This window comes from Pelodiscus sinensis, chromosome 2 (assembly GCF_052426305.1).
Source record: "Pelodiscus sinensis isolate ZL-2025 chromosome 2, ASM5242630v1, whole genome shotgun sequence".
In the NCBI taxonomy this organism is placed as follows: domain Eukaryota; kingdom Metazoa; phylum Chordata; order Testudines; family Trionychidae; genus Pelodiscus; species Pelodiscus sinensis.
In genome coordinates this window covers 24,409,267-24,481,355 of record NC_143053.1, presented here as the reverse complement: position 1 = coordinate 24,481,355, position 72,089 = coordinate 24,409,267, and the positions used below count along the sequence as shown (strand labels likewise).

The following is a 72,089-nucleotide window of genomic DNA, read 5'->3' as shown; positions in this document are numbered from 1 at the left end:
TGGGGGAGGGGCAAAGAGGGCAATAGCCCAGGGCTTGGCAATTCAAAAGGGCCCACTTCTGTGGCAGCGGCAATACTCGGGGCCCCCAAGCCCATTAAATTGTTACCAGAGCTCCACTCAGCACACTCCAGGCAGCTCTGGGGGTGTATGCCATTGTCTGGGTGGTGCTGAGGGCTGGCTGCCTTAGCCCCACCCCTTCCATCCAAGCCTCTGCCCATCCAGGAGCACAGAGCTGCCCGAGGGTGTAGCAAGGCTGTCAGCTTCTCTGATCTAGACTCTCACGTCTGATGAACCTTCTCACATCCAACTATAGTCACCCCCTTGGTCCGTCCTGATTCCACAATGATCTGCTTTTTCCAAGGCCTCGTCCTCAGGCCAGGTCATCTCCCAGTCAGTTCCTCTTTTAGGGATAACAAAAAAAAAAAATCCAAACCCTAGGAAGCCCAAAATCATATGGGCTCTACCGATGTCTGCCCAACTTGGTGGTGGGAAATGGCAACATATATGCTAGATCCTGTCTCCTAGCTCATTCCCAATTGGCTGGGTGAAAGGGGAGTGTTGCTCACCACTCTGCAAAGCTCCAGGGCCCAGGACCATAAAGAAGAAGTGAATTTCTTCTAAATACTTCTTATTCTCAGGACTACTTCCTCTCCTCTCATACCTCTTATTTCCTAGGTCTTTGTGTATTGCACCCTCCCTCCCAAGTCTTAACAGGACAGGCACATGACCAAGGGTGGCATGACTGCTAGGCACCACTACCCTTAAGGAGCAGGCTACACCATAACATGTAGTCTGTGTATTGTGAACACCATGACAAATATAAAAGAACTGCCACGTGCCTTGAGCCTGTCAGAGCCAAGGCTGTCAGGTAGCCAAAGAGCTGAGAGCCCGTGCCAGGCTGTCAGCTCAGTCAAAGCTTTCACTGGTTTGGTTCACATGCGGGTTGACATAGTCTCCGACCACAAAAGGGTCAATGAAATTTGAAATGACACAAGAAGTCAGTGTGATAAACACAGGAGGGAAAGAGATCAGAAAGAATAAGGTAATGAAAATAGGCACATGTTGTTACAACATTAGTTACAAAAAAACTCTTTTAAATGAACAACATAGTTCTTTCTGTTTTCCACCCTGCAGCTGCAATCATTAGTCCAGATCCTCCCCTTCAGATTCTCTGTGCATTTTGAAGGTTCTCTCCACAATCCTTAGAGCTAGGAATTTGGGGCCAGGATCTTAGCTGATATAAGGCAGCACTGCTCCTTTAAAGTCAGTGGACCTAGACCAGTTTCAATTAAGATATGGTCTTGTCAGTTTATTTCTGATTATGGAAACAAATTCCAGGTTGCTGGCTTGCTTCTGTATCTGAAAAACAAAACAGCCATTCGCTGTCTTACTATTTAAGGTGCTGCAATAGGCTATTAATGTTAGTAGGCAGACCTTTGGAGCTGGGAAGATGGTGACTTATTGTTTCTCTGGGAACAAACCCCTGACAGTGTTAGAAAGAAAGATGTAATGGACACCATGTGGAATAAGCAAACTAGGAGGCAGTTCATTTGTTAGAAGAACTGTCTGTCACACAGCTTAAGAGGGGCTGAGAAAATGTTATTAAAAGGAGCATGCAGACAGAGAGCAGCATGAGACTGAGACAAGCACAAAGAATTAAGCAGAACTAAATTACTTGAAGGCATCCCAATGAAGCCAAAATTAATACCCCTACCAAGAGTCGGTCATGCTATTAAGTTTAATTAGGCCTAAATCAGTTTTTAGGGAGACATCCCATTTAAAGACTTCTTAAAAAGAGTCCTGCACATTTGAAACAGGCTGGTAACATTTACACAAACCTGTATGATTTCTCATTGACAGTACTTGTACATCTTAGCTCTCGTTATTATTGCCTTCTGTTTTTAAGAGCTTGTCTTCACCGCAGAGTTAATTATAATTTGAGTCCTGTTCATATACAAACCTCCTTTAACTCATGTGTGGTGGTACTTTTAATCAGTGCTCACTGCATAATGAAAAAGGTGCTGGGACTCAAGCAATGAGGTGTTAGGACATAAGCAATTTCTTTTACTTTCATAACTGATGTGCCCAGCCCAGAAGCTTAGCACAGCTCATTAACTCCTATGTAGCTCAACTTCAGCAGCATGACCGTGTTTATTTAAGCTATACAAAGGCCATGTCTACGCTACAATTTATGTCAGCAGAACTTGTCACTCAGAGGTATGAAAAACACCCCCTTCAAGCGACATAAGTTTCACCAGTGTAAATGGTAATGTGCACAGTGTTATGCTGGTGTGAGAGCTTTTCCCACCAACGTAGCTACTGCTATTCATTTAAGTGGTTTTATTATATTGATGGGAGAGCTCTCTCCTATCCGCATAGAGCAGCTCCACCAGTAATTTTACAGTGGTGCAGCTGTACCAGTATAGTTGTGTGCCGCTGTAAGCTTGCTAGTGTAGACATGACCTAATTTGAGAGGAGTTCATTGCAGAGTTAACTTAAGTTATCTATGACTGAGTTAATGCAAGACCTAAGAGAAGATGCAGCATAACCAAAAGGAAAGATAAGTACAAGGTGCAGGGTGGTCTAGTGGATAGAATCTGAAGTAAAAGTCAAAACATGTAGGAGTTTTTCCTGGCTTTGCCACAAACCCTCTTTGTGAACTGTGTTTCAGTGACTTAACTTCTCTGTGCCTGTTTTTCCCCTCACACCCTTCACCATGTCTGTTTAGATTCCAAGCTCTTAGGAAAGAAGCTGTTTCTTACTATTATTTGCCAAGAGCACTGTACAAATATAAATAATTTAAAAAGAAGGAGAGGTGCTGTACAAAATGGTCTCCTCCTAAAGATAGATGTATTCCTCCTGGAAAAATAAAATAGGTTCACCTGATGATTAGAGCTGTGAAGAGAAAAGTAAATCTTGTCTCTTGGATGATTTCAATATTTCAAAATTTGGTTCTGTTCCAATTCAGAACAAAAAGCCTAAAATTCTGAAATTCCCCATGGAAGTCCAGGGAGCTCTGGTTCTGGGGAAATCCAGGTTGGCAGGCAAGCTACTGAGGAGCAGAGCAGGTGAGCTGCCAGTTCCCAAAAACTGTATTTTGTGGGAATTTAGGCAGAAATCAAACTGCCACAATGAAACATCTAGCCTTGGTGGGGCAAAATTGACAAATCCCAATGAAAACGTTTGTTAGAGGTTTTTTTTTCTTCCCTGCTCTCATTAAAGGGTTCCCAGACTGTTCTGTGCAGCCACAAGGTCTCAATTTGCTATTGAAAGAGCCCAGTGAGATGTATTATCTTTATGTACCTTTCTCATGGTCAGCTCAGTATGTTTCAGTCTAATCAAGGTTATCCTTATCAGAAGCATTTCTTAAAATCACAAAGGAACCCTGGTAGAAACTTTGACTTTCATATTAATATTGCCTGATTATAGCATGCATGGACTCTTAATAGAGGATTGAGATAAAGTTGTATATTGTCTATTTCTGTAATGTTTTCAGCATTTGTTGTGATTGATTTCTTACTCATTTTTGGTCCGTTAATTTTTGTTTGTTTTCGATATAGAAAGATTGTCAGGTCTAGCTTCTTATTAATTGGGTAGAGGCTCTGCATTTTACCTCAATGTAAGCTCTTAATGACTGAAGAACTAGTTTCATTATGAATGATTTCATTCTTAATCTGTTTTTATCAGTATGTTATCTTAGTAAAATACAGAATAACAAACCGTCTAAATATATAGACAAGTATATTTTTAAAAGTAAATGAGGCTTTTTCTTGGAAAAGAGACTCAGTGGATAACTATAAATTTAGGGTGTGTCTAAAAACAAACAAACCCCAAAGACAAACAGAACTATAATCCTGCATATATCCAATAAACCACAAATAGCTTCATTTTAAGCAGATGGAGCTAAAGTCTGATTTCAATGCAAAGCTGTTAGAACTATATTAATGTTGCAGAATTATGGACTGAAAAGTTCAGAGAACTTCAACTGACCTAAAAATTCACATTTGTAAAAAAAAGTGCAAATCTTAAAATAAGGCAGATTAAATATATGTCTGTCTGTCTTTGAGAAACTTTACCTCATGTATTAGGAAGATAGACAGTGCTATCATAATGGCAGACACTGGAATTTCTGGTTATGTAACGGGAAGGAAATAATATTTTTTGTCCAATGAAAAAAATAGAAAGATTTGCCCACTCTGATGCTAAAAATGCAGAATAATTATCAGCTCAGGCAAGTGCACTTCTGAACTAAACATAAATAAGCACACTGTAGTAAGAGATCTTTAAAATCCATTTTATTACACAAAAAGAAGTGAAACTTTTGCCAAATACAAAATTTAAAAGCCAGTAACATTGATAAGAATGGACGTTAGTTCTTTTTTACCATGTCTCATGTTGTTTTGCAGTCATCTCTTCTGTTTCTAGTCTGTTCATTAAAACAGTCACAGAACATAGATTTTTGCTCCCCCCCCCCCTTTTTGGAGTAAAAAATGGAAAAATCTTTAAAGGTTTCTAGATTCTAACTGGACACTTTGTGGGTGTCTATTTGAGAGGTACAAGTACCTGAGTGTTAAGGGCATTCAGTTCCTCACAGGAATTTGTCTCTAGTTATTGTCAGAATACATGTAACTGTAATGCTGACAGGAAAAATTGAACCTGGGACTTCTGGAGCTTAGTGCAGGAGCCTCTACAGCTTGAGCTAAAAACCAGCTGCCACTCAGCTAAGGCTGTAGAGCAGACTCATTCTTTCCTTCTGTAAGTGGTCTAAGTACCACTAAGTGGGACAGTACACCAGTATATCCAGCTGGTTTATGGGTTACATCAGTGGGTCTAGGTGCTGCAGGGAGATCAGATGACTAGTGGGGGAGCTAATCCTGGCACCGCAGACTACACTGTACCCCAGAAGTGGCTGGCAACAGACCTGGCTCCTTGTGCGGTGAGAGGGAAGTGCACACAGGGCTCCATGCACTGCCCCTACCCCGAGTACTAGCTCTGCATTCCATTGGCTGGGAACCTGTTGCTGGCTGCTTCTGGGGCACAGCACGGTCTGCGGTGCCAGCAGAGGCAAGAAGCCTGCTTAGTACCCCCATTGCAACACTGATCGGGAGCTTCTCAAGGTAAGCCCCTCTTGCCACAGCCCTGACACTCCTAAAGCCAGAGCCCCCTCAAACATCCCAAAGCTCTCATCCTCCATCCTGGAGCCCACACTCTAGTCAAATTATGTCGGTTTGTGGGCATTGACGATTATCTTCAACTGGGTCATAAGAAAAAAAGTTTGAACCCCCCTCCCCATTGGGGTACATAGCTAAAGAAATACGTTATTATGAAGAACTATTCCAATTTGATTAAATACAATTCTGTGATTACATTTTTTAAACATAGTTTCTATTGAATTGTTTAAGACCATCTCTATTCTGTCTTCTTTGGCTCTGTGTCCTCTGCACCTCCATGGTATTACTTGGCTTTCAGTGCTCTCCCTCCCCAACCAGTGGAGTGCTGAAGGAGGAAACCATATATTGGGGTTTTATCACTAATTCAAGCACCACAGCAGCACCTGTGCCCTCTCCTCTAAAGCCCTCCCTCTTTTTAGTCATCAACCTCAAGATTTGATGAAAGCTCTTATCTTCCCCCATCCCCTTCACCAGGGACAGATTAACTCCTTTGAGGGCCTGGCACTTTTAGATTTTGTGGGGCCCCCTAGGTTTTGGGGTGGGGCAAAAAATGAGGGGGTCAGAGTGCAAGAGGGGACTGAGTTGAATTATGGGGTTGGGATATGTGTGGGGATAGAGGCTCCAACTGGAGGTGTGGGGTGGGGTTGTAGGTGTAGGAGGGGGCTCCAAACTGGGGCCTATGGGCTTGGAGTGCAGGAAAGGGGCTCAGGTCAGGAGGTTGGGTTGGGAGTCTGGGTGGCATTTAGAGTTTGGGAGGAAGCTTAGTGCAGGAAGTTGGGATGGGAATCTGGGAGACAGTGAAGAGCTGAGGACTGGGGGTGCAGGGTCTGGGCAGGAGTTAGGGTGCGGGAGGGGTTCAGGTCTAGGGCAAGGGGTTGGAGTACAGGTCACTTACCTGGGCAGCTCCTATGAGGTGGTGGTGAGTAACAAGAGGTTCCACACTCACCCGCACTTGCTTGCAGTCATTGTCCCTGGCAGCTCTCATTGGCTGAGAATTTGCCTCCCCTTGCTAGGAAGGGCTGCTCTGGAACTCAGGTTTTAGTGACTACAGCCCAGGGCCCCAGGATAAAGGGGCCTTCCTGAGCTCAGGGCCATGGACTGCATCCCCTAAAGCCCCTTTCTTAATCTGGCCCTGCTCTTCACAATACAGTGTTGCCAGATATTGTGAAAGACCATTCCGGTTTTTTGTTACAATAAAGAGCTTCCCTGGTTATCTGACAGACAATTAAGCTCTCAGAGCATCAGGGCTTTTAAAGTGAAGCCCTGGTAAAATCTGGTAAATTCACACACATCTTGTGTGACTTCTAATTGCTTACTTTCAATGAGGCTGTTCCATGAAGACAAGCAGAAGAAACTAATTTCTTCCTACTGTTTACTTTCTTTTCTGCTGTGTCAGTAATTCTTGGCTCTGATTCCTTCTAGCCCTTTTAACTTCTGAATCCTAGATCTGTGTGTGCAACTTCAAAGCAATCACAGGCTACTATGAAAACTAAGAAGACATCCCAAATTGGGCTTTGAATCATAATGCCAGCAGGGATTGGAACTTCAATATGTGCAATGCCCTGACAGCTGCTTAGTACTAAAGAGTCCTTTCACAACTAACATAAAAAACCCAATTCTAATATGCATGAAAACATCACAACTAACATAAAAAACCCAATTCTAATATGCATGAAAACATCTCATACTTTCTGTAAGGGTATGTCTATACAGAGCCGTGTAGCTCGAAATAAGCTATGCAATTCGAGCTATGCAAATTGCATAGCTTATTTTGAGATAGTCTATTTCAAAATTTGGTGCTGTCTACACGGCACTAAATTTTGAAATAGACTGTTATTCTGACAAATCCCTCAATACTGTGGAATGTGGTTTTCTGGGGCATCGGAATAGCAAGCCCGTTATATGGAATATATTTCAAAATAATGGGTTTGTTGCCAAGATGTGGAAAATGCTTTTTTGGGATATTGGACGTGTCTTGAAATAGCGCTGCTTTCTAGACATACCCTTATAGTCCAGAGGTGAGGAACACTCTAGCCTCTGAACTGCAGTTTGTCTGGGTTATCTGCTGGCAGGCCACCAGATATATGTTTACCTGAGTATCTGCAGGCACAGGCCCTTGCAGCTCCCACTGGAGACAGTTTGCTTCCTGCAGCTCCCATTGGCTGGGAATGGCAGTGGCCCCGCCCCCACCTCTTCTCTCAGCTCCCATTGTCCAGAAGCAATGAACTGCAGCCACTGAAGCTTCAAGCAGTCATGCATGGAGAAACACAGATAAACCATCTCATGGTCTGCCAGCAGCAAACCCTAATGAAACAGCAAGATGGAGGTTCCCCACCCCTGTGTTGCATAGTATAGGACATCGTACATGCACTCTATTTACATAGTATAACCATTATTATGTTCCCTACCTTTACAGAATTATGACAAACTTGGTACAAAGCCTGCCTTGTGAGGTATCATTTGAAAACTCATAATCTGCAGAATATTATAGTCCTGGTAAAATATGTGTGCTAATATTGTATCTAAATGTATACGTTTTTACTTAATGGCATTGCTGTAACCTGTTCCAAAATTAGAAAGGCAGGGTCAAACCAGTTCTTCAGAGACAAAGAAACATAGGTACCCTCAGGCAGGTATCAGTAAAATCAAGTGGGCCATTACTTAGTTAAGTGATCATTCTCTCACAGGGGGAAGGTATGAACAATAAATTTGCATTTCACCAAAAGGATGATTTAAACTTCCTGACCACAAAGGACTGATTGTCATCATGACTTAACAAGGATGTTTCTAGCACAATAAATTTAATTAAGAGGGGAGAAAATTGCTTGAATTCATTCTCCTCCTTTCTGACATCAACTCTCAAATGATTGAGCACAGGGTGAGAGGGTCCTGGTTGGGAGACCTTTCATCCAGTGCACTGGTGCACACTTGTGGTCAGAATACCTTTTGCTTTTCAATTTACTTCATTTTTTTAAGTTAGGCAATTATCTTGCATTTTATCTTTTTATTTCTTCTATAACCAATCCTGACTTTTATGCCTAATTACCCGTATCCATTTAAAATCTTCCTTTTTATTTCTGCGGTTAATGAACTTGTTTTACTGTTTTATCTTAACCAGTATGTTTGAATTAGGATGTGTGGGAAACTCCATGTGGGATAACAAGGCTGGTACATATCATTTTCCACTGATGAAATGACAAACTTTATATGAGCTTGCATTGTCCAGAAGCGAGTTGGACAGTAGCAGATACACATTTCTGGGGGAAAGTCTAGGAAGAGAAAGCTTGTTGTTCTTGCTCTGCAGTTTAATTTGTGAGTAGCTAACAGGAAAGGGCAAACTTTTTGGCCTGAAGCCCACCTCTAGGTGGGAAATTTGTATAGCGGGCTATAAACGTAGAGATTGGGTAGAAGCTTGGGGCGCAGGAGGGAATGCAGGGTGTGGGCTTTGGCTTGGCACTGCTTACCCTGCTTTTGCTCCCAAATAGAAAAAGAAGCACAATATCAGAGAGGTCTATGAAAAATATGTAAGCTGCTCTTCAAGATAAACTACTAAAATAAGGAGCTATAAAAAGAAAGAATTTGGCAGTACATTTTTCACAAACTGCTGATGATGAATAGTTAATTCTTCAGATGAGGGGACACAACTTGGAAAGTCTGAATTCAGATATGACCTTTCCCAGACATGAAAGGATGACGGGTAAGCCCAGGGAGTTGGTCCAATCAGGCATAGAAAAAAGGGGTGTTTTATAACGTTCAGATGCTATTCCCAAGTTTCCTAAAGTTCCGAAGGTGGACTCAATCCATATTACTGGTTTGGACCCATCTCTACTTAAAACATTCACCTCTTTTAAAGCCTTTACTCTTTCCAAGACAGTTTCTCTTTAGCTTCAATGGGTTTTTTCCTCCCAAGCACAAATATTTTCTTATTCATAATTATATGAATACACATACATCAATAACCAAGAAGACTAGTTTAAGAAATACGGAGTTGCTCTTCTAACCTAAGCTACACAGTTTATGTCCGTCTAGTTTTTCCAGATTTGTGACAAAACTGACAGTTATGTATTATTTATTTGTAGAACAACAGGCAGCAGATAAAATTAGAGTAATCATTATGAATTGTATAAAAGGAGATGGCCACTTCTTTGAAGAACTTGCAGTTTAATTGAAGACAAGACACAATAAGTACATAGGAGGAAGTGTGCATTTAACAATGTTATGAGCACTTGCTTATAGAGACCAGTTATCTGGCCAATTCAGTGGTTCCAAATTTAGAGCAGATTATTTAAAAAATATATATAATGTGCCCTCTTTCCAGGACAAATTGCACATTGTTGGCCATACCGCTTGTAGTGAGCACCATCCTGAGGGATTTCACTGGAGCAGACTTCAAGTCAAGTCAATGTTTACCTTGTATGTAAATTTCTTTTTGTGCATACAGACACTGGGAAGAAAAGAATCAGCTTGCCACTTTCCCACCCTTCAAATTCAGGTACGTTCCCCATAGTGTGTTGATTCTTCTCTGCCCTCTGGTAGGGATCGGTTCGCTCCCTACTGGCTGGCAGAAACTTGGTGCTCTGTCCTCAGCAGGGAGCTGCTGTAGTAGCTGAGGAAAAGTACCCCTCCCCCAGCCAGGCAGCTTCTGCACAACTTACAGGGGACCTTGCTGTGTGGAACATATTCACACATGCCTCCATGCACATAAAAAAATTATTCTGCATGTGGATGTTAAAAATTCACATATGGATGGAAAAGATTAGAGACTGTCTCTATGTCTGTTTTGGAAATTGAGGCAATATCCATGTGGTAAGTCACATATGCATATTTGTATACATGTTGTGTAAGGTGATAAGCAACAATCAGCATGGATTGGTCAAGAACAAATTGTTTCAAATCAACCTGATAGCTTTCTTTGACAGGGTAACAGGCCTTGTGGATTGGGGGGGGGGGAAGAGTTATAGATGTGAAATATCTTGCTTGTAGTAAGGCTCTTGATACTGTCTCTTTTCAGGTACAGCCTAGAGAGTAAATTGGCACTCCTAGAATTCACACCCAAGGTGGAGTGGACACTCCATTACAAGCATAATAGCAATAAACTGCTATGGTGGAGCTGTGTGTCACTATGCAAAAGATCAAGATCATGGAGTGAAGGGAGAATGCTGTTAACACTGGCAGATGGGTGACTGAGGGATAACAGTATGAAAGAGCTGGTGCTTTTCTATCTTAGTTTTACAATATTTGCTAGTAGGCAGCTAAACAAAGAAGTGAAGGCAAGAATCATTAAAGCCAGTGGCCATTTTCCTATCTGTCAAACTTTTAGAAAAGTAAGAAGATACATCTATACCCTAAAACAAGGTTGTACAAATCTATTATCTTCCCAACACTAGTGTACACCTCAGAAATACTAGTGTACCTCTGTGATGCATGTAGAATCCCCCTCTCAATAGGAAGCTTTGCTCCTCTGTATACCATGGAGTCTTTTTGATAATCCAGTCTGATAAGCCTGAGTTATTTGCCAAGTCATAAAGTATATCATAATTAGGGATGTTAAAATATGGTTAATTCAAAAACCATGTAACCACTGAAAATGTCAGCAGTTATACGATTACACATAGGGTGGCAGTTGTCTCCCTGGGGGCTGGTGCACGTGTGGAGCTGGCTTTTAAGCCTGCTCCCCATATGTACCATCTCCTGCCTGGACCACCAAGCTGCTGCCTCTGACACAGAGGCAGCAGTACCGGGAAGGGAGCTGGTGTGCACAGGGAGTTGTCTTTAAAGCTTGCTCCTCCACACATGAGCCTATTTATAATCATGAACCTTAACCAATAAACATATACATGGTTACACTTTCACATCCCTAATCATAATGAGAAAATACATACTACCCATAGCCCCATGTTTACTTTTCTCATACTATGAGCAGAACAGCAAAGAAAGCAAAAAGATAAAATTAATAATGTTACTTTTATCATAATAAAAGTAGACATGACCTCGGAAAGTTTGTCTTTTTAGAAACAATAGAGAAGAGTTGCTAAAACACATAAAGGACTTATGAACCTGAATATACCACCCACTAGTTTCTTAAACCATGCACTGCATATAAATCACATGCAGGATATTATTGTAAACAGGGTCTGAATCAATGCTTCCATTACAGCCAGCTGCAATGGGAAAGAAATCCTGGGTGTGTTTATGTAAATACAGTTTACCCCTGCTTCACTTAGATGTGTTAAATATTTGGCTGCTACAATGGTCTTTTGCCCATTGTAACCAATGTGGCTGTTGTGGGGTGACAAATTGCATTAAAACTAAATGCAGGAATTGTGAGATGATCACCAATGCTTGCCGTAATTGGGGGAATGCAGAAAAGTCAGACTGTGTTTAACTCAGTTCAAAAGAAGAGACCCTGTCAGTGTAAATACGCTCGGATGGACAGCGATTCCACTTCCACAGCCCTATGAGGTTAAGCTGGGGAGGGAGGACTCTGAGTCAGCAAGCTGCAAGCCCTCCAGGTGTGAGTTGTAAGACTGGTTCAACATGTGGGGAAGCATTGCCTCCCAGAGGCACCCCGGGGTTTTGTGTGATTTCCCAGGTTACTGGATGGGGGCTTGAGCCAGTTTTGATGGATGGATGGAGAGGAACCCCCAGATACTTAACCTGGCCCTGGCTGCTGCTGGCACTATCTGGCAGAAGGGTTACATTATATTCATTTAATGGGAGAATCCCACAGAAAATATCCAGCCAACTCATACAGTGTAAAGGAATACTTGATGGGCTACATTCCCTTCTTTCAGAAACACAGATCTATTACTTTATTTCAGAAACAACAATAATGTGTTGCTGATTATTTATAATAAGAGAGATCCTGAATTTTCAAGCCACATGCAGTCCCAGTGTGAACTGATACTATTCCATTGACTGCAGTCAATTACAACAGGACTCAATATGGCCATTTGTGTGCCTGTCTGCTTTTGTGCTCAAATGAACCACAGCTCCAAATCTTCTGGTACTCAAGGATATTGTTATCAGCATCGGTGCTCCAAAGAGTTATTAGCCATAGTCAAGCACATAAAATAAGTTCATTATAAAAAGGGTTTTCCCCCTCCTAAGGCATTGGGATTAATCCAGCATGTAAAAAGAAACAATTTCTGTTAAGTCCCAAAAATAACAGGAAAAAGTGATTCGCTTTCCACATGACAGATTCAGCTTAATTAGGGATTTCATTTCTGCTCCTTTCATAAAGAAAGTAGCCAAGCACATACTAGCTTTTCCCCCCCTTGCAACTCCCCACCATTGTGACTAGTGGTGAAACTGCTTTAGCAATTGCTCCCAGATAGTGGCTGGTATTCTAGTCTCTGTCTTCTAACCTTGTCTACATAAGATGGCTACAAGTATCAGCGGGGTAGCCGTGTTAGTCTGAATCTGCAAGAACAACGAGAAGTCCTGTAGACCTTATAGACTAACAGATTTATTGGAGCATAAGCTTTCGTGGGCAAAGACCCACTTTGTCAGATGCATGTGATGAAAGCAGATGCCCACAAAAGCTTATGATCCAATAAATCTGTTAGTCTATAAGGTGCCACAGGACTTTTCATAAGATGGTTAGAGCACCTGTAACTCCTAGTGCCTTGTATGTTTTATTACAAGTAGTGATATAAAGGGTTAATCGGTTAACTGGTTACCCAGTGAACATCACTTTACCAAGTGGTGCTTACTAGTTAAGCAGTTAATTGGCAGCAGGGCTGGGTTGGAGCAGCCTGGCCAGGCCCACTGCGCTGTCTCACAGGTGGGGGCCCTCCAGCCTAGGTGGGCCCATTACGCCTTGCACACTGACCACAACATACCAAGGTGTGCCTGGCTGGAGCAGCACTCTGCCTGCAGTGGGGTGGACTCAGCCCAGCCGGGCCGGAGCAGCCTAGGGTATGGGGGGTACAACCAGGCTGGAATAGCTGCCCGCCCATGTTGCAGGGAGCTGCTCCAACCTGGCCAGGCCCCCTGCCAGCAGGATCCTGGTTAACTATTTAAACTTAACATTTAACCGGTTAACTTTTAAAATAGGATTGTACGTCCCTAATTACCAACAGTGGCACTGCACCAGTAGGAGAAGAGTCAGTGTACATTAGGCCATAGCACCTGATTTGTGTCTCATGCACGTTGTCCATTAACAACTCTACTGAAGTCAATGGACCGTAAGCAGAGTAACGCCAGTCTAAGCAAGATTGGAATCAGACTCACATAGAAAGATTAAGTTTCATCAATGCAGCCCGAAAAGAGGAACTAATACAGGGAAAATCTGCAGAGACCAGACAGAAATCCTCCACCTTGACATAACCCAGAAATTCTGAAGACACAGTGAACTAGCTGTCTTTGAAGAGTCAGAATTCCCCTTTAGAACAATCAGTAAACATTTGCCCATGAATAATGAGTAGAAAGCCAGTGAATCTGATATCTGAATTGTAGCAACATTTCTTTACTTACCTTTTAGTGTCCTAGCCAGTGGTTCAATATGATTCCAATGTAGCATGTGGAATGGCTGGGTAGATTTCCAGCACTTTTGGTTATGGCTTCAGTACACTTAATTTAAAATTAAATCGCATCCATTTTGCTCAGCCCCACAGCCCAAGAGCTGCAAAGACCAAAAGACTCTAACCTCAGGAAACTTTTAAAATAGCATTTTAAATGAAAATTCTCATGTCAAGAAGAATTTGGAGGTTACAAGGAATAAAGTATAAGTTCCTTAAATTGTAATAAATCAACAGCATTTTAAACATTTAAACTACCATTTTTTTGTGATTGTGAAAAATATGGTCGAAGGAGGTTAAAAACTGTTTGGTGAAGCTGACATAACACTTTATGTCCTCAAACAGGAAGCTCTAAAACCTCAGTGGTAACTAGCTTGTTTTTTGGATTCAATTCAGATTTTATTCATGGCAAGAAGAACTGATCTGAATGAGTGGAGGGAAGTGTTCTTCATTGCTTATGGTAAGAACAGAGATTGCATAGCTTATTTCGAGTCAATTTTAAAATAGCTTATTTTGAAATTTGGTGCTGTCTACACATCACTTACTTTGAAATAAATCACTATTCTGAAAAGTCCCTTACTCCTCAAGAAATGAGGTTTACAGGGACATTGAATAGTGAGCTCATTTTATTTTGAAATAATGGGCACACTCAAAAGACATGGAATATCTATTTTGGAATACCTCCAGTATCCGAAAATAGTGCTGCAGTATAGACGTAGCCTAAGAGACCATAAAGTTCAGCTCAAACCTGCCCCCGAGCCCTGTCTGTTGATTTCTCATGTCTGTGTCCTTCTTCCTCTCTAAAAAGCCACTTTTCCATTTCTTTCTGTATGAACCATCTATTTCAATGAATAAGCAGAGCCCGTTTAATCCCTTCCCAGCAGGATCAAAGGATGGGATGTTTCAGGTAAACACTGCCAGATTGTTAAACCTCTCTGTTTTTTTTTATTATTATTATTTTGGAAAACACCTCACATTTGGCACATGAGAAAATTGCTCTTGGGATAATTTCTCTGCCTCTAGTGGAATTCACCACCTTATTGCATCCATATGAAAGATAACTATCTCTAGGGTACGTACAAATACTTCTTAAGAGAAATTATCCCAAGCAACTCTTCAGTTTTGACCTGAAGTTCCCACAATCTCTGAATTAGGCTCATTGAAACTAACTTCCTTCTAAACAACAGTGAATATCTCCAGGGCCCAATATGAAATCCAAATGTTCTCACTCAAATGAGGAACATAGCTGACTAGTAAATAAGAGCAAGAGATACTCCTTTTTTTTTATTAAATTTGACATGCTGTATAAATAGGCCTCTTTGGAAGTGTGTATTTATTACACTCAAACTTTTCTTGGGAGTCTGAAGCAGGGAATTGCTGAGTAAGTATTTTCCATGTTGAATGAGCTCTGTCACAATTCTACTCTTGCAGGAGATTTGTCAGGCAATAGGATTGAAATTTTAATCAGATTTCTTATTGCTCCAGAAAAACTGGAGAACATGTCCTATAATAACTACACCTTGAGGGTGGTCTAGATCCTTCAGAGAGCAGCATTAAATGAGCTTATGGTTTTTCATACTCATTAATATAACGGAGAGATTCGGTTTGTCTGATTCTCTTTAGTCTGTGACCTAAACTGACTTCTCCAGTGCTGTGGTGTATAGTTTAGACTTACACTGCAGGGTACTGCTTTAATCACTGTGTTACTGCAGTGCTATATTCAGTCTCTGTCATAAAGGTCTGTGAGGGGATAGGCCCCGGTCCTGGAGCGGATTCACCTTGGCTCTGGGAACACACAACCTATTGGCCTGTCCCCCAAAGTTCAATGCCCCTCACTCAGGGGAACTACAGCCCTCCGGCCTAGTTGCAATAGTTCAGTGCCCTTTACTCAGGGGCCTCATCCATAAAGTCAAGCTTTTTTCCCAGTCCTGGAGGCTGGATTACGGGGTTTTTTGGGAAGGTAGGAGGACACAGGCCCTCCCACTCCACCAGGTCCCAGCCCAGTGCCCTATCGGCAGTGAGAGTACCCACAGCCTGGTCGGCGAGGTTGTCTGCTGGAACACGCCAACCTCCCAGAGATCCTTCCTCCTCCCTGGGCTGCTTCCTACCTCTTCCCCAAATGAGGCTACGTCCCAGGGCTGGTGGTTAGTGTTGCGGCTCCTAGGTGGCTGTGTCCGCAGGCCCAGCTCCTGAGGTGGCGGTGCTGGCAGGCCTGGCTTCAGGCCTGGCTGGGGCAGCCCAGGATCTCTTCCCGGTGCTCCTGCCCCTTCGGCTACCTCCCCTGCCTGCCTGCTTCCCCTGGCGTTTATCTCAGGCCTCACACTTGAGTATGCCCAGCAGGCTGCAGGAGCGGGGTCTGCTCCACCCCCAGGACCAGGTAAACTCCTTTAGCTTCAGTGCGAGGCAGTGCCGCCCCGTCACAAAGTCCAAGGATCATCCCTGATGGAAAAGAGAGATTGGGTGCAAAGGCATGCACATACAGGGTAGCACAAAGTAGTTCTGCAGCGTGTGTCACCACAACAGGCTGCCAATAGTTCTTCATATATGCAACATGATTATGGAGTTTTCTGGGAATTAGGAGTGTGACCTTCAAGGGGGGCTAAAACCACACAGCATTTTTGGTGGCATTCTCCTCTAGCAAACTCATTCTGATGCAAATCCCTGACTGAGTTAGCTTTGCTGTTTGCATGGGTGGCGAGTTATATGGGCTCATGGTGCCCATGCTCCAGCAATATTCAGAGCCAGGGGCCCTGCTCCAGCAATATTTGGAGCTGGGTCTCTCCCCCGGCCCTGCCTGGAGCAGGCTTCGGTCCCCACCTGCTGCCCCTCCCCCTCCGCATGTCCCCCTTGGATCATCCCTGCCGTACGCAGATTTCAGTGGGCTCCCCCTTGCCAGGGCGCGCTGCCGGCTGCTGCTGCCAGCGTTTACAGGTGAGCTGGGGACACCCGGGTGTGACATGACGTCACAGCCTGGGACTTTAAAACTGCTCCATGTGGCATTGCACCATGTGGTCTAGCTCCAGGTTCGAAGTCCGGGGACTTCCGGGGCCCAAGCTCAGACTCCAGCCCCGCAAAGTGGAAGGCAGAAGGTAGGGGAGAGGAGGGCGGGGAAGGGGCAGGAGAAGAAGGGGCTTGTGTGGAGGGGGAAGAAAGGGAAAGGCACAAAGGGACAGCCTGGAGGAGAGATAAATGTCAGGGGACCAAGCACAGACAATGAGGAAAAGGGCAGAAGGGGAGGTGTCAGTGGGAGGGGGACAGGGTGAAGCTGGGAGAGGAGAGGATAAGGGCATTGGGAACTAGAGAGGAGAGGGGGAGGTGCTGGGAGAAGGCTTGAAAGAAGGGGTGGGTATGAGAAAGGTGGGGATGGAGCAAGTCATGTGTGAGGACACAGAGGGGCAGGAGGGGAATGGGGGCAGAGGGTGGTGAGGGGGTGAGCATCAGGGAAAAAGAGGGCAAAGGGGACAGGGGCAGTGAGGGAAGGGGGAGGCACCAGGACTAAGGGGAGGTGCAGTTGCAAGGGGATTCTGGGGGTGAAGCAGAAGGGCAGACACCTGCAGGGAAGGGACCAGCTCCAGAGGAAAGAGGCAGGACAGGTATGTAGAGGGAGATTTTAGAAGAGGGGATGAGGAGGGGTAGCTCACATGATCAGAGTGGGGCTACTGGAGGAGTGAGTACAGGGGGGAGAGAAGGGCTGTTGGAGGGGGGCAGGTCGCAGGAGGGCTGTGGGCAGTGAGAGTCAGGAGTCAGGACAGCAGAGGAGGGTGAGGAGTTGGGGAGCAGCAAGCACCAGGGGAGCTGATGGAGCAAGGGGAGGAGACATGGCAGCAAAGAGAAAAGGTGAAGGTTTATAAAATATTTATTAATAGCTTGGGTGCCACAGTGGCACAGCCAAACATGAACTCAGTACTGGTGCACAACACAAAATTCATTCTGCTCATGGGAGGAAACTCTTAGGCTATGTCTACACTGGTGGCTTCTTGCTCAAGAACATCTTGTGCAAGGGTTCTTGTGCAAGAAGTCTTGCACAAGAACACGTCCATACTGCCATGTGTGAGCTGTGCTTTTGCATCCATGGTAGTGTGGAGCTCTTTTGCACAAGAAAGCTCCGATGGCCATTTTAGCCATAGGGGTTTCTTGCACAAGGTAGATGAGGCTTTTTTCAGACAACTGAGAGAAGCTTCCAGATCGCAGGCCCTGGTTCTCGTGGGGGACTTTAATCACCCTGACATCTCTTGGGAAACCAATAAGCAGTACACAGGCAATCCAGGAAGTTTTTGGAGAATGTTGGGGATAACTTCTTGACACAAGTGCTGAAGGATCCGACTAGGGGCTGTGTGCAGCTTGACCTTCTGCTCACAAACAGGGAGGAACTAATAGGGGAAGTAGAAGTGGGTGACAACCTGGGAAGCAGTGATCATGAGATGGTAGATTTTAGAATCCTGACCAAAGGAAGAAGCATTATTCCCCTTTATTCGGCTTTGGTGAGGCCACATCTGAAATATTGTGTCCAGTTCTGGGCCCCCCACTACAAAAAGAATGTGGACACATTGGAGAGGGGCCAGCGGAGGGCAACCAAAATGATTGGGGGCTGGAGCATATGATTTATGAGGAGAGGCTGAGGGAGTTGGGTCTGTTTAATCTGCAGAAGCGAAGAGTGCGGGGGGATTTGATAGCAGCCTTCAACTTGCTGAAGGGAGGTTCCAAAGAGCATGTAGGAATAAGAGATCCTCCAGGAAAGGGCTTTATTCTGGAGGATCGCGCCAGTCTAGACGCTTTTTTCCGGCTTTTCCCCAAGCCGGAAAACAAGCGGCGGACATGTTTATTTAAATCCCGCGGGGGATATTTAAATCCCCCGCGGATTTCCCTATTCTGACTTACCTGTTTTGCATGACTTTTCCGGAATTAGGGGCCAGTCTAGATGTAGCCTAGGAGGGTAGTGAAGCACTGGAATGGGTTACCTAGGGAAGTAGTGGAGTCTCAATCCCTAGAAGTGTTTAAGTCTCGGCCTCATAAAGCCCTGGCCGGGTTGATTTAGTTGGGATTGGTTCTGCCTAGAGCAGGGGTCTAGACTTGATGACTTTCTGAGATCTTTTCCAGCTCTATGGTTCTAAGATTCTATGATTCTATGAAATCTCTGCTGAGCATCCACACTGCCCTCTTGTGCAAGAGCAGGCAGGCAGTGTGGATGCTCTGTGGGTTCTTGCACAAGAACGGCTGTACTTGCGCAAGAAGCCGTGAGTGTAGACATAGCTTTAGAGGGAACACTTCCCTCAGCCTCTCAGCGCCCGAGTTAATGTCACACACATTGGGTTAATACAATTGCAGGATTGTTGCATGAGGGGAGTTTGGTGGGGGCCAAACTAATCCCTGTTTGTAGAAGGATGGTGAGAAAAGTCCTTTGAGAGGGGTGACATGACACCTTTTACTTCTGGTCATGTGTCTAGCTTGCCCGGAGCATGTTACCTCCAGAGGCCTGGTTAACGGGGGCCAGGGGGCGTGGCTAATGGGGGTTGGGGCATGGTTAACAGGGGTCAGGGGGTGTAGCTAATGGGGCACCACCAAAAATTATACAAACCTGTCTCCCCTGGCTCTTTGTGGTATTGATTTGTATCCTACCACTTCTAGTTCAATGACAGCAGGATGCAGCAGGGATAGAAGAGGAGGGGGGCAGGGTCAATGATAGCACATCTACAGAGCCGGAATACTTCCGTGGTGGGAAAGATAGGAAGACAGGGAAGTTGCAGAGAGGTGGACACATTAGATATAGGTCCAGAATTTTGGACCAGTCTGTTCTGGCAGATATCCTGCTTCCGTGAAGTTTTTAGCTTGCACTCCATTTTGTTCTACCAGTAGCAGAGATATTAGAGTTTAACGGATTAACCGCTTAACCCATTAGCTGATGCTTATTGGTTAATGTTATCAGTTAAAACTCTGCTCTGCTCCCAGGGAGGCAGCTTCCTAGAAGCAGAGCCAGCAGCCCCTGCTGGCCTGGCTCTCAGGGAGGTGGTGTCACTGAGGGTGGCCCTGGTAAGCTACCCCAGACCTCCCAGGCCTCTGACCTGAGCTCCCTTAGCCCCCCACATCTTCCTCTGATTCCCACCACATACCCTGCTCCTAATCCTGCACCCCCACCTCCTGCCCTCAGTCCCCCCCATCTATCAGTCCCCTGTCCCCTACTGTGACCTCTCCCATCCATTGCCCTGACTGCTGCACCCCATCTCCTGCCCTCACTCCTGCATCTCCACCTCCTGCCGTGAGCACCAACCTCTTCTCTTACTTCTACATGCCCACTTCCTGTCGTGACCCCCCCCCATTCACTTCCCTGACTCCTGCACCACAGCTCCTGCCCTTAGCCCCCACAGCTCCTAGCCACTGCCCTCACTCCTGCACCCCACCCTTGATGTGAGCCTTCCCCCACACTCAGCCCCTTGCCCAGAGCCCCCCACCTGTGCCCTGGCTCTGCACCCTCCCCCACTCCTGCTCTGAAGTTCTATTTAACATTTAAATCATTTTCATTCTTTTATTAATAGAAGCTTCTTTTCTCCTTCCTTTTTGAAAAATTCAATCATTTAATTGAAGCATGTACGTTTTCCTTTTATTCCCTCCCCCCACAAACACAAAACTCCCACACACATTATGGACCTGAGCAATGCTGGGTACATATGCTGGTAATATATAACATGAACACTCAGAGCTAACTGAGTTGTTCATGGATTGTCATACTGCTTCTTTTTCTTCTTGAAAAGGCACCATCTCTTTGTGGGAGTAGAAATACTGCCAGAGAATTGAGGGATGCATCACAGTTAATAGCAGTTGGTTCTGATTTTTATGAACTGCAGTAAACAAAGGCTTTTCAGTACTTCCTCAGGCAGAACTACATTTAAGCAACTGCCTTTATCAAAGCTCCCCTTCCCTCCCCCCAGTCTACTTTGTTTAGTCTGGGATACAAACTCCCTGCAGATCATGCTGAGGTACACGTTTAATGCATTGTGACAGGGAATCAATAATTTGTTATGAAAGCTTTCTGAAGGTGCCTTGGGGAATTCTAGATGTGTTATATGATCAGGATTAAGATATGCAGAAATGGTGCTTTTTTAACCTCTAGGTCCTACAGTGCTCCTGGGATTATGTATCTAGATAAAATTCCAGTATCCAGCTGTAACCCAACAGTGCCTAATAGGGAGTTAGCTCTCTGCCAGCTCTATTGGGAGGATGAGGATAGAAGTGCGTGCCTGGATTGTTGTTGCAGCTGCACAATTAGCACTGCAGAGCTAGAAGTTTTTGGAACTGGAGATGGTAATGCTGGGTATGCTCAGTAGGCTCCCTAAGGCTGGAGTCAAACTCCATGAAGGTAAGCAGTCAAGGGAGCTGTGCTACATAGGGCCATATGCCTGTTGGGAAAAGCTGACCCCAGGAGCAGAAAGCAGACCGTTTCCCCTCATTCTGAAGCATTTTGCAGCCAGTTAGTGATATTGTTAATTCTCCCAAGGGAAGCCCTGACAGTATTAATTATAGAAAGGGAAAATCAGGAGGGAAAATAATTTCTTTTAACTGGTGCTTTAATGTTGTTTGATTTTAGCTGAACTGTTTTAAATTGTCTCAATTAGTATGATTCACCAACTTGTCTTTAAATGCAGTAATGAAGAAGAGCTGTGGCATGTTAACCACTTGGCCAATGGGGCCCATGCCCGGGACCCTAGAAAAATGGGCAACCCCACACCTCAGCCCACTTTGTAGGGCTGCCAGGTGTCCGGTTTTGAACCGGACAGTCCGGTATTTGAGGGACTGTCCAGGAAACAAATTGAGAAAATACTGGACATATAAAATGTCTGGTATTTTCTAATTAGATAAGTTTTATTATTATTAGGAGTATCAGTATGTATTTGCAAACTGCCTGGCTGGTAGACACGCTGCGCGAGGGGGGGACAGGGACAGGGCAGGATGGAATCCCCGGGCCGGACTCGCTCGTGCTTCGCTGGGACCGTACTCGGGATGGGCAGCACCCAGGGATCTGCGTGCGCCTGGGTCAGTTTCACTCCCTGCTGGCCGATTCTTTCCCCCCGCTCCCACCCACCCTCTGGCCAGCTCCACTCCTCTGACCCTCTAGCCCTGATTCCCGCTGGCCAGTCCCCCTGCCATCTGAGATCAAGTGTGTCCAGTATTTTTTTTGAAGTCACCTGGTAACCCTATCCACTTGACCTATCTGGTGCTTCTGCTGGGCAGGCACATATTAGCTTGTCCCATTCCCCCTGCCCTCCCAGCACGCCTGCTGAGGGACAAGGCCCCACTCTTGGACTCTGCTCCTTGGCAAGAGTGGAAAACCACCACACTCTGATCCCACTTCCCTGGCAGGAGTGCCAGATCTGAGGGACTACAGGCAGAGGGACTACAGGGTGAGGAAGGGACCCCACTGGCTCTGGCCCAACACCCTGCAAATCCCTGATTTGCCTCTGAGGAAGAGTGATTTATTTTGCTATTCTCAGTTTTGTATTTTTCTTGTAATGGGGCTTTTTGTCTAGCTGCTTAACTGAGTGGCTGATCAGTTAGCTGGCTGGCAAACCGGAGTCTCAGCAGAGCAGGGGGAAGCATCTGTGTGGATTCCAGCCAAAGATTCTGACAAGCAAATGAAGGGAAGATGTTGTTTTTGACTCCGCAGATTATAGATTTGGGGAGTCAAAGGACTCTCACTGAGATTCTGGTGAACTCAGACCAAGCTTTTGGGAATTCTGAGTTCCCTGGCCCTTTTAGCAGGGCGCCATTTCAGATTTTGGCAACGGGGGAGGGCGACCTGGACATGCCATGATGGCGCGGGAGGAAGAGAGAGGGCAGACTGAAGACAGTCGCTTCAGCAATGTTACTGAGCATGCTCAGTACAAGCCATCAGAAAATGTGGTGGGGGGGGACCAACCATATCCACCCTCCTCCCTCATACACATCATCCCTTTCCAGAGGCATTGGAAAACTTTAGCCTTCTTGGCAGATAACTTAGCTGACAGGAGCATTATCTCTAATCCTATATAAAAGAAAGACATGTAAATAAATCTTAGACCCACAGAGAGGCTAGACCCATGGCCCCTTGGTAAATTGTTCCAGTGGTTAATGACTCTCACTGTTAGAAGTGTATGCCTTCTTGAAAATTAAATGTAAATTATAAACAGTGGGACAGGTTCTCTTCTATAGTCAGGCCCCCTTGCGGTAGAGCAAAGAAGCCAAAGAATACCAGATTTCTGCCTCTGAGGCTTCCCTTGTTGTAGCGGATTCCCCATCTGGCCACTGTTTATGTGCAGAGGGCATGTCAGGGTTGTGGCCAGAGCACTCTGGGCTTCACATATTCTCAACTGACATAATGATCCCCGCTGACCACAGCCAGCTGGCGTAGTTTAGAGCAGCCCCAGGTGTTAAAACAGTCAGGCTAATTTGTGCACTCTTCCCCCCAGCAGCTGTGCCCTCTTCTCTGCTGTTTCCTGACCATCTCAGACAGAATTTTGTTGCTCTTCCTTTGCAGAGCAGAGGACTGTCAAGAGGTACTGGCTAGAATTGGCATGTCAGCTGTAATCACGACTCCTCTGTGCAATAATCCAATCTCTGTTATTTTGCAGCGTGAACACTTTCACTTGAGCCATGCTCCCTGCAGAGCAACGGTTCTCAAGCTTCATTGCATGCAATCCCTCCTGACAACAAAAATGACCACCCAATAACCTCATGCCACAGGGAGCCCAGTGAAGCTAAGTTGCTTGGGCTTCACCCCCATGCGATGGACCTCCGGCTATGGCAGGGCTGGCATTAGATGTGCTGAGACCTAGGGCAGAAAGGCCAAGCCTGAACCTGAGCTTAGCCACCTGAGGCCAAAACCTGAACCTGCTGACCAGGGATCCGGCTGTCTGACCTGGGCCCCGGTGAGCTTAATACTGGCCCTGGTGAACCCATTACAATGAACTTGCAACCCTCTTTGGGGTCCTGACCCACAGTTTGACAGGTGCTGCTCCAGAGGAGTTAAGTCAGTGCAGTGATGACGCAGCCCAAGTTGTAATTTCAACCCTTTTTATGTTGCATCTAATTTAGTTCTTCAAGGTAGGGACCTCTGGTGTCACTTATTGCGTCATGCACACAAAAGGCACTGCACAAATAGTAAATCATTGTCACCATTTATCAAAATAAAACACATTTTTGCATAGGCGCTGACTCTATGGGTGCTCTGGGGCTGGGTGCTGTGCTTCTACTGGCAGCTCCCCCATCAGCTCTTCTCCTCCCCCAATTTCTCTCATCCACTGGCATACCCCACCAATCACTGCCTCCCCCTTCATCCTCCTACTCACCTTGATCAGCTGTGTTGTAGCATGCAGGAGGCTCTGGTAGGAGAGGGAGGAGAGTGGATGGATTATGCTTGTGGGAGGGGGCAGAATGGGGTAGGAAGAGGTAGGGACTTGGGAGAAGGGGTGGAGTGAGGGCAGGGCCTGGGGCAGAGCACCATGCCCCACAGCATATTGGAAAGTCAGCACCTGTGCATTTTTTCAGCTTTGCATGGACAGACAGAATCTAGGCACCCCAAAAGATACGTGGTTTCATTGCTGCTAAATGTTTGTTTGTTTTTACAGTGAGTGAAGCCTTTTTTCCTAGATTAAAGAGGAAAGGGAAAATATTCTCTAGAACACGCTGTATTCCACAGTCACTTACCCACACCCTGTCCTCTTCATGTATGAAATATTGCCAAAGCCGCATTCTCTCATCATGTGGTTGCTTTTAAATAACCTCTGGGCACTGAAGGTCATGGTGATTAAAAACCCAACCTGCTTGCATGAAAGAACTTTTTTTTAAACATGAAAAAAATAAACCAGACATGAACTTGCTATAAATATAAAGCACAGTGATGCTGATAAAAGTGGAATAAACTATGTTCATGTATTTGGGGTGACCAAGCAGGCCTCCCTCAAGTTCTTTGGTGCTTGGGAGCTCTGTGACCAGACTAAACTTGTAAAATAAATAGTGTTATTTCACTCTTTTCAATCATGAAACATAATCCCGTGGCACCTACTCAAATGAGTAGCCTCACTGAATCCATTGGGCTACTCACATACATAAAGGCTGAAAGCTTGGTCCCATGTATTTTGTATCCATCTTTACTTAGCAGGGGTCTGCTGATAGGGGTGGGGAAGAGGAGAGGCAAAGGGGCCGATTTTCCAGGGGGGCCTTGCTCTGTGCTGCTTCTGGAAGCAGCTGGCACTGTCCCTGCAGCCCCTGGGGATGTCTCTGAGAGCTGCTCCAGCCTCAAGTGCCAACTCCCCAGCTCCCCTTCACTGGGAACTACAGCTAATGAAAGCTACAGGGAGGGTGCCTGTGGGCAGCAGTGCTTGTAGACCTCTCTGGCTCCCCCACCTAGGAGTCGCTGCCAGAGGGGCATGCTGGTCACTTTCGGGAGCCACCTAAGGTAAGTGCCTGACCCCTGCCTGCACCCCAACCTCCTGCCCCAGCCCAGAATCTATAGCTTGCACCCAAACTCCCTCCCAGAGCCTGACTGCTCACCCACTCCTGCATCCATACTCTTTCCCAGATCCTGCACACGTCAACCCATTGTCCCAGCCTTCTGAATGTGAGTGTGTGGAATAGAGCAAGCGATGGAGGGAGGAGGAGGAGACAGATGAACAGTGAGTAGGACCTTGCAGAAGGGACAGGAAATAGGTGTGGCTTCAGAAAAGGAGCTAGGCATGGGGTGGCAGAGGCAACTGGTGAAGATGTGACCCCCACCCAGCTTGGGACTACCCACCTCTGCCCCAGGCCCTGCCTCTCCCCACCCCTGTTCCATTGCCCCTCCATCACCTCACCCTTGCTTCACCCTGTTCCTGCCCCCGTGCTGCCCCCTCACCTCTGCTCCGCCTTTGCATCTCTCCCACCCCACCTTTTCCCTCTCCCACAAGCAATGTGGCCCGGGGTACTAGCAAGGCCAAGACTGGGAGCGGTGGGGGAAGCAGAGCAACCACCCCAGCTCACTGCGCTCCTCAAGCTTCATTGCTCTGCTTCCCGGAGGTGAGTGAGAGGCCTAAAAGTGCAGGGAGCTGGGGCCTTTGCTCCACTTCCCCTGCTGCTACTGGTGAGTGTGGGAGGAGTCAGACCTCTGCTGTGGGCACCAGACCCCCCAACTATTACCCCACAGAGGGGTGGGGCACATGACCCATAATCCCCCCCACATGCATTGCGTTTGCCTGATTAGACAGTTGGCAGCTCTACTGGGCAGGCATGAAGAGTGCACCCAGCACTGCAGCCAGCAGTTCGCTGGGCATCAGCTGTGCAGGCGCAGCACCACCACCCATATGTCAGGCGGCGTGGCTAGTGCATGTGTGTGTGTGTGTGTGTGTGTGTGTGTGTGTGTGTGTGGCAGGAGGGCACTGATTGTTCTGTCCTGGGGCCCAGAATTGCTGGCGGCGTGCCTGCTTAGCAGTTGAGTTGCTAATGTGTAAGTAAGGTGTGGAAGGACACATTCAAAACCTTTCCTTACCGTTATTTCTCCAAAATAGTATTTGGGGATGGAAACTTCTCATCCTTGGCCTGAGGCCAAAGTTGGATATTTTTAGAAGATTGGAGAAAATCCATTTAGATATTTTAGAGTTAGGCAATCAAGCTGCCAAAAAAAAAAAATCTAGTTTTCCCCTCTCTCAGTGTTAGTTTATAGCTATATTTATATCTCTATCTGCTTATAGCTAAGGCTAAGCTTTTGTCACAGTTATTTTTAATGAAAGTCACGGACAGGTCGCGGGCAATAAACAAGAATTCACGGAAAGCTGTGACCTGTCCCTGACTTTTACTAAAAATACCCTGAAGACAGGGTGAAGGGACAAACAGAGCATTGCCAGGGCTTACATCTGCTCCAGACCATGGATGTTCTTGTGGCAGCTCCAAGCCCAGCTGCTGCTCTGGCAGGCCAGGCACTGCTAGCTCTGGGATTGGTCATTGGTCAACTGTTCTGGCAGCCCAGGGGCTGACGATGGGTCAGATGTGCCAGCAGCCCAGGGATGATAGATGCTCCAGCCTTGCCCTAGATGAAGTCCCGGGGGTCATGGAATTGTAGCCTTATTTATAGATCTCTAGATATACCTAGAGAGTAAGTATGTGTGGTTGATAGCCATATGGTAAATTTGAAGGACAAGAAATAAGTAAATGTATCATGCACTTTTGATCACCTCACAGGATCTGACTAATTCAGCTGCCTGAACACACAATACTTACCCACAATGCTTCACTTTCAACTTGCATTTATTATTTGTATTGCTGTAGCATAGGGGTGGGCAATAATTTTTAATGGTGGGCCACTCCAAGGTTTTGGTAAGTGGTCAAGGGCCGCACTTCTGCGGAGGTGGCGCAGGGTCTGGGATGGTAGGTAGGTGTAGAAGGGAGTTTGGGATAGAGGAGTGGGATGCAGGAGAGAGTGTGAGATCTGAAAGAGAGTTTGGGTGAAGGAGGCAAGGGCTTGGGTGCAGGGCCCAGGAGGGGTTATGGATGCAGGAGAGGATTCTGGCCTGAGAGAGGTATGTGTGAGGGGGTTCAGGGTCTGAGAGGGTGTTGTGACCTGGGAGAAGGGAGGAAAGGAGGTGCAGAGGATTTGGGTGGTGACATGATTCAGGGTCAGGGAGCGGTATGGGTGCAGGAAAGGATTCTGGCCTGGGGGAGGGGTACAGGGTTTGGGAGGGAGTTGTGACCTGGAGGAGGTGGGGAGAGGGGATAAAGAGGGTTTGGGTGGTGTCCTGGTGCTGGTAATTAGGAAGAAAGAGGAGGTGGGGTGCCAGAGGCAGGCTCTGGCTAGGAGACGCTTACCTAGGTGTCTCCTAGCCAGCAGCTCTGCAGGAATCTGAGACAGACGCCCTGCCTATGTACTCAGTGGGCTGCTTCACATGGCTCCGCTCCAGCATAGAAAGGGAGGAAGGGAATGAGGGGGACAGGTGGGAATGAGGGAGAGAGGATGCTTCATTTACTGCCCCTGCTGTCAGCAAAATTTCTCAGCTCCTATTGGCCAGAAACTGGCCAAAGGGAGCTGAGGGAGTTTGCTAGGGGGTAAGGACAGCATGTGAAGCTTTCTCTTCCCTGCCCAGACTGCACAGCAATTAGCAGCCTGCTGTTTAAAGAGGCTGCAGCTGCTCTGTAGTAAGGGCACCAGCGAGGCAGCCATGGGCTAAATATAGGCTTGGAGGGCCAGATTTGATCCTCTACCAGCCTCTTGCCCAGCCCTGCTGTAGCACCTAGGAAAAGGGCTCGGACCAGGGCCCATTATTCTAAACCCTATGCAAACATTACACAAAGTCAGTCCCTGAGCCATCGTCTCATTTCTACCTTCTTCCCTAGAGGCAGCATTTTCGCTCCATTCAGAAAAATTGCCCCATTTTAGAGGCTAAAATGCAGATCTGCACCAGTGACTGGTTTTCTATAGCTAAAAAAGTCAGCTCCTTGAAAATGTAACCTATTGGACTTTAAACTCAAAACATTTTTTAGATTTAGAGAATTTGGGTTAGATTTAGAGGATTTTGTGTTGGTTTGTGAGCCCTGCAGAGTTGTACATATAAGGCCCAGATTCTCAAAAATATTTTGGCTCCAAATGGCCATTGATTTAAAGGGATGTTGGATGCTTAAACACCTTTGAGGATCTGAGTCAAAGCTATAGGATATGACAAACTGTCCCATTAAAAACCATTTAAATCCTCTAAAACATTTCTGATATTGCTGTCCTGTAACACATGACCTCTCTTGAGTGCAAGAGGGTGTGGTGCAGTAGAACGGTTTGGCTTGCACTCTTTTGAGATGGCTGGCATACCTCACTCCTGACTTCACTACTGAGTAATGTGCCTATCCCAAGTATAGGCTGGTAAAACCTCAATACAGCTCCACCTCATCAGGCATTCCTCTGCTCAGAACCTGACTGTGCTCATAGTAGTCTGTATAGCAGGAATTCACAACTTGCAGGGTATGGCCCTAATTGCAGATTCTAAGAGATGGTGGCAAGAAGATTCACCTGATGGAATTGGGGAGGATGTGGATGTGTGAAACAGGAGTAATGTTAAACATAGAGGGAACATCATTCAAAATGGAAAGGAAGGAGTAGTAAAAGAACCTCCTTCCAAAGCATAAATGAGGTGCGACTTTGTCCCCACAATGGAGGGGGAAACTAAGGCCTTGTTTACACTGCCATGTTTTGTGGCCAAAAACTGCCTTTTGGTGACAAAACAGTGAGAGTGTTTACCTGCAATGAGACTTTTATTGGGAAAAACATCCAGTTTTTGCAACAGAAAACTTCCAGCTCTGTCAGAGTCGTTTGTCTTTCCCCCTCCCTTTATTGTCGACAAAGAGCCAGTGTGGACCCTGATGTGTGTTTTGTTGAGAGATCTGGCTTCTGCCAATATCCCACAATGCCTGCCCAGATAGCTATGCTCAGTGTTTTGTGATCTTTGCTGCCCTGCAGGCATGCACCCCTCCTCTTTCAAAGCTCCTAGAAGTATGTGACAGTGGAGAGAGTTGCTCTGTTTGGGAACCAACAGAAAATGAATAATTTAAGTGCTTCTATTCTTCCCTGTACTAGGAACACAGTGGCAAGCAGACTACTGCTGTAGGGGAAGAGCTGGAGACACTGATGTGCTGCTTTAACATTCCTTAGCACCAAGCGCTCACAGAGCGATCAGGGAATCCCAGGAAGTGCTGGGATTAGCTCTGCCTTCCCACAACACTTCATTGTGGGATACTTACTCACAATGCTTTGCTCTATCTGTCAACAGGGTGCCAGCAATGTGGCCATGAAATGTCAACAATAGGAGGCAGAAAAACCATTTTGACTGTTTTTCACTTTTGGTGACTTTTGTATTTACGTCACCAAACCCCCTCAGTGTAGACATAGCCACAGAACATAAGAATGGCTCTACTGAGTCAGAGCACTGATAGGGTACATCTACATTGCATGCTAAAATCAAATTAAGATAATTGCATAGCTGAAGTCGAAGTAGCTTAACTTGGCTTTTGGCACTGTCTACACAGCAGGAAGTCGAAAGGAAGAACACTCTTCATTCAACTTCCCTTACTCCTTGTGAAATGAGGGTTACAGAAGTTGGAGTAAGAAGGCTGTTATTTTGAAATTATTTCAAAATAATGGGCTTTCTGTGTAGACGTGCACTCTACTATTCAAAATAAGCATGCAGTGTAGACATAGCCATAGATTCCTATTTTTGTCCCATAACTGCAGAGGTGTTAACAGGCCAGTCTACCCTGCCTAAATGGTCCTGTACAATAGGTGCTAACTTCTTATGCTAAGCAATCTGTTCCACCTTGCATTTGCTGTGATGCTGGAATCTCCCTTCTCAGAAATGAAAAACTCTATATGGCTCAAAATTTCTTGTCTCTCTCATCAGAAATTAGTCCAATCAAAGCTATTACCTTATCCACTTTGTCTCTGGACTGTAATTAATGTCTCTGGAGTCTTTTTAACAATTTGGCATTAAAATGGCTATCTTCCTGTCATCTGGAACTGAGACTGATTCAAGCAATAAGTTACATTCCACTGTTAGTAGTTCTGCAATTTCATATTTGAATTACTTCATAACTCTACGGTGAAGACCATCTGGTCTTGGTGACTTGTTATTGTTAAATGTATCAATTTGTTCCCAAACCACTTCTATTGACACCTTAGTCTGGGACAGTTCCTCAGATTCGTTATCTAGAAAGAATGGCTTAAACTGATTTAAGAATACTTAAATCAGGTGTAAACTGATTTAAGAATGCCCTGTCACATGAGTATGCACTTGTTTAACTAAATTGGTTGAATAATGCATTCAATGCAATAATAATGTTAAACAGATACAAGTTTGTATTTAGGCAAGGAAATTTTTAAAGGCACCAAATGGTGGTTAGACGCCTAGTTCCCATTGACTCTTAATGAGAGATAAGTGCCTGACTGTCCTTTGTGTCTCTGAAAATCTCCCAAAGGCCATACTCTATGTTGTGTGAAGCATTGTGTACATTTCCAATGCTATTTAGATTCTCATTAATATTTCATTCTGATGCAGAAGCCCAAAGGTACACATTTTGAATATGAATATCATTACAATAAAATACTTGTTTAAGAAGCAACTGAGCTTTCTCTTTGTCTATTAGTTCTTTTAGATTAACTTTGAAGATGTTTTTAATTGTATGGCCACTTGGCAAGTAACTGAAGTAGCAATTGATGAACGGTTTCATGGATTTAATGAGTCTGGATCATTACTGTTACTTTAAGACAAATGTTTACAAAGAATGATTTTTTAAAAATAATACTATATATGAGATGACTAATATGCTGATTTTAATGTCTTTAACATCTCAACAAGCTTTTACACTTAGAAAAGTGTAGAATGATATGGGCTCTTTTTTCTGATCTGACTCACTTTTGTGATGGTCTTTTAAGTTATTTTTTATACTTTAGTTGAAAAATCTTTTATAAAATTCATTTTAAAAATCACATACAGGATTTCAATGTGTAAGAGGAATCTTTTTTATAAAAAAATCCACACACATGCTATATTATCAAAGTAGAGCTATACGAAATTAGATTTTAATCCATCTCATTCAGAATATCAAGGACAATTTATTCCTGCATATCTGAACATCCACAACAAACATTTTTAAACATGCCTCAGTTTTCAATTTTCTAGAAGGAAATTTCTTCTGGTGCATTTTACCAAATCTATTGTATATTGCAGGAGCCTCTTTCCCATTCTTTGCTTGATATATGTAAATATCTCATTATTATACCATAGTATAATAATAATAATTCTCATTTGGGACTAAATGCTGTTGTCCTTTCCCTTCCTCTGGCTCATCACACCCTAAATGAGCAGGCCTTGTATGTGTAGTGTAGTTGTAGCTGCGTCAGTTCTAGAACTTTAGAGACCTGAAGAACTCTGTATGGCTCATTCATCAACAGAAGTTAGAGAAGTTAGTGATATTATCTCCCCCACCGCGTCTCTTAGGCTTTGTACAGATGGTTTAATGAGCAAGCAACCCTATCCAGTCCTTTGATCTGAAATAGCCCAAGTTGACTGGTTGCCAGTGTGTGTGTGTGTGTGTGTGTGTGTGGGACTAGGGGCAGTCATCTGGCCACCACTGCTGCCATAGGAGCAACCCGGAGTCACAGGCCCTTTTAAATGACCAGACCTCAGGGCAGCTGCCCCTATTACTCAACGCCACTCCCCTGTCAGCATTCCTGGCCACTGTTATAGCACAAGGGCTCTTTATAGCACTAGGGCAATCTGTGGTATGTTGAAAGGTTATGATGGCTATGCGCCAAACTGAAATCAGGCTTCAATGAACTGGTACCTACATGTGTCACCATGAACCTGATTCTCCACTGCCTCATACGTTATACAGTCATTGACCCCTGTGTAGTGAGTGCATAATGCTACCAGGTCAGAATACTCGTGTTATCTAAGCTCTTTGCATTCATGTTGTTCAGGTGTTAGTGACTACACAAGATATAGGTCATTGGTGAAACACACCCTATGACTTCAAACCAGTGAGCAAAATCTACAGGAAAACATCTATGTCAGGTTCGTCCATTTCAGATGAGAAATACCAAATAAACAGACAAAAGGTAAGCTGAATATATTAATTGTTTTTATAGAATAAGATCCTAGAATCATATCTGAACATCCAGTTTTTAAATATGGTACATTCATTTTCTCACAGAATATTTAAATATTCAGGTCATTTAGAGTATATTTCTCATACTATTTGAGTTAAAATCTTTGGATAAATTAAACAGCTTCTGCCAAAAGATACAACTTATACATGTAAAACTAAGTAACAATTGAAAAAAATAGCCACAAAGTAAAGAAGGTAGGATCTATTAAGAAATACTACCATAATTTCGGCTTAAAAATATACTTGATCATATTAATCTCTTTTGAAAATATAGTTTGTATTTCTTATCTCTTTCTAAATTTAAGTCTCATATAATTTCCACTTAAGTTAATAAATATGTACAACAAAAACCTTTATCTCAGTGAATATAAATAGTAAATACTGTATTAGGCTACGTTCAACATTCCTTTGCTCACCCAATGACTTCAGAGATACTTTTGAATTTCTGATGCCAAAGGATACAGATCAGGATCTAAATGTCATCAAATGATTAGCTTTTACAGAAGTCACTTTATAATTCAAACAAACAAACTCTAAGAACACTGCTGAGAGCTTAGAGTCATTCCAGTCATACTTTTATATAAATAGTCAGGTACAATATTAAGGGGACAATGTTTTAGATTAATTACTGCTAACAGTAATTAGGGGGAAATAGTGGAAAATGAATGGAAAAATATATTGAATTAGATGTATCTTTTTTATACTGATTGTACTTGGTTCCCTAATATTTCAAAGAAGAGTTTTTGGTATAATTGGTACATTGTAAAACTGTGAAGAAACTTGACCATCTTCTTCAGACTTTGGAGAGTTTTTTTAGGAAAGTGGTATGTTTTCAGCTGCTTCAGCCCATGCGTTAGGGCCTTCATTGTGTCTTGATCTGCGTTTTTTATTCGCCACAGATTGAGAAGCTTTAGAATTTGTTCTGTAGGTTTGCATAGTTTCACAGTGCGCTGAACATCTTCTTTTCCTACTTTCTTTCCTGGTAAACTCATCATCAGAATGTTGAGGTTTTCAAAGCTTAGATTAGCTCGGCCAATATGTTTTAAGACACTAATTTCACACAGATTAATATCTACACAAAACAAAAAGCAAGGAGGAACATTAATATGATTTATTACTATTTTATAATGGCTTAAAACAAACTCCAAAATCAGAAAAGGACATGTACCCAGCACTGTTCCCTCTAATTTTTTCTATCCATGTGTGAAATGAATTTTGTTAAATGCACCGAGGCATGTGCAGATGCGCATTCCCAGTAGAAACACAGGCTGCTGGCTTTGAACATTGGGTGCTTTGCTATCAGCTAGACAGCATCTGAATCTCTTCTGGGTGGCTGAGTTGGGACCCTCAGTTTGAGAAATATTGGTGTTCCCTATGAAATCTGTATAGTATAAGGTAAAAGTACCCAAAGATTTCACAGCGGAGACCAGATTTCATTGTCCATGTCACGTTTTTCACAGCTGAGAATTTCGTAGGCCCCTATTTATATCATATACCTTGAGTCTGAATTTCCCTTGATCTGTATGTACACACCCAGCTTCCACTGACTTCTATAGTTCTTTCTCTATTGTAAAATAGGGCAGAATGGACCCTAAGTATCACAATATTTTCTCCTCTTATTGTCCCAAAAGGGCCTTGATTTACACTTCATGTAAATTACTCAAAGGGGGTCATAAACTGTGAGTCTGGGCAGAATTTGAACATAAAGGTTTACATTCTGCATACAGTCACACTCACACAGTTCTTGTTGACATCAATGTGAGTAGTGTGCCCACAAACCAGGGCAGAATTTGGCCTCAGGAAGTTACAAAAGTGATATTTTAAAAGTTACTTTTATTGTGCTTGCTATTCTGTCTGAATTACCTTGAACGATTTTCTTGAATATATCCTGTTCTTTGTTTTGCTGCTTCCATAATTTCAACAGTTGGAACATCTGTTCTTGAGGACTATGTTTTTGTATAATCCTTTCTATATGTTCTGCATTAATCTTTGTCCCAGGCAAACCATCTGTTAGTACGTTCAGCCAGTTAGGGGTGATTTTTTCAGGAACTGCAAACCTGAAAAGTGCTTCTTCACACAGAGTTACATCTAAAAACAAATAAAAGAAAAAAAGATAAATTAAATCATGGAGTTTAAGGATAGAAGGGTCCAGCATATTATCTCTTCTCTCTTCCTGCACATCAGAGGGCACTAATCCCCACTCAGGGTATGTCTACACTACCCTCCTAGTTCGAACTAGGAGGGTAATGTAGGCATACCGCACTTGCAAATGAAGCCCGGGATTTGAATTTCCCGGGCTTCATTTGCATAAGCGGGGAGCCGCCATTTTTAAATCCCCGCTGGCTCGAACCCCGTGTAGCGCGGCTACACGGGGCTCGAACTAGGTAGTTCGGACTAGGTTCCTATTCCGAACTACCAGTACACCTCGTTCCACGAGGAGTAACGGTAGTTCGGAATAGGAACCTAGTCCGAACTACCTAGTTCGAGCCCCGTGTAGCCGCGCTACACGGGGTTCGAACCAGCGGGGATTTAAAAATGGCGGCTCCCCGCTTATGCAAATGAAGCCCGGGAAATTCAAATCCCGGGCTTCATTTGCAAGTGCGGTATGCCTACATTACCCCGCTAGTTTGAACTAGCGGGGTAGTGTAGACATACCCTTAGTTACTTCTGCACTGAGCCCAGTGACTTAGAGAGATTAGAATTACAGCTTTCAAGAGACTAAGCTATTGTATGCCACAAGCACAGAACAGAAGAGACCAGGGAGCACCAATACCCAAGGCTCCTGCAGTGATAGGGAATTGCTTTGATGAGGTAAATGAGGATGATCGTAACAGGTATCTAAATTCTTCTAAAATTGTTTGGACCTTACAAAACATAGAGGGCCCAGGATTATAAGAAAAAACTATTTTAAAAGTATGTCTAAAAGAAGATTTACCTGACGTTGCTCAGGTCCTTAACTCAAATAAGTTTTGTTTTTCTTCATTTAAATCATTATTCTGGGGTGGAACTGAGGGTGAAGGGTTCAGTATGCAGTCTGCCCCAGGAGAGAGGACAACCTCAGCCCTCTCTCAATGCAGAAGCTTGGGTCAAGATGAGAAGTGCCTGTCCACAGCCAAGGGAGGAGTACATGACAAATTCTCTGAAATATATAGTCGGTTGCTGGCCCTTTCTCCATCCTTGCCCCCTGCTAACCCAATGGGTTTATAGAGTCAGGATCCCCATCTCTGGCCCTTTGCACCTCTTAGGGTCATTCTACAGTATAACTCCCTCCTACCAGACCACTCCCTTTCCATTTTATGAGAAACAATCAAATTCCAGGCACATCCCATTGTCTTGGAACAACCAAACCCTGACCTTGCTTTAAATTATAAAAGGAAGCTGCATACCAAATTTGATAGTCCTATTTCTTACTGTTTAGGAGAAGTTCTTGAACTAATGGACTCACAGATAGATGCACATTTCTAAAATATAGAGCAAGATAAGGGACTGGTCTTTATTTCATAGCACTGTTTGCTTCTTACTCCTATATCATCCTGTCAACAGTAACTGGAGTTTGCCCATCACCGTAGTATGTGAACACCTAAGGGTATGTCTATACTAGCCACCCTAGTTTGAACTAGGGTGGCTAATGTAGTCATTCGAACTTGCAAATGAAGCCCGCGATTAAAATATCCTGGGCTTTATTTGCATGTTCCCAGGCACCGCCATTTTTAAATGCCTGGTAGTTCGGACTCCCTGCCCGCAGCTACACGCAGCATGGGCTAGATAGTTCGAACTAAAGCCCCTAATTCGGACTACCGTTACTCCTCCTGCAATGAAGAGTAACAGTAGTCTGAATTAGGGGCTTTAGTTCAAACTACCTAGCCCGTGCCGCGTGTAGCCGCGGGCAGGGAGTCCGAATTACTGGGCATTTAAAAATGGCGGTGCCCAGGAACATGCAAATAAAGCCCAGGATATTTTAATCCCGGGCTTCATTTGCAAGTTCGAATGACTACATTAGCCACCCTAGTTCGAACTAGGGTGGCTAGTGTAGACATACCCTAACAGTTTTAATAATTTTTACCATAGCGATTGATAATCCCATTTTAAGAATGCTTGTAGGTACTCTTATACTACACTCTGAAATTATACATACCTATTCCGCATTTTTGAGCTGACATGTCTGTGTTTTCATGGCACATATTGTTACGTAGCGCATTGCCTTTCAGTACTATTGTATGACCCAGTGCACTGCAGTTTGTGTGTTTTTGGCAGGTTGCTTTGGATGAAGTTTCATCTGAGAAAAATCCTTCTGGACATCTCTTGCAAATGGTGTCACTCTCAGGGGTGCCTTTAGAAAAAACAAAACCCACCACATTTTACAAAACATTCATATTGTGAGTTTTTGTGCACCGTTGAAGAAAATAGCAAAAACTAAATGATAACTTTAGATTTTCATGTTTTTTCATTCACTTGGAAGATAGTTGTATAGTTTTGAAACTTTTTCCTCTCAAATTTAGATGCTGATGCTAAGAAGTATTTTAAATAATCGTTTTAAACACGCTGTCTTCTCATTCCTGCATACATTGGTAAATTAAAATCAGTTAACTTGACTCTATTCAAATGTTTACAAAAGGTGTCTGACCTTCAGCTTTCCTTTATATAGATTTTTTTTGGAGACTCAATTAACTGGCACACAACATGGGTTAACATTCTGCTCTGTTACATCTGAACAAAAAAACACTAAAATAAATTACTCAGCTTGTAACTGAGTAGAATTTTCAGCCCATATTTTTAAATCTTTTGCATCAGGTTCTTCTTTCTCTGTGTATTCTGTAATATAATTTAAATACAGTAGTCTTTAAACTGGCCTTTAAATTAAAACCATTCATCCATTACCATTTTCCTCCCCTTCTTTATATATGTACATTTATGGAAGTTTCTCCAATATGTATTTTTAATCTATCAAGTATGAAATTCCAAAGTTATATAAATTATACCATTCCATAAACTAAATGAGTTTTCAAAGCCTTTAAAAGTAAGTTGTTGTTCAGTAACATAGTAAATTCAAAATTATATATTGACTCCTCTTTCTTGGATTGATTATATTATGCTATATGTGCCTAAAATCTAATAAATATGCATGATCAGGGAAATATATAGAAGTGTTTGACTAACTGCTTTTATAAAGAAAATATTTATTGCATCACAGTTAAAGAACAGAATATGGAACATTATCGTACCACACTGACTGAGATGGAGAAAATCAATGCATGAAACTTAAGCCAAGCAGCTACTGAAAATAATTTATTAAATGAAAATCCTGACCCAAATCAAAGCTCAAACCATATAACCCCATTTCAGCAAAGCATATAAACATGCTCTTATCTTTAAGTACATGCTTAAGTCTTCTTGAAACCAATGGGACTTAAGTATGTGCTCAAAGTCAAACACATGAATAAATATTTAATTAAATAAGGATGCATTTAAAGACATGGTCCCTTCTGTCCTTAAAGCCTCTGAGTCTATGATTCAGTTCTTTGCTGGAATTGGGGTATATATAGACACACATATTGAAATTCCTCCATCTAGTTAGTGTATTTTAAAGAGTACTTGCTGTTAAAAGCTTAGTGCACACAGGTTTGTATTAAAATAAGCACATTGCTACAACTGTACCTTTCTAAGACTCCCTTAGAAACAAAAGGATATGAACCTCTGAGTTTCCAAGTAGCTGAGGGTATATTTATATATATGCAAACACCCAACTTCTGTTTTCTCTAGATAATGAGTAAACATATGTATAGGAAAGCAAGATTTCTCCTTGTTCATATCTGAACTTCTCAAGTGACTCTGTACAATTAATTAAAAAGAAAATACTTTTTCTATAGCAGTCCCTCAAAAGGATAGTGACAGAACAATGCACCACAGAAGGCTACATGCAGGTTTGGCTTTTTAATCTGCTAATATTATGCAATGACTGCTGCTGTAAACAATATGAAAAGTCCAATTGTCAGAGATCTGCACATTTTAGATGTTCAGGCACCAATTACCATTGCTAAGAGATTTGCTGGTCAACTCCCCCTACCATAGATATGCTGGGGGGGGGGGGGGCGAGTGTGCAGGTTGTTCCCTCCAAAAGAGATCAGCATCTCCATATTTTGGGAAATGGAGCCATATTGTCCTCATTCTCAGAAATACCTGCAGAGGTGGGGGGAAGCGGACACAGTACATGGAAACTCTAGTAGATTGCTGAGTTTCTTCTGCAGCTTCTTCTCAATGGGAAAAGAGTAGAGTAGATGATCTGGAAACTCAGCAGAGTCACAGAATGGCACCTTTCCACTGCTTTCCAGCCTTCCTCACTGAGAATTTGTGCTGCCATTGACAGTCCCCCAGTGTCCACAATCTCCCACCCTTGTGAGCGGAACAGTAAGTGCAGAGTGAGAGCTAAAGTGGCTTTGATCTGAATTAACTCCCAAGTGGATTTATCCTAAGAAATCTGTCACATTATTGGGCACCATAGTGCAGAAATTGGCTAAGGTTTGGTTGGGATATGGCAGAATTAGATCCAAAGACTGTTCCTGAAAAATGGTGAAACTTTGTGTGATCAGGTGATCTCATGTAATTTCTGTCATTTGGGTGTGAAATCTCTTAAGAATAGATGTTATTGTGGGATTTCAGTTGCATTCAGACCCAAACCAAAACACATGCTCCATGTATTTTTGATCTGATTTAGAATCAAGTTACCATGGCTGATTTATGTTGACAGGTAAAATTCCTATTCTTCTTTGCAATTATAAGGTACTTTGATTTGAGGTTCTAATTTTGGCCCTGCTCTAGTTCCTTGTCAGTCCTTCAAAGGAACTCACTTTCTAGTTAAAATGAGTTTCAAAAGTTAGAAGCATATGTTATTAAAACTACAAAATACCAAATTACAAGAACTAAACAGGACAGAGAGCACCAGTGTGAGAAACAATTTGATCAGTTTACAAAATATATTAAAATAAGAAATTTCCAGTTGCCAGAATCAATTTTGTAGGACAAAGAGGCTATGTACTATAATACAAATATAGGAACCATTCCAGAGAAGGGTGAGGCCCTTTGGTATCCAAAAGAAACAAATCATGTGCAATGAGCTCTCTTGGATGACTGCTAATTTAACAGTGTCTAAAAATCTGACAGTAGGATCACTTCCCAGAATAAATATACTTTGATGGTGTAGCCTACCTAATATTTGGCCCACATGGTGCTTTTATTCCCTTGCCAATGAAAGATTTATAGTGGCCACCAATGTATGCCTCATAGCCTGAGTGCCAAGACTAAAATGAAGGAAGAAAAATATACTTAATTTTACAGTGCTCTACTTCCATGGATCCGAAAGCACTTTATAAAGCTGGTTAATTGTCTTTTATCAGTAGTGACAGATATGGAAAAAGAGGAGCAAAGAGGTTAAGTGATTTGACCAAAGTTACACTGAGGCAGTGGCAACTGGGAACAGAAGTCAGATTCCAATTCTCTAAGCTGTGTCCCTGGCCTGGACCACATTGTTCCACATGTGATTGATAGACTAAGGCCATACTCCGCTCTCATTTACATCAGTGCAAAGATATTGTATTCAGGGATGTCACACAGAGGTAACTGGAAACAAAAATCAGTTCCCTGTCTTTACATTTTCTAGCAATTGTCTTGTCTTAAAAACTGAGGATTATAAAAGTAATTGTCTTGCTAGGGTCTGTATCTCTGGCAAGACATTTTCTTATTTCTTGTTTGAGGCCTTCTTGCTGTTTTGTAGATGCACTCTGCTATCATTTAGGAACCCATCTCTGATATGTGATAAGATCATTTGCTTTCTTCTAGAAGCCTAACACTTTTGGCTTAGTCTTGAATTGATGACTTCAGGGTTGTTAGCCATTATTTTATTATCCTTTGATGGATACAATAAGCAGGCTTCCCACATAACCCTGGGTCCTTTTGTGGGTCTTCCAAATGGCATTTTGTTTCAGGCCTCTTGAGCCTTGCTTTTAGCCTAGGTGTAAAAACTATGACATCAAACTTCTTAACTAGCAATGCTTTTGCAATCTGAGTACCAACAAATAGAGTAGCTATAAAGTTTCAGCTGGAGCTCCTATGGTGTTTAATCGCTTTCCTCTTTCTGTCTGTGCATAACTAGGAAAGCAGTTCGCAAGTTTAGAGATTACAGTTGAAAAAAACTTCTGAGGCATTCTTTTATTGTCCTGTGTCTCCTCCTCTTCGTTCTCTTCTCTAGGCAGTTACCAATCTCAAGTTTGTATCTGCATATTTCTGTAACATTTTCCATCCAAGGACCACAAAGTCCTTGACAAACATTAGCTTTATAAGTCAAAGAACATATTGTATAAGAAGTGACTATTATTAACCCTGTTTTCAAACTAGGGAAATGAAGCAGAGAGGCTGGATGATTTGCCCAAAGATCATACAGGAAACCTGTAGCAGAGTTGGATTATGACCAATATCTTCTGCCCCCCAGTCCTGTGCCTTAATCTTTATTATTCATCCATATTATTTTATCAAATACTGTCAAAATATTGAATTATTTTAATAGTATCTGGTTTCAGCACAAAAATTCCATATGTATACATTTTATATCCACTGGGTGAAAATAAATCCTTGGATTACATTGTAGTTCAGAAACTTTTGACTCAACTCCTCTGGGATATATGTTTATTTAGGAGTATTGAAGGTGCTCCTAACAGCAACAATGATGTTCTGTTTATTAAAGTGTCATAGACATATAAGTATTCTATTGAAATGCTTCAATATTGATAGTTTTATGTTGAAGCAATTGTTAATAGCTATGTGGTAATGATTTCCAACAAATATTGTTTATTGGATTACCAGCTGTGTTCTGTGAAGGAAGAATGGGATTATTTATTTCAGGATTTTATCACAGAGACTGCTGAAGAACAACTGGGACCAAAAAGAATGAAAAAACAATGCTGGATTACACATGATGCCATCAAATTATAGGAGAAAAAGAAGTGCATTGCAGAATGAACACACTGAAAAGTAAGAGGTGAGTCAGTGAAAAGAGAAGAAAATGGGCAATAGAAAAAAAGAAACATCTGGAATGAGTAGTCAAGAGGACCTGTCAAAGTGATTTTAATCAATGCTGGACAGGGCATTGAGGAAGCCTCTAAAAGACATGACCAGAAATGTGTACACTTTGGCTCTTTTGACACTTTGGACATCCATTCTCACAGCTTCCTTAAGTTAAGAAGAAATGGAGAATTCTGCCATGACCATGATGCATAACTTAAGCATTGGTGTGAACATTATTGTGAATTAATGAACAGATCTAAACTAACCTACAACTTAATCAAAAGGTGTAACTTACAGTTTCCTGAAAAACATGAGCCCTGTAGAAAACAGGCTGTTGACACCGACCATAAGCATCACATCCTCCAAACTGTCAGAAAATGATAAAGCATCTGATCTTGACAAAACTTCATCAGAGCTGTTAATGAGCAGCAGCCAGCATTTAGCTGATTGGCTTCAGAGTTATCTTAAGTGTGAGAGACTGGTCACATTCCAAAAGATTGGAAAAGTGGCTGCCTCACTCAACTAGTATGGTTTCTGTACAGGTCAATCTACAGTCCATGCTATGTACCTTTTGTGCAATGTAATTGAAAATGACTAGTTCGACCAAAGGAAGTTAACATCTGATTTCTAGACTTTGTAGCTGCCGTTGATCCAGTGCATCGATCAGCACTGTGAATACTGCTATACCAGAAGGGAGTGCCTGAGGAGTTAGTGAGCCTAGTAGCGGTATTGCATCACTGTACATTTAGCTGTATGAGCATCAATGGTTATATTTCAGACTGGTTTTCAGAAGAATCAGGTATTCTCCAGGGGTGCAGTCTCTCATCTGTTTTATTTAGTGTTCTAATAGACAATATGATGACAAAGATTGCTTGAAGCCAAAATAGAAGGTGTGAAACTTAAAAGATTCATCTTTAGAGGGTCTTGAGTCCGCAGATGATATTGCCTTAGTTAGCAGGGGCGGATATAGGGCAGGGCGTGTGGGGCGGCCGCCCCGGTCCCCGTGCTTCAAGAAGCCCCGTGCATATGCCGTGTCAAAGGGGGGGGAGGGGCCTGCGAAATTGTGCTGCCCCGGGCCCCACAACATTGTCATCTGCCCCTGTTAGAGTGATTACTGACCAACTACAGCTACTGCTGGAAGAACTTCGACGAACTGCAGAATCTATGGGATTTAAGATGAATGGTGACAAACCAAAGCTATACATTCCTCCTATAAAATAGAAACAAATGAGCTGCTGATGCTGTATGTACATAGCAATAGACTGAATGAGTGAAAAGTCTTGTCCGTTTAGGTAGTTGGTTAATACAGGAGGTTCAAAAGATAAAGAAGTTACACATTGGATCATTCTTTCATCAATGGCATTGGAGCATCATTAAAGGCCTCTGTTTGGGCAGTAGGATGCCCGTGTTCAGTGCAGTAGTGATGAGAATTGTTGTATGGAGCAGAAACCTAGCAGTTAAAACAACTAAGGGGAGGAAACTAAATAGTTTTCAGTATAAAAAATTATGGCATATTCTTAACAGCTGTTGGTTCAATTGTGTCACAAACAAGAAGATTCTTAGATAATCCTGGCAAGTTGCAGTCTTGCACCAGTTGAGAAGAGGAGAACAGCAATGATAGGATTATGTCCAAGGAACAGAAGAAACACTTTTACAAGAAGCGTTGTAGATCTGAGGTCAATTAAAGCATAGCATAAGGCTGACCACATATGAAGTTGGAAGATGCAACTTTGAAGGATTTAGGCAGTCTAAATCCTCCAATAGTGACTCACAGGAAGCAGACTTGCAAGGTACATTGAAGAAAGAAATCCATTCTATGGGAAAAAATGGTTACTTCATAGCCATGTGAATCTGCTACTGCTACTATCAGAAACAGTTCTTTGTTTTAATAAAGGACAAATTATTTGACTCATGGATTCCTGTGGTGTCTAACATGCTAGCCATTAGCCACATGTGGCTATTTGGCCGGTTGAGTGTGGCTAGTTGGCTTGAACAATGTGGCTAGTTGGCTAGTTGAGTGTGGCTAGTTCACTATAGCAGTCGCCACTATAGTGAAGAATGCTTCAGAACTGGTTGGACACCACAGGATTAGACAGCTGTTTAAGCTGGTATGCATAGTATAGCCATATTAGTCAGATCAGATGTGGACAGCACCAGAATGCTTCCACAATAACTTTTTAGCTCCCCTGTTCTGTTGCATAAAAAGTGCAAATATGCATATATTGCTGGTAACATATAAAACCCTTTACATCCTCCACAAGCACACAGCATACTTGCACACCTTTGTTCAGGTGGAACACTCAATTGATACAGACTTCAAAATAATTATTCAGACTGGAAAGCTTGATTTTTATACCAAATCCATATTGACCTCAATATTCACACTTGGGATCCACCACTCACCACGTTCAAATATACTCACTGGTGGCCTACCTCTACTCCCACTGACGTCAATAATATAACTGTCACCAGCTTCAGAAGAAGGAGAGAGAGGCCAGCACTAACTACTTTTGAAATTCCTATTCATAATCATTTGTTTCAAAGGCGTTTCAAAGTTAACAGTGATACTAACTATGGCCCCAAACCTGCATGGATCCTTATGTCCAGAATTGCATAGATTTTACCTGAAAGGATCTCTATTCCCAAATTTCAGTGGGATTCCACACAGGCACAGAGGTCTGTGAAGGTAAATCCTGTTGCACAATCGGAGCCTATAACACAGTTTAAATGCTACATGGATCTATGCAGTAGCATGAAGGACATGGTTAAGCAGAATGCCAGCTTCCATTTCTTTTAGGCACATTAAATATTGGCACTAGACTGGGCCACTTCATTTGCAGAATGACAAAATATTTTGTTTCAAAACCAGAAATTAGTCTGAATAATTCATTTGGTCTAAAATGAAGAATATGCTCTGCTGAAAGCACATTGCTGCAGCCTTTATCCTTCCCAGACATGTACTGTAGCATGTTACCAGCTTGTTTGACAAAGAAGTAATTGGCTGGTCTTCGGATGATAATGGTTTCCCTTGCACTTCCCATTTAGGACACTGATAATTAATTATTACTACATTTTGCTCTGACACTAGTGCTATATTAATATTGTTATAATTATGCTCTTGGTGCTTATCGTTTAATGCTTCTGGTATTTGTCAAAGACACACAGTGGCTTGAAACAGCAAATTTCAAAATGACAGAACAGAAATACTGTATCCCAGATAATGTTCCTCTAAAAGAAGCTATCAATCATGTTTCTCATTAGAGTGCAATTTACTACTTTTGGTACTGCCATTAATTTACACATTCAGTAGGAACAGAATATTCCCCTGAGAAATGTTCCTTTGGCTACTGTCCAAAGCAACGTCACAATGGTAACAGGTTCCATTAGCTTTGCCATTTAGTAGCCTGTAATTTCATCTGGACAAGCTTGTTTCCTAATCTTTAAGTGCCACAAGCCTTTAATGCTTTGTACAGCTCTAATTAATTCTGTTGCATATTGAAAGCAGATACATACCTGGCTGTACAACACCAAATCCAGGAGGACATTCTGTGTGCCTTAAACAAAATTCTAGATCAAGGTATCTCCCTTCGATACATTCACAGATGCGGTTCTGTGTACTGTTGCATTCTAGCTTTACATATTGCAGCTCTTTGCACACTGTGTTGCAGTACTGGCATTCATCGTTGCTGTTCCAGTCCTCTGCATAGTATTGATCTGGACATGGTGCACATTCAGTTTTTCTTGCAGCTGTACAGTGCTGTTTTACATAGGTTCCTGGAGGGCACAGGTCACACATCAGTTGACGAGATGTTACTGGATCATAATGGAGGTACTTTGGAGGAGAGGTTTCTTGAATTGTCCACTTCACAGAGATATCCAAGAACTACCAAAAGAGAAATAAAATATTGTTCTCTTTTGTCCTATGAGATACATAGATCTGTAGGTTTCTTTGTCTGTGCTATCTAATTATGTCTGTCTCTTCACATTAATTTAAAAAGATGTACTGCAGCAATATATACAAATATTCATGAACTTTCCCACTCTTCAGTAGCTACGTTATTATAGAAAATTTAAAATCTGAAAAAAAATCAGGCATTCTATATTACAACTATTAAAATAGTGTGGAACCACAAAGTCCATATTTACCCGAACCAGTTAAATAGCATGATTTTACATCAGACCTCTCTATTTTCCTGGGTCTATTCATTAGCTAACAAAGGGACTTACCCTGCAAATCACTTAAACCATGATTTGCAGGATACGGCTGTAAGACCAGAGATGCTGTGGGAACAGAAGTGTGGGTTCAGATTGTCCTCTCACTTAGCACTAACACCTATCGGCCAAGGACAAGGAGCTGTACTTGTTTGAACCAACTGTGGATCTGAACCCCTGATTTCAGGGAAATTGCTCCTGATTTTCATCAATGTAAGTCAGAGGAGAAACAAGCTATCCGTATTGTGAAGCATCATGCACACTTAAGATACATCTACACTGCAGAGCTATTTTGCATCTATTGAAGCAGCCCATTATTTCTAAATATATTTCGGAACAGCAGGCGGCTTATTCTGACATCCTAGTAAGTTAAGGGGAACTTCGGAATAGCGCGTTATTTCGTAATTTGGCGCTGTATGGACAGCACCAAATTACGAAATAAGCTATTTTGAAATACAATCAAAATAAGCAACGTAATTTGCATAGCACAAATTGCATAGCTTATTTTGAGCTAATGGTGCTGTGTAGATGCGCCCTTATAGAGCAACAGAAATGATAAATATATTATTGTACTCTTGAGCAATTTTAATTCATGTTGTGGTAGAAAACCAACCCTAGTAGATTGCACTATCATCACGAAGTAGATCAAAATTCAAAGGATGTTCCTTTCCTAGATTTATTTTAACAAATAAATTGTGTTTATCAAATAAATAGCAGCATGCTTTTTTTAAAGCACCTTTCATTTACTCTATCACTGACATTCAGCCACTCCTCGGATAAAATGTAACAGCTGTTTAATATCCAACAGGAACACTAAACAGTTTAAGACAGATGTGTAGAATACTGCATCTAACTGAAATTGCATGGAGGCCTGAGGAGTGTAGAATTTTATCTCCCAAACTGGAATGCCCAGAATACTAGGGCTAATGCTTTTTGTCACAGGACATCGCCGAGGTAGCACTGTCCTGTGCAGCAGGACAGTGCTGATGGCCCTCACCACCTGCAGAAGGAGACAAACAAACAAAACAGAGAATCACAGGGGTGCCAGAGCCCTTTGGAGGTCTCCGACTTCCATCCCCCCCCCCCATCCCCTCTCTAACCACACCAGGAGCCATCCTGTATGTAGCCAACCCCTCCCCCCCGGCAGGGGAATGGGGTTCCCCCCTTCTCTAGGGTTCCCCTTTCCTGCACTTCACACACACCCCAGGAGTGCAGCCTAAGAGCGCTATACCTGCATGATGGGGGCCCCGACAGTCAACTTCTGCATGCCAAACTGAATCCCGATGGATCAATAACTGTCTGGTGTGGCAAGCTTCCAGATAGCTATGGCGACTTGCTTCTCCAGTGGGATGGTGGGTCTCATCTGGGCATCCCGTTGTGTGAGGGCAGTGGCAAATCGGGTGCACAGCTCCTGAAAGGTCTTCTTCCTCATGTGGAAATTCTGGAGCCACTGATGGTTGTCCCACCACTCCATCATAAGCCGGTCCCACCAGTTGGAACTGGTGTCCAGCTGCCAGAAGCAGTAGTGCACAGTGGCGTGCAGCTGGAAGAGCTGTGCTCTCAGACAGAGGCTGAGGGTCTCCTCAAGGAGATGGAGGTTGCATTCCTGCAGGACCAGGAGGGTAGCCTGCAGAAACTGATGCATAAACCAGAGGCACCTCCAGCTCCATAGATGGGAGTGCTGTGGCGTCCAACATGGTGACCAAAGCACACAGTGAATATGCTTTGCTTTCTCTCAGAGAGGTAGGCAAACAGGAGAAGAACCTGAGAAACAACTGTAGAGGGGAGTCCCTTTAAGCATGTGTCTCAGCCTCAGGCAGCAGCTCCAGGAAGTCACTGCTGACCTGATGCCCTGCCTGAAATGGTTCCGGGTGGTCTTAAATGTGAGTTAGCATCCAATCAGTGTGGATGCTCTGTTCTGAAATAGCTAATCGCTATTTCAATGCGCTTTTTGTATGTAAATTCTGGAATAGCTTATTTCAAAATTAGCATGCAGTGAAGACATACCCTCATCTCAGGAATCCTGACCTCTGCATGCTCAGTGTCTATCCTTTTATATAGTGGTACCACTGGCCTGATGGGTCCTTGTGTTAGATATAATCCTGTTTTACCACTCCCTCTATATTTCCCCCTGTCTTATTTCTCCATTCATCCCTCAGTAATGAAATATTTCCCTTTTCTAATTCACTGTACTATTCCACTATGTAGTGTGTGTGTGTATTTACTCTGGGGAATTTGGAACAGGTGTCCCTTGCGTGGAAGCATAGGTGCCGATGATGGGGTTGCAGCAGCACCCCCTGGCTTTAGATAGTTTTCATCAGACACAGGGTTTACACTTTGCTTCAATGATTCTCAGCACCACCAGTATACACATTGTTCCAGCACCCATGGGTGGCAGGACATTTCCCTGCTGAATTCCTGCACTTCCCTTTTCTTATCAGACGCCATCATGCTCACAAAGATGCTAAAGTTACACAAGTCTTCCAGAAAGGCATCAAGTTGTTATCAGAAGCTATATCTGAAGATAAGAAGGCACATCTACTCCTTCCCTGCATACCTTGTTCCAATAGTTAATCACGCTCATGGATACAAATGGGTGTTTATTTCTAATTCAGATGTGTCTTGATGGTTCATAGCTCTGTTTTTCTTAAATGTCTTGATCAGATTCACTGAAGCTATTTAAAAAAGGGTGCAGAACATTTTTTAAAAATGAATGGTGTTTCATTGATGAGTCACATATCCACCCTTGGTAAACCTGTATTACTCTAGTTAGGGGGAAAAAAAGGCCTGATAATCTCATACATCATTCTGTAAACAGTCCAAGATTCCTTTTAGGGTTCTTTTTTCCCTTCGTCAGACAGATCATTTAGCAAGAATGAAACCACCCTCCTGAATATCCTAAACACTTGCATGGACAAACACAGCACATTAGAGCAGCATTTCTGAAACTTCTGTGTGGAATGGGGAAAAGTGAAAATGACAATTGTAAGACAAATGTTGCAATTTAAATGTTTATGGAGCGCTGTGAGCTTCCGATAGTACTCAGCACACATGAGAAGCCAGCGTTAGGTGAACAACACACGCTCACACATACACCTCTTACTTCAGTTGTAGAATTCTAGCTCTTACCATTCATTCTCTCATTGTACACACAGAAGCACATTTTCCACAGGGTGGTTCAGCACCCAAGAATTTCCTTTGTCCCATGTATAAGTAAGAAGAACAGAATTTGATCCATTGTCCCTAGTTGCTGATTTCCACAGAATCCCATATAGGGGAGGCAAGTATGAGATTGTATGATAGGGGATGGGGCAGTTTTTCAAAGGAGCTCAGCTCCCATACTCAGGGTCAGATGGCAAGGGAAATAGTGAGGATGAGAGGTACTCGCTATCTTGCAGGATCTCATGCAACTCATTAAAAACTATAAGCAAATTGTTTGAGACAGGTTCAGAGTGGAATTTATATAAATGTAGCTTTTGGGATGACAAAGGTCCATTCTGGTGGGGGTAAAAAACCCAAATAGACCTGAGCATTGGTGAATCTACTCATTTAAATCTCTACCTCAGTAAGCAAATGCCCATGTAATACTGTGATGGACCAGCACCCATAAGAATATAAATGTGGCTATAAAAGGAAAAGCAGGCCATTCAATAGGCCAATATGTTTGCTTCCTTATTTGTTTTTAAAAGCAAAGAATTTCACAGGTACTAGGCAAAATTCTTCAATTCCTTGATATGCATCTTGTGCAGACATATAAATGCAATATGACAAATATGCAAAATGACAGCCACCATGGTCTGGGGGCAAGATGGGGGGAAAAGGGTGGCTCTATGCCCTGGAATGGGCAGAATCTTAGGTAGAAGGAGTGGGGCTGGGACAGTCAGCACCCCCCGCCCTCCATCCTCAAAGATGTGTGGAGTGCATGCCACGCCACTCTGGCAGCAATTCAAAGAGGCCGGGAACTCTGTCGATGGATCTGCAGGCATACATACAAAGTACCAGGCTATTCTGTTTCATTGGAAGTCTTTAGGTTACATTACAGGCATAAAATGAACTAGTATCTCACTGTTCTAGAAGATACTACTCCGAGTTTTGAACACAATGCCGTGTTATTCATCCATACATTCCCACTCACTAACCTTTACCACACATCTGTAGGCCTAGCAAAATGACCCCTTCAGACTGAAGCAGACAAGTCTGTTATTCAGAGGAATGTCTTCAACTTAAGATAGAACACACTTAAGAGGCAGCTTAAGATACAACACTTATGGCTTCTGATCAGAAGAGTAAAGGCCTCATGTTAAGGACCTGAATCCACAATTAGGTGTCTACCTGATTTTCAGCAGTGCTATGGAAATAGGTGCAGAGGCACTATACAGCATTATTATTTCAATTTATATTACCAGAGTGCTCAGGAGCCCTACTCATGAACCAGGGCCCCCTTCTACCAGGTGCACTTCAAACACAAAACAAAAAGACAATCTCTTCTCCAAAGAACTTCCATTTTCTGTGTCTGCTTGATTTGGGGTCATTCCTATTGTAGTTGTGCATGGTGTTTTTATACAGTGTTTTTATACAGCCCATGACTTCCCACTCCCCAACCCACACTGGGATTAAGCTTGTTCCTCAGCAAGGCAAAACTCCTATTACTGTAAAATGCTTGTGGCTAGAAACAGCTGAAAGAAAATATTAAGCACCCCATTTCCACTCATAAGAAACAGGCATTTTAGACTAAATGAAAGCACTGTCTGAGTCGCTGGGCTGGTGGCCTAAACAGAAAAAACAGTATACTGAATTAACTATATTGATGAGCCAGAACCTCATAAGTTGGGGTAAATGGAGCATAGTTCCACTGATGTCAGTGGAATCTATTGACACTAGCTGAAGATGCTACCCGTTATCTTACCTCGAGATATAAGTTTGATATGTTTGTTATCTGAAAAATGCAAAAAGTTGACTGACTGAAAAGCTCTTGTTTGGATGTCTGCTGGTTAATGGAAAAATAGTGTCTTGAATGCATTCACAGAACTAGAGAAAAAGATGGGAAACTCAACTACATTACATATGCCCAATCATTTTTGTAAAAACAGAAACACCATCTCCTATCATGAGCAAAGATTATAGTGCATTTTAGATTTTAGATGGCATCAATACAGAAATCGAAAGGCTTTTATAGGAAAATTTCTAGTTGGATGAAACAGCTTTAGTTTTTTGTTTGTTTGTTTTTTAAAGCTAGACTTTGGACTTTTTTTCATTTCATGGCACTCTAAATACTAAGGGTAAAATACTGCAAGTCTATTGGGTTCAGTACAAATTCACTGAGAGAAGAATTTGGCGCTAGGTCACAATGTCTCATGCCTATTTAACCACCAAATCCAAAACAGGCATGTTTTACACTAAAGGAAAAAACTGTGCATTTATGTGAGTCAGAAATAATAGTTAAGAAAACTATAATAAATGGGTATCCAGTTGATCTCTTACTCACAGATTCAAACACTTTATGGCCAGAAGGAATCATCATGATCACCTAGTCTGACCTCCTACACATTGCAGGTCACAGTACCTCCCGGATCCATTCCTGTAATAGACCCTTCAGCCACTGCCCAAGGATTCTCCCATAACTAGTCAGGTCACAAATCATGGATTCAACAGTTAGCTTCGAACTTTGTACATTAAAATTACTCTCACTTTCATTAACAATTGCTATTCAATGCTAGGACCAGACGCAGACTCTGAAAAACCAGTGATAAAGAAAAAACATAACAGAGAAAAACCACTAAGACACTGTGCTTAGTGTTTGCAAGTATTTTATTGCGTTCTTGAGAATCCTTTCAAAATCTCCCTCATTTCTATGCCCAGATTTAAAGCCCGTGTCATAGTCACTGCCATGCTGTGCTGGACAGGATTCTCTTCATTAGTGGTCAGTGCTTCCCATCTACCATCCAGAAGACTGGAGGAAAGTGTCACATATCCCTTCCAGGAACCCACAACCATGGGTTGAATGGCCCAGACCCTCATCCAACTCCCACTGAAGTCAACAGAAAAACTCCCACAGACTGGGAAACTCGTTCCAGGAATGGAACCAATATTTACTACACAGAAAATCAGGGCACTACTTAAAAACAAGACATAACTTAGGACTGATACTGTAGGGTGCTGCCTGAACTCCTTGGCTACGTCTACACTGGCAGCTTCTTGCGCAAGAACTGTTTTGCGGAAGAGTTCTTGTGCAAAAAGTCTTCCACAAGAGCGTGTCTGCACTGGCATGTACTTTTGCGCAAGAGATGTGTTTTTGCTCAAGAGCGTCTATAGCTGTGTGGACGCTCTCTTGCACAAGAAAGCTCTGACAGCCATTTTAGCCACAGAGGTTTCTTGCACAAGAAATTCATGTTGCCTTTCTCCACTGGCCTCTTGCACAAGAGCTCTTACGCAAGAGGACTTATTCCTCATGGGGAGAGGAATAACTCTTCCGGAAGAAGCCCAGTTTTCGGACGCTAGACTGTACATTTACTTGCGTAAGAACGTGCGTGCAGTGTAGACACCTGGCAAGTGTAGACATAGCCCTCCAGTACCCCTGAAGTCAATGATATTGAATATCTGGTGGACTTAGCCCTTACAACATTACTTCAAACTCAGCAGTGAACAAATATAGAGCAACAGGTGTTTTGCTACAGAATAAGGTCAACAGAAGTTCCCTCTCATGTTCCGGAACTTCAGTGTCAATTAAAAAACAATTCAATTCTGAAATGATCTCGTAAAAAAATTCACATACACCAAAAAAATCTCATGCCATATGCATAAGAAAAAGAACAATACTAATTACCCTTATTGATGACATTCAAATTTATTTCTGATGTCATATCATAGGTCCAGTCCCAAGAAGATAAGTTACTATTGGACCTGAAAAGCCCAGTATTGCTGAGGTGCTAAACTATGCACAGAGTTTAGATCTTTTCCAAGAAGATTTGGGATCAATAAAAACTTTCATATAATCTTTGGATTGGTAATGAAAAATAATGAAGCAAGACATGATTTTTAGCAATAGCTGATAAACCAAGTTTCCCCTCCCGCCCCCGTCTTTGTCTTAGCTGATTTTTTAAACAACATTTCAAATAGTTTTGTATGTATGGTTTGTTATTTAACATATTTAATGTCTATTAACATAGCATTCAAACTTAGTTACACAAAACTAAAAAGCAATCCTTTGGCAGTGCCACTCAGCACATGGGCCTAGAGCAACATTGTTTTTTTACAGACACTTTACATCAGTCTGCACAAAGAAGTCAGAGAATCTGCCAAATGCAACATCACACAGGGGTTTTTTTTCTTTGAGCTTTTTAGAAGAGGCATTAATAAAAGAATTAAAGTGCATGGGCATGAAATGTAGTACACACCCTTTCCTTTTACTTCAAATATAAGACAAATAGCTGCTTGCTTTTCTCTGTTAAAAGTGAAATATGGCAAAAGTGCAGCATATACAGCAAAATCCTTCAAGCATCGTTCCCTTACATCACTTTGTTGGGAGGGTAAGGAAAGTAGTTTTTCAGAGTATGAAAATATTATTATAAGGCTTGGCTTTGTGGTTTTGGGTAGCAGACCATAGAAGAATGTTTAATTCACTGAAAGAGATAAATCTGTTTCTGAGTTGAATTCCAAGTCCATCCTTAAGCATATTTTCCTACTTGATAAATTATGATCCAGTTTCACTTTGTCAAAAATATTGCCAGTGTTTGTAATGGATACAAAATAGAATTTGTGCAGTTTAGTTTTTCAACACAGTATTTGGCTGAAGTGAATACCAAAGGGCTAAATCACACCATCAGTTCCCAAACAGAATTCTTGATTGAAATCAACGGGAGGGTCTTGCTTAAAATTTAGTGACACAATATGGCCTGTAGTAACAAAACACATGTAATGACATTAAAGAACCTTAATGCTACTAATAGTTTAATGAGACAAAACTGCACCTAGTGAACTGATGTACTGGATCAGATGAATGGCCATCTAATCCTGGCATTCTGTCTTTGGCAGAACGACATTTTTTTCTGATGTGAGTAAGGATGTTAAATATCGGTTAATTTACTAGTCAAGTAGTCAATGAAATTCAATTATGGATTTCCTCATTAAGGATTTGGGACCTATGGAGTTACTGGGATGTTTGTCTGATTGTAATGGGAGCAGAAGCAGGCCCAGAAAGCTCTCAACAGCCTAAACTCCATATTGAATACATATTCAGTACAGTATTATCCACATCTAGAAAAATGCAGAAGATACCCTAAAAATGCAGTTGTAACAACAGGTGTAGAACATGTATATGCACATATATCAATCATCAGGGTCTCCCAGTTCATCACAGGGTCAGACCCTAACTGCATTAACTGAAATCTCTTCCTTATTGAGTTGCTTATATACATCGCTTATATTTTTTCCCTACTGTGAGACGAAATAGACTGGTGGTTAAAGCTCAAGGCTGGGAACCTGGAAATATGAATGCAGGTGCTAGATATAGAATCACAGAATCCTAGGGCTGGAAGAGACCTCAGGAGGTCATCGAGTCCAGCCTCCTGCCCAAAGCAGGGCCAATCCCAACTAAATCATCCCAGTCACGGCTTTGTCAAGCTGGGACTTAAAAACCTCCAAGGATGGAGATTCCACCACTTCCCTAGGTAACCCATTCCAGTACTTCACCACCCTCCTGGTGAAATCATTTTCCCTAATATCCAATCTAGATCTCCCCCACTGTAACTTGAGGCCGTTGCTCCTCGTTCTGCCATCCATCAATACTGAGAACAACCTCTCTCCATCCTCTTTGGAACCTCCCTTCAGGAAGTTGAAGGCTGCTATCAAATCCTCCCTCATTCTTCTCTTCTGTAGACTAAATAAGCCCAAATCCCTCAGCCTCTCCTCATAGGTCATGTGCTCCAGCCCTCCAATCATTTTGGTTGCCCTCCACTGGACCCTCTCCAATGTGTCCACATCCTTTCTTTAGTGGGGGGCCCAGAACTGGATACAATGCTTCAGATGTGGCCTCACTGGTGCCGAATAAAGGGGAATAATAACTTCTCTAGATCAGCTGGAAGTGCTTCTTCCAATGCACCCTAATATGCCATTAGCCTTCTTGGCTACAAGGGCACACTGTTGACTCATATCCAGTGTAATCCACTGTAATCCCCAGGTCCTTTTCTGCAGAAATGCTTCTTACCCAGATATAGGCATCAGTAAGATGTGGATTGTAACTAGGGATGTGAATGTTTAACTGTGCAAATGGTTAATTGATAAGCCTGAATTTATCAGTTAATGTTCATTGCTACATGCAGGCCCCCTCCTTGCTTCTGGGGAGCTGGCTGCTACCCCACGGTGCTGCCTCTGTATCAGAAGAAGCAGTGCATGGGCTGCAGCTGACTCCTGTGCTGCAGGTGTGGGTAAGCGCGTAACTGCTGTGTTTTTCAGCAGTTACACATTTACACAATTCCCCACTTTTTAACATCTTTCTGATGTGTAACATTCCTGCTCTGGCCCTGCACAATTCCTGAAAGCAGGTGGCATGTACAGCAATGGCTCCATGGTGCCATGTGCTGCCCCTCATCTACAGGCACTGAGCCCACAGCTACTACTGGCCAAGGCTCCCTGATATTGATCAATGGGAGCTACAGAAGTGGTGTCTGCAGGCCAGGACAGCATGTGGAGACCCCCTGTTCTGTCTTTCTCAGGGGCTGCAGGGACATGCCAGCTACTTCCAGGAGCAGCAGTTACCACAGGGCTAATAACTCCAACCACAACAGGTTAGGCATTTTAGAACTCACTAGTCAAAGAATTACATTTAAGTGTAAGAGAGAAATGAATATTGTGAAACACACAGACCAGTCAAAACTAAAAAATAACACACTTTGCAAGCAGTAAAAGTAGTAACAACAACCCATCTATGGCTATGTCTAGACTGCAAGCCTCTTTCGAAAGAGGCTCTTTCGAAAGATACTTTCGAAAGAGCCTCTTTCGAAAGAGAGCATCTAGACTGCACGTTGAACTTTCGAAAAAGCGGCTTGCTTTTTCGAAAGAAAGCATCCAGTGAGTCTGGATGCTCTCTTTCGAAGAAGCCCTATTTACATTGAAGAACGCCTTCTTTCGAAAGAGGAACTTTCGAAAGAAGGCGTTCTTCCTCGTGAAATGAGGTTTACCGCCATCGAAAGAAAAGCCGTGTTCTTTCGATTTAATTTCGAAAGAACGCGGCTTGAGTCTGGACGCAGGGGAAGTTTTTTCGGAAAAAGGCTACTTTTCCCGAAAAAAACCCTGAGTCTGGACACAGCCTATGTGTTGGGTCTGGAGATGAGAGTAAAGGACAGTGTGTGTTTGTGAGAATGATGGAGACACACACAGGGTGTGAGAGTGACAGAGATTTGCATTGCCAAGCTCCCTCCATCCCTTTCCCTCTGTGTGGAGACAGGGTACAATAGTGGAGGGGAGAGGGACACCCTGACATCAGCTCCCCCCTCTTCTCCCTCCCACACCTTGCACAGCAGGCTTCCAGGGGGGCAGGGCCAAGGCAGAAGGCAGGAGCAACATGATGATGGGTGAAGGGGCAACTGACGTGCCAGCGCTTGATAGCTTCCTGACCAAACCAGTCAGGATCACCTGTCAGAGGCTCCAAGATCTACCAGTAGATCCCAATCTACTGGTTGGTGACCCACTGACCACAGCCATGGTGGGTGATGAAATTGCTTACGGAGACACACTTTTGAGTTTTCACAGCGCTTTCCTTTGGGTCTGGTCAGGAAGATGGTCAGTTAGTAGCAATCCTATTCAATATAGAGGCTGAATCATAACCGAAGGGAAATATAAATGAGAAAGCATCAAAATTGCTACCTTAGATTAAAATAATGGATCCTGTTGAAAAATTACAGCAACTTCTTCCAAATATTCTCCCGGTAACTTCAATGTTCTATTTTAACAAGTTAAAAAAAAACAACCCTCCCCCAAACAAAACTCTCAAACCCTAGAATCTTGCCTACACATGATAGATCAGAGAAGCAAGCCAAGAAAAGGGCGTCATATTTGGGCTAAGATCAAATTTAAGAGATGGGACAGGATACAAACTTTTCAGCTCATTGGCATTTTTTCATATTCCTGGGTGCCTGAAAATATGTTTGTTGTGATATTAGTGTTGCTCTAAAATGAGAATAAAATTTAATTTCATAGTAAATTGATACTTTAGTGTACTAGCTTTTTTTACTACAGTCAACTAGGAATGTATTCAATTAAACTATTGAAATAATATTACATTATGATGAATATGTAGGAAAGTAAGTTGTTAAGAAGTTATTGCTGATTTTTCACACTTCCTGTGCTGTTATATAAAAATAGCATTATACCATGAGGTAAATTAAAAAAATGTAGTCTCACATTTCAGTTTGCTGACCATGAACATAATAATTTTTGCTTCTCCTCCAGCCCCTATTAATTAGTTGGGTTTATTAAAAAAAAACCCTCTTTCAGGAAAGTCTACCCAAATAATATACAAGTATTACTCATCAGTGACTGGAAGTCATATAATTTGTTTTACATACATACACATGTCAGTGAACTTTTAGAATAAGTGTAACTAAGTTCTAGCTGTATCAGAGATTAACTGGATATTAATGGGACTATTCTTGCTAAGACATTCTAGAAAAGTTACTGTATATGAATGTATAATAGTCCATTTTTATAATAGCCAAATTCCATGTATTTACTACATAGTAGAAGTCTGTACACATTTTTAAAATTGAGTTAATGCTATTTTAACTTCCAAATAGCTAAACAGATTAAACAGCATTTTATAAGGTTTGTTCCAATGCTGAGACCACCACAGGAATAGAGCAATTAAAAAAATCCACAGCCCATTAAAAGCAGGGGCTTTCATGAGACCTGCCGCCGCAGCCTTTCCTACAGACATAAAGGACACTGCTACTAATTCATCTGTTTGTATATAAAACAAAACTGAGCAGTGTAGAAAGGCAAGAGAAACATCACGTGTTTGTGCTTTAAAATATATTCTGCGGTCACACGGTTTCCCCTTCCCATCCCCAAAGTCAGAATGTTTTCCCAAGACCTGGAGATGCTGATCAACCCTCCTGCAATAATAACCCACATTCGACTAGGAAAATTAGGCAAATGTGGAGCCTTAATACGCTGTAAAGAAAGCTAAAGATCCATTTCCAGCTAATGTATTTTATGCTAACACAGGAGAGAAGTTAGCCTGCTCAGAGAGGGGAGAGTAAAGAACGGGAATGCAAAGCAAGTGATGCCAATACCTTAGGGGATAAAAGGACCCGCTTTTCTCCTGAAGCTGGAAGCTCCATCCCGTTTGAATCTTACACAAACGCTCACTGGGGTGCAACTGAGCAAGCTTGTTTACCAGGAGAATAAAGAACTAACAAAACAGCCCGGGAACAGCTTGACCTCTCAGCCGGCACTGCAGCCCCAGCCATCCAATCTACCTCTGCGAAGGGACTTACCACAAGCGTGCAGCACAGGAACTTGTTCATTGTGGTCGGCGTGAGAAACCCCAGGGATCTGGGATGCTAGAAAGGGAGTGAGCGAAAGCTCCGGTGTCCTAGCAGCCTGCTGACATCCCCCCAACATGAAAGGCACGTTATATATATAGCCCCTGCCCTGCTGCAACAGGAAGCATTAGCTCAGCATTGACCACTCATTCCCTGTCAGTGACCAAACTTTTCTCTCTCTCTCTTTCTTTTTTAAGAAACTTGATGACTTAATGGAACCCTGGTTCCAGCGCTCACCGCAGGCTGGGAAAGGCAGGGGGAGTGCCAGGGGCTGGCCTCTGACGGGCTAAGGGGGCGGTGTCTACCTTTCCGGCTCTCCTGACAGGAGAGTCACTCACCTCCGGGGCAAGAGCGAGTCACTGGCGAGCCCAGAGCTAGTAGGGGGGCAGGGTTAAAAATAGCTTCTCCAGGCTGCGCTGCTGCGCGGTACTGGGGCTCCTAGCGCCGCTCAGCGCTGGTTGGGATACAGATGATGCAGGCACAGCCGTAGGGGTCTGGCTGCCCAGTGGTCTGCTGCAGGGGGTGGTAGGAGACCAAGGGCTCTCTCCTGAGTCCTCCCTCTCGTGTCATGCAGGAAAGGAACAAGCCCCCTGAGCTCTAGAGCCCTGTGTGGACAGGCCCGACAACGGGGTGGGGACTTGCACAGGGGCCCTTTTGAAACGTCGCAGGAGCGTCGCCAGGTGGCGCTAAAGAGCGACTGCCCTCGGCCCCGCTCCTTCTGACCAAGGCTCCGACCCTTCTCTTGGCTCCGCTCTGCGTAGACACAAAACTGGCATCCACAGCTGCGTCTGCAAAAATGTGTTGCTACCCGCGGAGAGAAAGCAGATAGCCGCAACGTCGCAGGGTTCTAGATGCGAAATTTGTATCCGGGTCTACATTCCCTTTCCACACACATGAGCTGCAGGTGTAGAGACCGCGCTGGTGCCTAGGGTAGTCGGGGGACGGCAGCAGGTGGGTGCTTCGCAGAAAGCGAGCCAGTGCACTAGTGAGGAAGTTACTTCCTTGCGCTACAAGGCGTGGAACATGCAGAAGGTGTAGTTGGAATTGGTCCTGCCTAGAGCAGGGGGCTGGACTTGATGACCTTTTGAGGTCTCTTCCAGCTCTATGATTCTATGAAGGTCTGAGGATCATGATGATTCTTTCTATAACCGATTCTTCCCAGAAAGGGCAAAGATATTCATTAGCTGAAAACAACAAAGGCTCCAGGTTTGTAGGAACCCGTACATTGGCAAGCACTTGCTCACAAGAATAGCCCCATTGATGTCAGCGGAGGTCAGCACTTACCATAGTGAGCCAGGGTTTATTCTTTGCTAGATTAGACTGAATGTGCACGTGTGTGTGTTTTTAGTAGGTCCATGATCCCATTTTGCCTTCCTTCCACTCCCCAGGGACTCCCAGAAGCTCCCAATGTTCCAGACCTCTGCAAACAATAACAGTTTTGCATACCAGTTGGATAAAATCAGGTTTCTCCTTTTTTTCAAACGCATCAGGAACTATATGTCCTTTCCAAAACTTGTAGCTATTGTGAAGGGGGAAAGAGTGGGGCTAATTGTTTTACCAGGAAGGAGAAATAGGTAAATTTCTTTGTCCTCCTTAGTTTTAAATTTCTCCACTTAAATTGGGGATAATAACTGCCTGGGAGCAAGGGGAAGAATAATTATTTAATGTTTGTGAAACTGATTGAGATGAGATCTTGATTCAGCTCCTTTGAGGTCTTTGTTATGTCCTCTGGCAGGTTAACTTTTTCAGAAGTGTTCAAGTTTTCTCATTCTGTCCCTCCATAAAATATACAAAGTCCAAAATATTTTTGCAAGAACTAAAATCTAATAGCTTTCAAATACTGGCTCTACACTGTAGCCCTAAATCAAACCCTATTATCCATATCTCAAACTTTGGAGGGAACTGGGGTAGAATCCAAGCCTAGATATGGATCCACATTGCACATCTCTTTGTTATGGACTGAACCAAAACTTTACATATATTTTGGAGTGTTTGAAAACTAGACCTCAATTTGGCTGTGAAGTTTGCACATTTGTCCTATTGATTATTGGCTCACAAAATTGTGGGGGAGGGGCTGCAAGAACCTGGAAAGAGGAAAGTTTGCACTTTGTCTGACAAAGGGTCATAAAGAGGAGAGGCATTACCATTGTAATGTAAGTGACTCACTTTAACAGAGCAAAGAAAGTGTATCTGAACCCTTCTGGACACATGCAGAAAACAACATTGTGATATGTTATGAAATTAGAAATCAATATTCTCAATTACCTCTTTCAACACCTGGTATATAGCGTAAAACTCTGAGAAACTAGAACTAAGGGTGGTTTATTCATAAGCAACTGTGGAGAGACTGGAAAAAGGGGAACAGAAACCATAGCACTGAGAGGAGAGGAAATGCTTCTGTTATCTAGCAGGGTGTAAGAGCTAATTGATGATTTATGCACCTGGAAGGTGTGTTGCAACAATTCCTGTAATATTTTACATTTAGTGGTTCCTATTTCCCTAACATTTATTATCATATACTTTGATTTACATTTTAACTTACACGTTGGCAAGGAATTCTGGACCAGATCCACAGCTGATACATGCTAGCCTGACTCTGGCTTCAGAGGAGCTACACTTATTCATACCAGCTGAGGATTTGCCCCTACATTTATTCTGAAAAACATTTTTTTTAAAATGAACAGCTATATACAGCCACTTGGGTTAGCTGCACCATAGAGGTGATTCACAGAGAAGCCAATTTTAAATCCCATCCATAACTTCATAGCAGCCTTCAAGCACCAAACTAAGGGTATGTCTACATAACCAGGAGGTGTGATTGCAGTTTATGTAGGTTTACCCAAGCAAGCTTTGATCTAATGGTGGTTTGTTTGCAGGTGTGAGTAAGGAAGCTGGAAAAGGGTCACAGAAACTCTAGTAATGAGAGAAAAGGACAGGCTGCTGTCTTTGTGCTTAAGCAACCAGTTTCTGCCACCAGTCATGCTACCCTAGCCACATTGCTATTATTACTCAAGCTAGTTTTAATCTCATCAGAATGAAGTGAGCTCAGATATGTCTACATGTGCAGCAGTCAATCCTCCTCATTGCAGTGGAGACACACCTTAAGTCTGGACTGTGCCCTCTCTCAACCAGCCTCATTTTAGCTCAGTTTTCTAGGAACAGTCCTGCCTACTTTTGGGATTTTATCATTTAGTTCTGACCACCAGTGTTCCTTGTAAGCTGAGCACTTAGGTGGCCACCCAGGAGAGATTCTGATGCTGCTCAGCTGATTAGCAGAGTGCCTACAGCCACCCGTACCTGGTATCACGTGTCTCTAATGGTGCTGCACATCTGCACTTGCCTTGGTGCACATAACAAAATTTATACTGCACATGGATGGAAATAATTTGAGGGATCGCTGCTGAGCACATAGTAGAGCAAAAGCTACAGGAGGCTTACATTGCTCAGTCCCCTCTCTTAGCAGTGGCCAGGAATCCATGAGTGAGTTGGCTCTCTGCCTTGAAAGCAGATGGGCTGCGTCTAGATTGGCATGATTTTCTGGAAATGCTTTTAATGGAAAAGTTTTCCGTTAAAAGCATTTTCGGAACAGAGCGTCTAGATTGGCACGGATGCTTTTCCGCAAAAGCACTTTTTGCGGAAAAGCGTTCGTGCCAATCTAGATGCGCTTTTCCGCAAAAAAAGCCCCGATCGCCATTTTCACGCTCAGGGCTTTTTTGCGGAAAACAAATCTGAGCTGTCTACACTGGCCGTTTTGCGCAAAAGGGACTTTTGCCTGAACGGGAGCAGCATAGTATTTCCGCAAGAAGCACTGATTTCTTACAGTAGGAAGTCAGTGCTTTTGCGGAAATTCAAGCAGCCAGTATAGACAGCTGGCAAGTTTTTCCGGAAAAGCGGCTGATTTTCTGGAAAAACTGGCCAGTCTAGACACAGCCATGAAGTCTACTGCTCTCTACTGAGAAATACAAAGCACCAAACTCATATTTAGCTTCGTCCTATGAGATACTCGCTGTTAGTATGAGAGTAACAGACCAATGCAACTTGATTTCTGTGTAATGTTTTTTTCTGCTTTATGGAGCTGAATAAAGACTCACTGAAATCAGTGGAGATTTGAGGAAGGTCTATGGCCTGTGCTGTGCAGGAAGGCTGATTAAATCATCACATTGGTCCCTTCTGGCTTTAGAATCTAGTATGAGTTTGTGAGTTTTCCACTTACTTCAGTGAGTATCTTCCCATCTCTTGCTGTCTGCCATGAATACTCAGTCTCTATGGGCCAGGTGGTCTTCAAAAGTAATTAGATGCCCACTTCCTATTGACTCAGCAGAAATGAACTCAATGGGAGGTAGACAACTGCATCCCTTTGAAGATCTGGGCCATTGCCTATACAGAAGTGACAAAGCCCTTAGGAGCTCATGCAAATGTGTATTTATTATTATAGCTTAGAATACATTTGGTTTATTGTTCAGCACCTCTCAGGGTGTTTCTAGGGATGTGTGTCATGTAACACAAAGTATAACATTTTAAAAAAAATTTAGCTTAAAGTGTGATTATAGTCTGAAAAGTAACCATATAAAAATAGAATCTTTTTCCTCAAAAGATTTGCCCTCTCTGTATTTTCAGAGTCAGATCTGCTAACCTTAGCATTTTTACTATTTTTTTAGTACTGAAAACCTAACACACTTTTGAGTAAGGAAGCTGGATTCTCTTTGAGGTCTCTGATCCTCCCCAGAATTAATTAAGTTACACATGCAAGGCCAAAGTCTGTCTGATTTAGAGAGGACAGTGGGTTTTGCCAGAGGCAACGGAAGGCATCATTTTGCTGACAGAATCTCTTACAGGTGATGGTGCGTGAATCAAAAAGTTTTCACTTTTGGATTTCATTGTGAGACCGTGGAGGAAAATTCTTTCTATATGATCATATTTGTCCTGGAAATCATGAACCAACAATACACAGAATCCCACAATGTAATTTTTAGAGCTGCTTTTCAGGGCAGAACTACAAGATCTAAACTGCAGTTAGAATGTTTTCACAACTGCCTTAGAACATTGCCACTTTGCCTTTGGGAATTAATTAAGACATGCTTTGCAATGCATGGAATCATAGAACAAGGTTGCAAACCCTGTAATAAAGACTTGTTTGTTTGACAACCCAACTGCTTTCAGCAGTGTTTTACAAATACCATGTATGTGGCCACATCCCATAGGAAGGTGTTTGAATACAGTTTTTAAATTATTTTTAAAAGTCAATTGCCTTCACTTTACTTTCCATAATATTGGTTTAAAAGTTGTAGGATAAAAAGAAGCTTACACATTCAGATTTCCTCCTTCTAGAAATAAGTTTAACATATTCAGAGTGCACATAAAAGTCATGTAATTCTTACAGAAAAAATGGCTGATTTCAATTTAAAAAGTAATTAATAAACAATTATGCAGGGAGTAGGAACTAGGTAGAGACCAGGAGTAAGTAATTGCAAGAGTTGTATCCATACATAAAACTTCCATATTTCAGGTTAAAGAGTGAAATTTGTAGCAGTTGTATGCCTTTTGCTCTAGAATAGTATAGCAGTTTATTGGTTTAGTAGTAGTCATGACCCACTATCTAGTATTTGTCTTTCCATAGTTTGAATTCTCAGAATTCATGATTCCATTTTGTATGTTTTGATTGTTATAAATCTATTTGTCTTTCTGTGCATCATTATAATAACTGGGTCTATAAATGGATTTGCTCTTTAAGACTGTTTGCTATCTGGAAAAACTCCAAAGTCCAGACCAATGACTCGGTGCTAGTAGGTGAATGTTGTGACCTTGAGTCATCTCTCAGGATATCAATGAGATATTTGTTCAGCTCAATCAGCAAACAGTTGGAAAATTCTGGTGTTAACCATGGGAATTGCTGTTCACAGAGATTACATTTAAAAGACATCAGGATCTCCACCAGCAATAGACTTATGTCCAGTTAAGGAAGGAGGATCTCAAATGGATACATGGTGGAAAGCAATCACAATAGTAGCTGGAAAAGGAGAGCAATTTGGCATTCTACTAAGGATAGGCCTTTAAAAATGAACAATTCTCTTAATATTAAAATAGTCCCAGAAGAAGTTTTAAACTTTCAAAATGGAGCACTGAAGAAGCAGCACACTATTCATTTGGTACTGGAGCAAAGAACACAGATAAATATGGCTCAGATTCTGTCAGTGAAGTAGAACAATTAATCCAGCTGTAAAATTTGGTGCATCAGTATGTAGGGACTGTACCTCAGTATAACTCAGGGTAGCAGGTCCAAGGGAGAGGTTTTGATTCAGACATATCCAGAGGAATTAGAAGAAGAGTTTTTAAAATCATTAATATCATTATGGTAATCACACCTATACTGTAAAGCAAAAATAAGGGTGGGTATGAAGATATATTGACTAAATAGATGTATAGGTTTTAGCTCAATAGTTTGCTAATCTTTTGTAGTGGCTTTGCCTCAGTTTTTCGGTTGAAGCTTTCCTTCATTTCTCTTGAGAATATTGAAGGGCCGATATATGGAGCAAACATACCTAAAGGAAAACTTCCTCCTCCAGACTATGCATTCGGAAAGGCAACAATGACACTTGCCTTGTCAAAGCAGATCCTGGTGTGGGATCACAAAACATGAAGGTTGGAGTTAAAGAAATGAAGAACATAATCACAAAAATTTCAGAGGGGTAGCCGAGTTAGTCTGTAACTGAAAAAACAATGAAGTCTTGCAGCACCTTAGAGACTAACAAAACATGTAGATGGTATCAAGCGTTTCATGGTCAGAACCCACTTCTTGAGATGAGTGGGTTGTGCCCATGAAAGCTCATACCATCTACATGTTTTGTTAGTCTCTAAGGTGCTGCAAGACTATTAGTAGTTTTTTATAGTCACAAAAAAGTAGACTTGGGGCATAAAATGTTAGATAACAGCACATTGTCAGCCATAGGCCGTGAAATACAGACATTCTTAAAAGCTTCAGACTGCAGAAAGTCATGTACTCCATTTTGTTTAGATTCTTACATGGTGTCCTCACTGCAGCATTTGATCACATTAGATTTAGAGAACACTCTGGCCACAGTGACAACTTTAACAGCTGCAATTAGGATTTTTTCAACAAATTGCTTGAAGAGAGAGTGCAAGAACTAGAAAAGAAGGTAATTATAAGAATCTGAGAATACTGAGTATATCAGAGGAACTCAGATCTGAGGAAATGGTTCTTTTATTTATTCAGTGCTGAGCTGGTCTTTTTGACCATTCTTTATCTCTAAAACTAATCTTTCTCAAAATTGACAGCAGCCATCCTGCAAAATGGTTCAGAGAAACTGCATCCAGTTGGACAACTTTCGTTTCTTGTGAAAAATCCAGTTTAGTAACAAAGCCCATGTATCTGATAAGCAGGAATTTATCATTACCTGAATCAACATATATTCTAGTTACCGCCAACGCTCTGAAAGAGGCAGCGCATTTATTTTTAAATCTGCCAAAACCGAACAATACTGAAACTGAAAAAACACAAGTTTCAGCCAGCACATCTTTCCAGTTAGCGGGTTTTTTGTTTTAGTCTTTACTCATTTGCTTGTGATACTGGCTAAGGGTGTTGGTCCTGTTAGTTGAAGGTCAAGTGATACAACTTTATTGCCATCAGCCTGAATCTACTCTGTATGTTTGTTGATCAGAGATATTGCACTTTTTTCCCCTCTCCCCCAGATTTCAGCAAGCAGGATGGCGTGGATCATTAAAAGGATTGACCCCAAGGTTCTGCATGGATTTCTGAGAACTCATGTTACTCTGTCAATCACCACCATGTCTTGGTCTGGTGTGAATACACCTATTAACTGAACCAATTGGGTTACCAACTTTGGGTGGACAAATTCCTAGAATTTCCTCATGTGGTATTATCTTTAAATAAAGATTCATCTTTAATTCCTGGCGACTCCAGGACAATCCTGGAAGGTTGGCAGCTGTGTGAGCTAACCATCCACTCAGACATCTCAAAGAAGGGACTATACCATTCTGCTCTAGAACTGGTTGTCATTGTTGTTTTTAATTTTTTTTATGGCCTTGTGAAGTACTTTGGTCTTCCATCAGTGTTGAGGAATGTCCGATCTTCGCTGCCAGCCAGGAAGATAATCAGTTAGACACCAGCCATGAGCTGTTATTAGAAGGGGCTGCATTGTGGTACTTATACCTGGAGGCCTTGTAGTTTAATAGTGATTGATGAATGCTGAGGAAGTTGGGGCATAGATTGGATAGAAGATAGGTGGAGTATCACCTGGAGTTTGATCTTCCTCATGGGGACTGAGACAAAGTAAAGAATGATACTGCCTAAAGAACTAGCTGTAATAAAAATGATACATATGATGCCAAGAATAAGCTTCCCATTATTCCTGTGAAGAAAAAAAGTAGCATCATCTTGCCACGAACTCCAGACACCACATTGCATCCCCTTTGTCTCCTACCTCCAAAATCCATCTCACACAGACTTACTAAGTTCCTCTAGTTTGCCCATGGATCTGTAGAATATTTCATGTATGTTCAAAAAGTGGTTCTGCATGATTGCATTCCCCTCTCTTAAACTGCACATGTAATTTGTAGTTTGCCTGCTCCTTCAGACAGTTCATTAAAATGATTCACTCCAGGGTTTTGCACTGGTTGTCTGAGAATGTCTTCCTCTGTGCACAGCTCCTAGTACAAACAGCTTTCCATGGTGACAGAGGCACAGTGCGATAAATAACAGTTAATCATAAATGCGCTTCCACATACTGGACCAAATTCCGCATACGTGTCACCCTGCTGACTTCAGTAAGATTGCCATGGTGTAACCCAAGCCAGAATGTGGATCTTGAACACAAAAGGAAGAGGTGCCACATGAGGATAAGGTAGCAATCATTTCTTGAAATGTAGTGGTGTGTCTGCTGCAGACAGAGAACACTTTGTCTTGTCAATGCATCAAAGACTTTTTGACACACTGGTGTTTGTTCACACATAGGGGTTAATAAAGCTTTTGTCCTTTAGTTGGCACAGAAATTTCAGAAAGAAGAGGATGAAGGGGAAAAAATAGGCAAAGCATTCTCACTCCTCAGGAGTGGTGATCAGCTTTTTCTGGATCAATTTACACAGTAGTAATTAGTTACAAAAAATAATTTCTTTGTTCCTGGTGACTGGACATCTCCTTTCATTCAGTCCATCGATATGTCTTAAGATTTTTACTTTTCTGGTTGTGCGATGTACAGTGGATGCATCCTACTACTCATGTCAGCCAGAAATGGGTCAAGAAACTTGGTCTAGCTGCTGGAATGAGTGAGCAAAATAACTGCATCTCTGCAGTTTCTTGCAAACTACCACACTGATGTTGAGTCCCATGGATTAGGTCGTAAGACAGTGGGCAGTAAGATGACAGTGGTTTGCCTGAGTTAGTTCCTGGCAGGCTGCTACCACTATATTTATCTGTGCCTCTGCAAGTATGGCAGCTCCAGTTGGCTACGCATCACCGTTCCCAGCCTATGGGGGTTTGAGAAGTGACGGGGGCTAGGATACCACTTCCTGCTGTTCCTATTGGCCAAGAATGGCAGTCCACAGCCAACGGGAGTTGCAATCACTCATGCCTGCAGAGGCCTAGGTAAATTCATCAGTAGCGGCCTACCAAGGGTTAACACTGACTAACCAGATTCAGTCCGTGGGCTGGTATTTGCCCACTGCTGCTCTAAGAGAAGGTCATCAATCACTAAGGGCCAAATTATGGAAGCAGCACACAATCCAAGTTGGGCTGCTGTGCAGTAAACTCCTTCAGTGGAGCAAGTTAAAAGATCCTTCCTCCAGTCTGCAAAGAAAAAAAATAGATTTCCTTAGCAGCTGCAGAGGGGAGATAGTCATCACATGAGTGATGAACACATATAGCTGAAGGTGAGTCTGTGATGATTTGGGTAATCTATGTGCGTGAATTTTCTTTGATTATTAATTCTTTGTCTAGATCTGGGTCATACTCTGTTTTGATTATAAGGCTAATCTGCCTTCACTGATTTCTTTTTTAGTGTCATTTTGGGATGAAATCCCAATGGCTAACAGTGGCTGGTTAACCTTGATGGTCTTCTAGCTAAACATAAGCACCCATGGACAACAAAGGTGGACAAATTAAGTAAACTGGTTCTGCCACATGGGCTATTAGGCCAGTGGGCCGGCCAGTGAGGGACTTTGAATGCTTGACAAAACTGGACTGGCAGAAGGACAGGGGGAGAGGGAAGGTCACATCATAGGGACTGAAACTTTATAAAAAGATCTCTCACTGGCCATGTAACCGGCAAAGAAAAGTGGCCAGAAGCAGAAAGCAAGGCCTAAAGGCTCTGACCTAAGCCCAAAGAGTGCTGCAGCGAATGAGCAAACTGAGGCAGGGAATCATGTACAGCAGGCATTTTATTGTTTTGTCTCAGTTTCTCTCCTGTGCTATTTATATTACAAAGCGAATTTTTTCAGAATCCCTGCTGCAAAGTCTGTATGTTATGAGCTTCAACTCCGATGTGTCCCCAGAGAGGTAAACTGTAAAGCAGAGTGCGGTTTGGGTTGGAAGTCTAGGAAAGGGGACAAATAAGCAACTGGGATGTTGCGACTCACAGGAACCAACACTCATCCTGGTGACATAAGGCAGCTGTACCGTGAAGTCTCACCTCTGGAAAGAGGTGGGAGATGAAGTCTGTGCCTAGGAAGAGTGCCAGAGAATGGGCCATGCAGCAAGTGACAGCACGGGAGCTGCCCCAGACCAAGTGAAGCTTAAAAGCACACTCGTCTAACATGTGGGACACAAATACAGCAGCGTGGTGAGTGTCTAGCAGGGGCAGTTCAGACTTGTCTGTGACAGATCCTATAAGCTGGATCCTTCGTGAAACCTTGCTCTGAATTGTCAACTCCCGCACTGCCGGGAGGATTTGCCTTAGAAGGGAAGAGCATGACCCCTTAATCAGCTATATTCCTGGGAGGATGTGAGGCAGAAGTGCCTGAGGAAAGTAAGAAAAATTGGACGGGGATGGAAAATGAAGGTTTGGCCTACAGAAAAGGAAAAGAAACAGTACAGAACAGTGTTTTTATATTAAGGTTTCTAAGGGGAGGATTACAAACAAGAAAGAATGTATTTAAAAACAAACAAAAACAACTTTCAGCAAAGAACTCAGTGGTTCTTTGCTGAAATTGTTTATACAGAATACGCAAGGCGAGCTAAAGTAGGGCAATGGAAAAAAGCGGTTTGATTTGTTGTGAGAACTTCTCTCCAAAAAGTAAAGGCCTTTCTCATGAGAAAATGGCATTTTCTCTCTCTGCTTCCTCTTCTCATATTGCTTTAAAAACACAAAATGTCTCTGAAAAATGAAGGTAATATGGAAATATATAGGAACTACTATCCCCATTTTTTGCCGTGAATCCCTTTAAATAATTTTGATGTGAACCCAGAGAAATTTTCAGAGGCACAAAATAGTGTGTGTGTGTGTAACATCAGGCAAGAATGCAGAACGCATGTTAATGCATCAAAACAACCTCCCTGAAGCTTTGTAAGCTGGGAAAATCCTTCTGAAATATAATTAACAGTTCCTGTAGGGCTTGCCTATTTCCTCCTGGAACAAGCCCTTCAGAATTGAATAGAAAATGATGATTTCTTTCTAAAGGCTTTTTGAATGGTTAGAATTCAATACAGAATGGCATCTCTGCTATAGAATGGTTAAAAAAACCCAACCCTAAAGAATTATTACTATTTAGTTAATTCTATAGTTTTTTACAATAATTTCTACAGAATACTAAAGTTTTTAATCCTTATCAAATCTTACCGGGCTTTTTCATAATAGCAAAATCACATTTAAATCAGGATAGAGTTGCAGAGAATTTAAGCCAGGGTAGAATTTGGTCTTCTAAATGCAAAGGATGAACTCAAGGGCTGCATCTAGACTGGCATGATTTTGCGCAAAATCTTGCCGCCTGTCTACACTGGCTGCGAGTATTTGCGCAAGAACACTGACTTTGTAATGTACAAAATCAGTGGTTCTTGAGCAAACACTCCGACTATCCTGCTCAGGGATAAGCCCTCTTGTGCAAGTATTCTTGTGAAGAGGGCTAGTGTAGACAGCCACGTCAATTTCTTGCGCAAGAAAGCCCGATGGCTACACTGGCACAGATGCTTTTTCACAAAAGCAAATCTTTTGCGTAAAGACACATGCCAGTATAGATGCTCTCTTGTGCAAATACTTTTAATGGAAAAACTTTTCCGTTAAAAGTATTTGCGCAAAATCATGCCAGTCTAGACGCAGCTAAGTAGTATAACTTGGATTAATGAATAAAGCAGAGCAGAATGGCAGGCATTTTCTCCCAAGATAAGCTGTAGAGGCCCTTGCCACTTGAATCATTTGACACTAGTCTGCAGGTGACCTAAAAGGTGTGTTCTCCATCTTTTAGGGCTACACGCTGCTCTCAGTTAGAACCTCTGCTAGCCTCATGAAGTCATTGGGCTGCACAAGTCAGAATCGGTGCCAAAATTATTTGTTTCTTAACAAAATCTAGTGCTGCTACTTAGGATTTCCATCATGTCCCTCCTCATATACAAAGAGTAAGTGTGTGATTTCAACCTGAATAATATTTAATTTACACCCAGGAAACTAGCAACAAGAAAGAACAAAGGTAAAACACTCATGAGAGTGCATGGTGCATAAGTCTTTTTTCCATAGGCTGGCACAGCTCTGAAGGCAAAGCTGCTGCTGCCATAGCTCACAAACCAGACTTAGTAATTTTAAAACTGCCATTCACCAGAAACAAAGGCATTACAGTTCCACAGCTAAATGAAGAAAATTTACCATTTATAATCCTTGCATTTGGAATAGGTGACTTTCAACCTTTCCCGAGCACTTTCAGGAGTCTGATTTGTCTTGCGTACACCAAGTTTCACCTCACTTAAAAAACTACTTGTTTATAAAGTCAGATACAAAAATACAAAAGAGTCACAGCACACTGTTACTGAAAAATTGCTTGCTTTCTCATTTTTTACTATCTACTATACACTTGAAAGGGTTTGTCTTTCTTTGAGTGAGCTAGTCTGTCTCTTCAGGAACTCCTCCTAAATGGTAAGAGCTAGGAATGCCATATTTGGTATACAGCTTTCTCTTATCATAACTTGAAGTGAGATAAGGGTTTGGTTGTTCAGAGAAGGGGGGGGACTGAAGATCCTCTCCTCCCCCACTCCGTCCCTGATGATTCATATGGGAACGCATAAAACCATACAGAAAAGAGATAGGATCAACAGGCAGGTAAAAGGGGCACTCCTCTCCTGTCCCCCACCCTCATCCAGGATTGCCCCAACCCCAAATCCTCCCCCATTGTACCCTTTAGGGAGGGTGGGGGGAGGCTGCAGCTCCCCCTCCTAATTCATACAGGAACATTGCTGACTGTTCTCCTTTGTCAGGGAGAGAGGGGAAAGTTCACAGTTGCCCCATTTTTCACTCTGCCTGGGGTGTCCAGAGGGCAGACAAACCTGGATGTGCCTCAGCCAGGGGACATGTGCCCCTCTTCCGGCTGTGCCCGCTGGAGTTGCAGCAACCATGGAGAGATGCTTCTCACCTGACCCTAAGCTGCTGTGGCGAGAGAGGGCTAGGGTATCCTATCTCGCTGGGGCAGTCTACATCCCTTCATGGAGCCCTTCACGCTCAGCCCCACTTCAGAACAGTGATTTAAATGAAGAAAAATAAAAATGAATTGAGTAAGGACCCGAGCAATACTAGGTAAATCTTCTAGTGTACTTATAAAATAAATCAATTGGAATGTTGTACTCACATTTCAGTGTATAGTATACAGAGCAGTATAAACAACTCATTATATGACATTTTAGTTTGTGCTGAGTTTGCTAGTGCCTTTTTTGCACTCTATTGTCAAACTAGGCAAATATCTAGATGAGTTGATATACTTGCTGGAAAACCAGGCATAGG

General features: G+C 42.7%; 1 protein-coding gene across 1 annotated transcript; it reads right to left on the bottom strand.

The window, feature by feature from the left end:
* Positions 1-31,440: 31,440 nt before the first annotated feature.
* On the bottom strand, positions 31,441-58,397 carry TNFRSF11B (TNF receptor superfamily member 11b). Its single transcript, XM_006130778.5, has 5 exons — positions 58,093-58,397; positions 44,903-45,272; positions 36,471-36,665; positions 34,199-34,423; positions 31,441-33,407 (listed from the first exon to the last, which is right to left on the bottom strand). The coding sequence occupies exons 1-5, from the start codon at positions 58,120-58,122 to the stop codon at positions 33,034-33,036; spliced, it is 1,194 nt and encodes a 397-aa protein (XP_006130840.1). The 5' UTR covers positions 58,123-58,397; the 3' UTR covers positions 31,441-33,033.
* Between the last annotated feature and the right edge of the window lie 13,692 nt (positions 58,398-72,089).

What these genes read in the sequence shown, in the direction of transcription:
- TNFRSF11B (XM_006130778.5), bottom strand. Translation starts at nt 58,122, where the DNA reads ATGAACAAGTTCCTGTGCTGCACGCTTGTG. An exon ending in TCCTGTGCTGCACGCTTGTG is followed by an intron (nt 45,273 to 58,092) that starts GTAAGTCCCTTC and finishes CTCTTTTGGTAG; the next exon opens with TTCTTGGATATCTCTGTGAA. An exon ending in ATTCAAGAAAATCGTTCAAG is followed by an intron (nt 33,408 to 34,198) that starts GTAATTCAGACA and finishes TGTTTTGTGTAG; the next exon opens with ATATTAATCTGTGTGAAATT.